This window comes from Nicotiana tabacum, chromosome 21, assembly GCF_000715075.1.
Source record: "Nicotiana tabacum cultivar K326 chromosome 21, ASM71507v2, whole genome shotgun sequence".
In the NCBI taxonomy this organism is placed as follows: Eukaryota; Viridiplantae; Streptophyta; class Magnoliopsida; order Solanales; family Solanaceae; genus Nicotiana; species Nicotiana tabacum.
The window spans coordinates 19,524,060-19,596,148 of NC_134100.1; the positions used below are offsets into that span (position 1 = coordinate 19,524,060).

General features: G+C 39.6%; 1 protein-coding gene, 1 long non-coding RNA gene and 1 pseudogene across 3 annotated transcripts; 2 read left to right on the forward strand and 1 right to left on the reverse strand.

Annotated features, from left to right (window-relative positions):
* The first annotated feature begins 12,701 nt into the window (after positions 1-12,701).
* On the forward strand, positions 12,702-22,115 carry LOC107799881 (uncharacterized). 2 transcript variants are annotated; one of them, XM_075242260.1, is made up of 11 exons: positions 12,702-13,945; positions 18,782-18,895; positions 18,996-19,028; positions 19,123-19,300; positions 19,405-19,571; positions 20,094-20,230; positions 20,423-20,518; positions 21,175-21,244; positions 21,341-21,415; positions 21,483-21,539; positions 21,663-22,115. In XM_075242260.1, exons 1-10 carry the CDS (start codon positions 12,716-12,718, stop codon positions 21,528-21,530), a joined length of 2,148 nt encoding a protein of 715 aa, XP_075098361.1. In that variant the 5' UTR covers positions 12,702-12,715; the 3' UTR covers positions 21,531-21,539; positions 21,663-22,115. The 2 variants fall into 2 exon arrangements, with proteins under 2 accessions (XP_075098361.1, XP_075098360.1); XM_075242259.1 differs by having other exon boundaries at positions 21,494-21,539.
* Positions 22,116-35,624: 13,509 nt separating this feature from the next.
* On the reverse strand, positions 35,625-45,653 carry LOC107799879 (dihydroflavonol 4-reductase-like; annotated as a pseudogene).
* Positions 45,654-61,734: 16,081 nt separating this feature from the next.
* On the forward strand, positions 61,735-63,136 carry LOC107799227 (uncharacterized). The gene is made up of 2 exons (XR_001651089.2): positions 61,735-62,163; positions 62,975-63,136. It is a non-coding gene; the product is annotated as an uncharacterized LOC107799227 (long non-coding RNA).
* Positions 63,137-72,089: the final 8,953 nt, after the last annotated feature.

Genomic DNA, 72,089 nt, shown 5'->3' on the forward strand with positions numbered 1-72,089 from the left:
TGGGCACGGCGACCCAGTAGCCCACTTAAGGGGTTTCTGTAGCAAGATGCGAGGAGCTGGGGGAAAGGATGAATTATTGATGGCTTACTTCAGTCAAAGTCTAAGCGGATCAGCTTTGGAGTGGTATACACGCCAGGACCATGGGAGATGGTACACCTGGGATGACCTGACACAGGCATTCACATACCATTTCCAATACAATCTGGAAATCATCCCAGATAGATTATCTTTGACAAAATTTGAGAAGAAACATAATGAAAGTTTCAGAGAGTATGGTTTTCGGTGGAGAGAACAGGCAGCAAGAGTGGATCCTCCTATGAAGGAGAGTGAAATGGTAGACTACTTCCTCCAAGCCTTGGAACCAACTTACTATGCCCATTTGGTTTCAGCGGTAGGGAAATCATTCAACGAGGTAGTGAAGATGGGAGGTATGGTGGAAGAAGGCCTCAAGACAAATAAAATTATGAGCTATTCAGCAATTAAGGCAGCTACTCAAGCTATTCAAGGCAGGGTAGGAGAAATCGGAAGAAAGAAGAGAGAGGAAGCAGCGGTAGTTGGTTCAGGAATTTGGTCGGAACCCAGAGGTTCACCGCCTTACTATAATCAACAACGACCTCGCCAATCGACTTACCACCACAATTCATCCCAACACTACTATCACCTTACAGAGCCCCATTCTTCCATTAACCAAGCCCAAACATATACTCAGCCTCCGGTTCGCTCGCAATGGCGCGCACCGGCTCCCCAGAACACACATACACCACTGCAAAACACCTATTCACCACCAAGAGCCTACAATAACCCTCCAGGGGTAGGTTTCCGGGGAAATCAGGCTTTCAGAAATGAAAAAATACAAAGAACATTCACTGAGTTAGGGGAAACCTATACTGCCGTGTTCCACAAATTAAGGCAGTTAGGCTTGTTGAGTCCTGTTGAGCCCAGATTGCCAAATCCCTTTCCCAAAAATATGGACCACTCGGTAAGCTGTGAGTATTGTTCGGGGGCTCTCGGTCATGATACCGAGAAATGTTGGAAGTTGAAACATGCAGTACAAAATCTTATTGACACCAACAAGATTGAGGTTCAGACACCAGAGGCACCCAACATCAATCAGAACCCGTTGCCGGCACAACTTGAAACCCACATGATTGAGCTAATGCACGAAGGAGGGAAGCTAAAGAAACCCTCACAAACAGTGATGATGATCCGTGTCGGTTCAAAATAAATGTTAACCAGTGGGAAAACGGTGGTATAGTTGGAAAAGGTGGATAACAAGCCAGTTATGGTGTTGGGAAAAGGGTCCAATGAGGCAGATGTACAGTTTGTGGGGTTGAAAGCAAAAATCAACAATTGAATGGCTACTCCTCTTCCTATACGAAGGGAGTCTTGGTAGTGGGCTCTGATTTTCTTTTTTGTTGTCTGGATTATTCCAGGCTACTCCAAATCTTTCTTGTGCTCGCCAAAGTGTGAAACCTTGCTATCCCGTATTTTAATAAAGTGAAAGTTTTTTTTCCCTCATTCCTTATTTTGTTTTAATTTTTCTTTTTATTTTTGTCTTCTGAACAGTTCTCTTTCTACTGATTCTAATGACATGGCATGCACGACGGATCTTCAACCTAGTCTAAAAAAAGAAATCAATCAATCTGATTTCGAACTTATAGTACAAGATTGTGATGATAAGTCGGAATACGATGAGGACTAAGCCTTCAGAAAAATTAACAGAGAGTTGAGCCAAGTTGAAAAAAAAAAGAAAGAGCCCAACTCAAATGACACGGAAGCCGTCAATCTAGGGGATGCGGATGACATCAGGGAAGCTAAGATAAGCATCCACATGGAACCAAACATCAGGGAAGAACTAATCAAAGCACTTACTGAATTCAAAACATTTTGCATGGTCATACGACGACATGCCGGGCTTAAGCACCAATCTAGTGGTTCAAAAATTGCCCACTGACCCGGCATTACCCCCCGTCCAGCAAAATTCAGGAAGATCAAAACCAACGTGAGTGAGAAGATTAAGGAAGAAGTGACCAAACAGCTGAATACTAAGGTTATTCGGGCCACTCGATATCCTGATTGGTGGGCTAATGTGGTGCCAAAAAAAAAAAGGAAAATCCGAGGTATGTGTTGATCATCGCAATCTAAACAGAGCAAGCCTGACGCTTTATGATCCACAGATATCGAAGGGAAATGCGTCGACATGGCTATCAATTCTGACGCAGTTAAGAGATATTATGATTTCTGGTAATTGTAATTGTTGTTTGTTTGTACTTAGCATTTATCAGAGAATGAAATGACGGAGGCAATTCTTTCTTCTATCCAAACACTTTGACCTTTGCTTCCCCTTTTGAGCCTTATTTACTCTTTCATACCCCTCTTTTGGAATCTGTAATGAAAACGAAAAAAGTAATGATAATAAGAACAAAAGAAAAGTCAAGAAAAAAAACAAAGGAATGGGAACTACGTTTGACCTGATTCCTCAAAGAATGATACGTAGGCGCCTCACGGCTCGGTCATAGTGTAACATAGTGTGCATAAGGTAACATATTGTGACAAAATAAAAATCCCCAAGCAAGAAAAACTGGGGCAGAAGTTGGCGCTTGTAATTTTGGCAAGAAAGTTTGATTCCAAGAGTTGTACTATTTTACCCCTAAAAATTATTTTTGAACTTTTGATACCCCTTTCTCCTTTCAGCCATACACAAAAATCCCTATTGATGTCCAAAAAAGACCTCCCGATCAGTATCTGAGAAGTGCTAAGTCAATGCAAATGGAAGTCGGGAATAACACTCTGATCCCCAGCAAAGAATAAGATCATAAGCTGGAACTGAATTGATAGCCGAAAGAATCCCCAACAGAGAGAGTCATATCGGCAACACTCCAATTCCCAGATGAAAAATAAAATAAAATGAGAGAGTCTTATCGGTGAAAACCTTCACAGGCACCATAAGGCGACAGGAGTTGAGAGAAATGAGAGAGTCTTATTAGTGAAAACCCCTCGAAGGGCACTATGAGGCGACAAAACAAGATTGGCGGGAAGGATCCGCAAAGAGTTGAGTGCCTGTTTATCCCCAGCAACATGAGGCCGTCTGGAAGGTTGATTGATACAAATAGACTGGGTTGATTAATCCGGAATGCGCGACATGATCGTTGGAATCGGTTATATCATTCAGATAAGTTCTTTTCTTTCCTTTTCCCTAGCATTTGTTCAGAAAGACTTCTTCTTTTTTCTATTTTTTGAAATCATCACTTTTTCATTTCTTGATTTAAAAGACTTACCTTCCCAGCAGTTTGTTTTTGAAAAGGATTTTCAGAGATTACTACCAGTTGCCAAAATGATGCAAAGCAAAATGCGAATATGACACGCCAAAGATAAGGCGATAAAGAGAAAAGAAGTTGGTCGCAAGACCAAATGATGAAAGGGGCCTAGATCCCAATAGGATTAAATTTCCAGGGGAAGTTGGAGAAAAACAGGAAAACAACAGTTGAGAAAATTGTGGACCTAATTCCAAGAGGGCCCCCGACAGATCATCGAGATGTAGGAGCATCCCCAACAGATTTTCGACCAAGTTCCAAGAGGGTCGGACAACATAGAGTGGGGAAGGGAGAAAGGGAAAAAACCATCCCAGTAGGAGTATCATAACCAACCACCGGGTTTTTAAACTAACAAATTTTGTTTGGTTTGAAACAGGTAAATGGAATGGCAGTGAAGACCATAAGGGAAAATGCAAACTGGGGCAGAAAATTTTCTTTTCAGTTAGAAAATTTTCTGGAAATCAGGTACCCATTTGGGGAAGAATAAAGATAGCACCAAGGAAGTGGTCTTTGAACCAGGGTTTCCCCCAACATAATAAGCTTCCAATGGAGGAAGTTGATCTCCAGCAGACAAAACAAAGAGATGACATTTGTGCTCAGAAAAGCAAAGAGCCATTATCCTCCCCAGCAGCTTCCAGAAGAATGAAGCATCGATTTGAAGGGATAAAATTCCCCAGCAGCGTTATCCTCAACAACGTTATCCCAAGAAGATAACACTTTTATCCCCAGCAGTGTTAAGAAAGAAAAAAAAAAATAAAAAAGAAAAAAAATTGAATTTGAAGGAAGTAAAGAAAGGAGACTCCCCCAGTGGTATTATCCCCAGCAATCAGGCATCCACCTGGAGAACAAGGATGAGTAGTTGAAGTATTAGTAATCAGGCATCCACCTGGAGAACAAGGAAGAGCAATGAAATATCAGAAATCAGGCGTCCACCTGGAGAACAAGGAAGAGCAATGAAAGAAACAGCAATCAGGCATCCACCTGGAGAACAAGGATGAGTAGTTGAAGTATTAGTAATCAGGCATCCACCTGGAGAACAAGGAAGAGCAATGAAATATCAGAAATCAGGCGTCCACCTGGAGAACAAGGAAGAGCAATGAAAGAAACAACAATCAGGCGTCCACCTGGAGAACAAGGATGAAGAAAAGAAATAGCAATCATCTGGAGAACAAGGATGAAGAATTGAATTAGCAGTCAGGCGTCCACGTGGAGAACAAGGAAGAACAGTTGAAATATCAGAAGTCAGGCGTCCACCTGGAGAACAAGGAAAAGCATCAAAACTGGGGCAGAAGATTTTCTGCCATGGTCGAAAATTTTCTCAGAAGAACAAGGAAATCAATTCAAGTTTTAAGAGATAGCAAGACAACAAGATTTGGAGAAAAACAGTCGGAGGTAAGACAATTCCAAGATGTTGAAAATGGGATCATCCACCCTCGAATAGGATATTTGGGTTCATCCACCTTCGAATAGGATATTTTGGGATCATCCGCCCTCGAATAGGATATTCTGGGTTCATCCGCCCTCGAATAGGATATTCTGGGTTCATCCACCCTCGAATAGGATATTCTGGGTTCATCCGCCCTCGAATAGGATATTGTGGGTTCATCCGCCCTCGAATAGGATATATTGGGTTCATCCGCCCTCGAATAGGATTTTTGGGTTCATCCGCCCTCGAATAGGATATTTTGGGTTCATCCGCCCTCGAATAGGATATTTTGGGTTCATCCGCCCTCGAATAGGATATTTTGGGTTCATCCGCCCTCGAATAGGATATTTGGGTTCATCCGCCCTCGAATAGGATATTTTGGGTTCATCCGCCCTCGAATAGGATATATGGGTTCATCCGCCCTCGAATAGGATATTTTGGGTTCATCCGCCCTCGAATAGGATATTTTGGGTTCATCCGCCCTCGAATAGGATATTTCGGGTTCATCCGCCCTCGAATAGGATATTTCGGGTTCATCCGCCCTCGAATAGGATATTTCGGGTTCATCCGCCCTCGAATAGGATATTTTGGGTTCATCCGCCCTCGAATAGGATATTTTGGGTTCATCCGCCCTCGAATAGGATATTTAGGGTTCATCCGCCCTCGAATAGGATATTTTGGGTTCATCCGCCCTCGAATAGGATATTTTGGGTTCATCCGCCCTCGAATAGGATATTTTGGGTTCATCCGCCCTCGAATAGGATATTTGGGTTCATCCGCCCTCGAATAGGATATTTTGGGTTCATCCGCCCTCGAATAGGATATTTTGGGTTCATCCGCCCTCGAATAGGATATTTTGGGTTCATCCGCCCTCGAACAGGATATTTTGGGTTCATCCGCCCTCGAACAGGATATTTTGGGTTCATCCGCCCTCGAACAGGATATTTGGGTTCATCCGCCCTCGAATAGGATATTTTGGGTTCATCCGCCCTCGAATAGGATATTTGGGTTCATCCGCCCTCAAATAGGATATTTGGGTTCATCCGCCCTCGAATAGGATATTTTGGGTTCATCCGCCCTCGAATAGGATATTTCGGGTTCATCCGCCCTCGAATAGGATTTTATTTTTTAAAGTTGTTGAAATCAGGAGCCCCCCTGAAGAACAGAATGGCGATGTATTGGTTGAAGAGAGGAATGACATTCATTTTTAAAGTTGTTGTTGAAGTTGGGAGCCCGCCCATAGAACAGAGGCATACATTTCAGTCTTTAATTTTCAAGCATTGAACTTGGGAGCCCGCCCAGATAACAGAGGCATACATTTCAAGTCTTTAATTTTCAAGTATTAAAATTGGGAGCCCGCCCAGATAACAGAGGCATACATTTCAAAATCAAGTCAGAGGACAATAAAACAGAGGGTTACAATAGGAATCCCCAGCAGGAAACAATAAAATTCCCCGGCACCGGGAAACAGAAGGTTGCAACAAGAGGTCACAGTACAAACTCAAGTACATGTGTCAAAAGAAGTAAAGCACCGAAAGAAATGCAAGCAGACAAGGAAGCAAGGCAACAAAAATAAATTGTACTCTAGCCTAGCTTCTTATTTTTTTAAGCACGGTGTAACAAGGAGATCAGTAAGCAGTAGTAATAGCATGCAACAACAGTAACATTGCAGTCCAACGGTAGTCTCAGCTACCAAAATTTCTCGAACTACATTGACCTGATTCCTGTTTAGCCCAGGATATGTAGGAAACCTTTGAAGCAAAGGTTCGGTCAAATCTTTTTCAAAAAAATGCTTCAACGGAGTACTCGGATGGGCAAAAATCGCTCGCTTTATCTTTGCACGAAAACCCTTCGTGTCTCCGGGCAAAGAGGGGCAGCTGTAAGCACGTGATTTTTGCCCTATATGAGAATTACTCCCAAAAAATTCAAAAATAAAATGATTTTTCTTTGGTGTACAATTTTGTGATATTTTGAAGAATTATTTGTATTTGTCTGTGCGTGTTTATTCGCTAAATTAATAAAAAATACAAAAATATGTCGCATTTTGCATGTAGGATTTAATTCTACAATTGTTAGTAATTAAAATTGTTTTACAAAAATTAAAAATTACAAAAATAGGCATCGTTTGCATTTTTAGCATTTAATGTCCAAATATACAATTTTATGCTTAATTAATACTTAATTGTGCGTTAATTGTTATTGAGAGTTAATTTGCGCCTTTATAACTTAATTTAGTTCTTAATAATAGTTTAAGATTTTTATAATTTAGTTTTAGAAAAATAAAAGAAGAAAAGAGAGCGAAAATATAAAGAAAGTCGGAATTGGGCCTCTTCTTCAATTTCAAGCTATAGGCCCAAAAAATGGCCCAATCTTCCCTACGACCCAGTCCATTTCGAACTGGGTCGACCCAGTCCATTAACCCAACACCCCTTCTTCATTTTTGTCCAACACAAAACAAAACCAAAAAAAAAATAAAAAAATAAAAAGTGAATTATCACTATAAATAGTTTTATTTTTTGTTTTTTTATATATATAAAAAAAATCCGAAAATATTTTATTTTATTTATTATTTTTATTTTTTTTAAAAAATATATATATATATATATAGTAATTTCGGAAATGATTTTAAAAAAATAAAAAATAAAAAAATAAAAAAAAGTAAAAGAATGTAGAAAATTTAAAAAAAAAGTAAAAAGTTTTAAAAAATTTAAAAGTAAAAGAAGGTTGGAATTAAAAAATAAATATAAAGATATCTGAAAATTTAAAAAAATTTAAAGTAATTGAAAGTAGCATTTTTAAAAGAAAAAGAAAAGATAGTGGTTTATTTTTTAAAGAAAAGTTAAATAAAGTGAGATTCTCTTTTAAAAAAATAAAAAGTGGTATTTTAAATAAGATAAAGTAATTAAAGTTGGAATTTTAAAAATAAAAGTAAATAAAGGTGGGATTTCTTTTTCTAAAAAAATAAAAGCAATTTGTAAGTGGGATTTCTTTTAATTAAAAAAATAATAAAATAATAAAAAACAAATCTGAAAATTTCGAAAATTTTGCTATAAATAGAAGAGAAAATTTAGGAAGAAGGGTGGAAAAAAAGAGAGGAAAAACTAGATAGAGAGAAGAAAAAAAGAGGGGGCGGAGTGAGAAGTATACATCCGATATACATTCTGTATACACTGAATATACAGGGGCAAAATTCATTTTGGAGAGTTTTGAAGTTGAAAAAAAATAGTTACTGCTTCATTGTCTCGCTTAAGATCTGAAATAGTCAGAACCTTCCTGCCTTTTACTTCTTCACTATACTTGGAGTCGTTTATAGTCTCCTGGGTTTTCTGTTATTCCTACTGTACTGGTTTGCGATGTTGCTGAATCTGCTGTTGCTGTGTTATTACTGCTGCTGACTTCTCCTTCTTTTGTTCTTGTACTGCTATTTCCAGGTACACATTTGTACAATCTCGGCTTGAAGCAAAAAATGAAATATTAATCAGGCTTTGTTCCTGTTGAATTCCTCCTGTTTAGATTTGTGGTTGAATATAATTTTTCTTTCTTCGTATAAAGATGTAGTTGAATGATTAATGAATAATGAGGTTGCATATGTATACTTTCTTCATCTAATAATGTTAGTTTAAATTACGGAGAATAATTAATCTGTTTTGATATTATGGTCAATCTCATGTTCTAGTATTATTGAATAACAGAATATAAAATGAAAGCAGTTTTTCTTTGTACAAACTCGATCGCAATTTTCCAATCGCATTAGCCGTAAACTAATAACTAATAAGTTACGTTTTTCAGCATGTAAATAATTAAGAGATTTTCTTTTAGTTTAGAGACGAACTTAATAGAAAATATAGTCATTGTAGGTTTATCCTGTAAAAATAAAAATGAGACGAGCCTCGCCAAATAAAACGTATAGATTGCGGGGCCCTCACAAAATGTATGGTTTAATTAGAATTCGGAAGGACCGTTTAGCGAATTTCACGGTCTTTCCCAAAATAATAACGCGATAGTCTCTTTAGGCGCGTGTTTAATATTTTACTTTCTTAAGCCTGGGTGTGCATTTCATGCGACCCGAATCCAAATCCCAAAACATCAAATAAAACGTGTTCCGGATTGTGGGTGCATTTCATGTAACGCAGTCCAAAGACGTGTTTTAAGCGATGTTCATATTTCTTTTAAAAACAATAATAATAAAGCGGTTGAAAGATAAAATTTGCACATAAGTTCATATTTGTATAAAATCAGACAATCAAGCCGAATATAACAGTTGAGCGACCGTGCTAGAACCACGGAACTCGGGAATGCCTAACACCTTCTCCCGAGTTAACAGAATTCCTTATCCGGATTTCTGGTACGCAGACTGTAATATGGAGTCATTCTTTTCCTCGATTCGGGATTAAAATTGGTGACTTGGGACACCCTAAATCTCCCAAGTGGCGACTCTGAAATAAATAAACCAATCCCGTCTCGATTGTCCTTTAATTGGAAAAACTCTCTTGCTCCCTCGCGGGTGCAGAAAAATGAGGTGTGACATATTTCATCATTCATGGCAATCCTCCACTTATCTTCTTCTGAACTTTGGACTGCGCCTTTGTAAGTGGTAGGAACATCATCAGCTACAATTGAGGTTGCACAAGCAACTGTCTCTATGAGACGAACATGTTTTGTCATTGTCCTTTATGGCCTGCTGTTTGCTATTGATTCAAGTTGTTGTTGAGGTTCTTGAGTTGGAACCTCCCTTCCAACTGGCTCTTCTTCCAGAGGACAATCTTCATTTGTTTCCTCCTTTGCTTCTTGTGTAGGAAAAATAAATTTTCCCTCAAACTCTACCTGCTTAGAAGCACCATCATCTTGTTTAGTATCTTCATTTGTTACCTTATTTATCATAGCAGATTCATCAAAAGTAACATCCCTGCTGAATATTACTTTCTTTGTCATAGGACACCATAAACGATATCTTTTGACTCCAGGAGTAATCCCCATAAAAATAGCCTTCTTTGCCCTTGGATCCAATTTTGACTCTGTCACATGATAATATGCAGTTGAGCCAAATACGTGCAAAGAGTCATAATCTACAACAAGCTTTCCATACCATTTTTCAAATGGTGTCTTGCCATTAATAGCAGCAGATGGTAAGCGATTAATGAGGTGGCATGCATATGTAATTGCCTCAGCCCAAAATTCTTTGTCCAAGCCAGCATTGGACAACATACACCTTACCTTCTCCAGCAAGGTCCGGTTCATACGTTCTGCCACTCCATTCTGTTGTGGTGTATGTCTGACAGTGAAGTGTCGGACGATGCCATCATTTTCACAGACCTTATTGAAATGATCATTTTTGTATTCACCTCCATTGTCTGTGCGAATACACTTGATCCTCCTGTCTGTTTGATTCTCCACCATCGTTTTCCATTTGAGAAAAATTCCCAACACTTCATCTTTCCTCTTCATTGTATACACCCACACTCTTCGGGAAAAATCATCAACAAAAGTTACAAAATAGTGCTTCCCACCCAATGAAGGTGTTTTGGAAGGACCCCAAACATCAGAGTGTACATAATCCAAAATGCCTTTAGTATTATGGATTGCTGTACCAAATTTAACCCTTATCTATTTCCCTTTGATACAATGCTTGCAAAACTCCAAGTTGTAAACCTCTATTCCCTTTAACAATCCTTGATCTGATAGAGTTTTCAAGGATTTTCCTCCAGCATGTCCCAAGCGCATGTGCCATAGCCTGGTTGCTTCTGCCTCTTTTTCGTCACTAGATGCCACTGTCGCTGTCCTAATAACTGTACTGCCACGATAGCGGTACATATTATTATTCTTCCGATTAGCCTTCATTACCACTAGTGCACCGGAGCATACTCTCATCACTCCATTTTCTACAATGATTTTGAACCCTTTTGATTCTAGGGCTCCCACAGAGATGAGATTCTTCTTCAAATCCGGTACATATCGAACATCTGTTAATGTTCTGATCATTCCATCATGGTTCCTTAATCATATTGAACCAATTCCATATGAGGTAAGAGGGCTGTTGTCCGCTGTGTGGATGACTCCATATTCTCCTTCTTGAAATTCCACGAACCAGTCCCTGTTGGGACACATATGATAGCAACAAGCCGAGTCCATCAACCATATGCCTGATGATGTTGATGACTTTGTTGTAACTAATGAGAAGTCTGAATCATCACAATCAGCTACATTTGAATCCATAATGGCCTTTCCATTGTTATGTTTGGCCTTATTCTTCAACTTCGGACAGTCTTTCTTCCAGTGCTCCTTTTCTCGACAAAAGGCACATTCATCTTTGCTGGGTCTAGACCTTGACTTGGATCTTCTCTTCCTTGTCCTCGTTTGATTTTGAGGACGACCCCTCACAACCAGTGCTTCTCCTTCTCCGCCCTTCTATTTTTCTCCCTTTCTTTGTTCATAGCTGTATAAAGCCGAACAAACTTTTTTGAGAGAAACTTCGTCATTTCCATGGAGTAGAGTAGTTTCAAGATGCTCGTACTCATCAGGAAGTGACCCCAACAACATCAAGGCCAAGTCACCATCATCAAAAGTTGCATCCCTATTTTGCAAATCTGTGACCAACTTATTGAAACTGGTGATATGTTCATTCATTGTAGTACCATGAACATAAGTGAAGCGAAGCAGTCTCTTCTTCATGTACAATTAATTTTGATTGTTTTTCTTTAAAAATTTATCCTCTAGTGCTTTCCATAATTTACTTGCAAAAGTTCCTTTGTATATGAATATTTCTACTCTCTAGCAAGGTAGGATCGAATGGTACCGCAAGCGACACAATTGATAATTTTTCAATCTTCTTCTCCAATAACATCTGGTCTTTTTTCTTCAATGGCAAGATCTAGCCCTTGTTGAAAAAGGACATCTAGAACCTCGCCTTGCCACATCCCAAAATGTCCTGATCCGTCAAAAATTTCTACCGCAAATTTCTCATTTGACACAATTCTTGTTATAAGCGAAGATGCCAATGATGACGTGTTGTTGACACTTGATGTAGATTCTTCTTGTTTATTGTCTCCCATCTTTAACACAAATATTATTTAATAGCTGACGACACAAATCAAGATTATTTCCTTTCTGGTGTGGAAGATCAGACTAAGCTGCAACCACAGAACATACTCAGACAGAACTTTGACTCAGTTACCAAGATAAATCTTTTCTGATGTGGAAGATCAGACTATGCTGTAACCACAAAGCATACTTAGACAGTACTCTTGGCTCTGATGCCAATTGTTGCGGAAGCCAAATGTATATAGTGTGAATGAGTCACAACTACTATACCAAAAAATATGACAACATAAATAAGACAATAAAACAATAATAAAAGGAACACCAGAATTTACGAAGTTCGGCCAATTTTGCCTACTTCCTCGAACACAACCAATATTTTATTCCACTCCAAAATACAAGTGAAATAATATTAAAGAGAGAATATACAAATGCCTTATGAAGATAATAAGGCAAATAAGAGGCGTGTTTAAATCCTAAACATTAGGCCTCCTTTTATAGGGAGAAATTCTCCCCAAACACAAGTCCCCCACCGACGTGGGATGAAGACATATTCAACACATATCATGATGTTTAAGTTTAAAGACACTCCAAAAACTTAAAAATTATAAATCAAAGGGTTGATCCTTCATAAACGTCACTACCGATGAAAGTTCTTTTTGGGCAGTTTGAAAGGAAAACAAGGTGAAATATTTTTTTCGGCCAAAAGTTTTTGAAATTATTTAAAATATCTTTCTTTAATGGTGTACGTAAAAACGTTTGACAAAGGATATGAATTGGAGATATGAGACCTCTCCATCATTTTCCCCGACGTTTTCCTAGGTATTCTCGTTAATTGCCAATCCTAGGTAGTATTTCTTGTCCAAAAGCTTCTTTAAAACAGAATATTCTTTGAAATTCCAATATCCAAACCAAAGTTTGTAAAAAAAAATCTGCTAAAATGGAGAGTTATTCTGCTTCTAACAAAGCGTTACAAGTTAAAAATTCGTCATTTGTGAAGCAAAGGCGAAGTGGATATGAGCCATCTGATACAGAGACCGATTGGCAGGAAAGTCCAAGACTAAATGCAAAGAATGTTGATATAAATGTATTAGCCTTTGATCAAGCGAACAAATTTTGGAGTATAAACCGGAGAAGGCCTAGCAAATCCCCGTATAAATCGCGCAGAGATGAAGGTGATGTTCATTTTCCTGGACTTACTCTACATGTTATTAGTCCATTTTCACATTCAAATGCACGTAGAAATGTCAGCCCCTTTTCAAAATCCGAACATCGAGGTAGACATAATTCGAAAGAGGAACATCACCTTGACAAGCAAAGCTTTTCGAGTTCAACTAGAAAGCAAAATAACATAGTACTAAATAATAGTACTAACAATGATGTTGCAGTTCGTGGCAAAGCAAACTATATATATAGTCGCAGGGCTCTATCCGCTCCTAGACCTGCTCTTTACGACATGTCCAAGGAGCGGAGAAGAGCAGAAATAACACGATCCCCAACGAGGACTTTGTCCAGGAGAGAACGAGAAAGAGAAATACAGCGCAAACATGAACCTTCAGTAGGTGAAATGAATGTAATGTTAGCCAATGCAAAGATCTCAAGAGGCCCCAATATTCCAGTTGGTGTGAATAATATGTTTCAAAGTACTGAATCTATTTCACCAAGTGATATTTTCTTGTCTAAGGGATATTCAGCTTTTACTCAATCAAGCAAATTCAATTCAGTGCCCCGGATATCGACTGATAAAAATGTTAGTTCTGTGAATAAAATGCGCGCGAATTTCAAGCAGAATAGCAGGGGAACTATTTCATCTAGTACTATTGTGACACGAACAGCAACAACGAATCCGAGTTCTGCTATAAGTAGGCAGAGCAGTAATCTAAGTGATGCTACTAGAAGGACGAATAGAAGTGCGAAAAAATTCATAACAAATAGGAAAAAGAGTACTACTCAAACAGAAGCATGGTTTTCTTGTATAAAGAATGGATCTTGTAGAAACTCAAGAAAAGATGGATCTCCAGAAAGAGCGAGGCCGATTAATGAAGCTTTATTAATTGAGAAGGCATTTGTTGTTGAAAGTTTGAGACAATTTTGGGCTGATAAACATCAACCTGATTCATTGGAGGGATTCATTTGCAACAAGCAACAAGCTTTACTACTTAGTCATCTTGTAAGTGTCTTAACTTTCAGATTGATAAAGATGATCTAATTCCCTTTCCTGATACATGAAATATTATCAATGTGCTTTCAATTTTATCACGTTGTTTGACTGCGCACGTAGACGATAAGGTTGCTTTACACATGTTAATCTTTGGAGCCTTTTTATAGTCCTCTATGATCGAATAAAAAAGGGCAGCCTGGTGCATGAATCATCTCATATTCAACAAAGTTGGTTTATATATAGGCTTACATTAATGTTCTTGGTACTTGTATTCTTACAGCTTTATTCGGTTCTGGTTTAAGACCCCCTAAAGAACAACTAATGACATTCTCAGTTGTTAGATTAACTCCAGTTAATAGTCTGTTAAATTCTGCTTGGTATTCCCTAACCCCGGCAGTTTGACTCAAATTCTTCAAGGCTTCCATGGGATCCTCAAAATTATCACCAAATCTTTCATTTAAAGCCAGTACATATTCAGTCCATGATAGATCCAATGTAGAAGTTGGAGACTTCACATAAGACCTATGCCAAGCAATGACATCACCATCCATATGAATGGATGTCGCCTTCACCCTTTGTTCAAAAGGAACTTCATCCATAGAAAAGTACTGGTTGACCTTATACAACCATTTACAAAAATCTATACCAGAGAATCAAGGAAAATCTAATTTTGAGAATCGAGTAAAGAAATTATCATTTCCCTGATGAGTTGAACCACTATGTGAGATTTGAAGTGTGCTGTAGGGCCGAGTGTGACTTACAGGAACTGTGGACAAAAATGTGGCTAAGTATTGAAAGAAGTGCAAACCACAGTTGATTTGTGCGAACCACACAATTTGGAGTGCTCTAGCAAAAGATCAATGTGGCCGCACAATTATCTTGCAGACTGCACAAATGAGAGATGGAAAATACAAACTCTCTGAAGTTTGAGTATATTAGAGAATAGGTTGATGTGCGACCGCACATGAGATCTGCGGCCACATACTAAATTGTGTGGACTGCAGATGAGATGTTGAAGATGAAGCCCCAGGTAATAGAGTGCGGACCTCACATGAAAATGTGCTGCCACACTCGATCTTCTTCCCCTTTTTGTTGACCATAAGTATAAATAGAATGGTAGGGGCAAAGGTTAAGATTTTCACTCTCTGAACACCAAAAATAGCACTCTATTGAGAATTTTTGGTGATTCCAACTATCCCCACACACAACATCTCTGAGCATTCACTCACTACACTCATTCATCTTGTATGCTTCAATTTTTTGTTAATTTTCTTTATTTTAGTTTAATTTATAGATTTTTTGTTCTTTTTAGGCCACTTGTCCTACAAGCATGCTTTGAGTGTTAATGTCTTGCAAGCTTGTTTTGATTGTGAACCTCACTGTGTTTTCTAGTATATATCTTACTTGCATGTCCTCTGTGCATGTTTGAACATTGAATTGCAACTAGCAATCATCTTTGCTTGGTACAGACAATGGTTCATTCTAGGGAAAGAGGTGACACATCAAAAGGGAGGGGTGAACCTTCTCGGGGATGAGGCAAGAGAGCCTTACCTCCTGCCCCACAAAAGGAAATCAGGAAAAAAAAGATAACAACCAGGAGAGAGAGAGGAGCAGACCTCTTCGAGATGAGCTCATATGCCCCGTCTAGGGACGTATCAGAGGGAAACTTAGCCTCTATTTGAGAATAGCCGGCAGTACATCTAAGGCCACCAGGGAGATTCGAACTCAGGGACGAGTCGTCCTCATCTCATAGCACTTTCGAGGGATCGAAAAGTGCTAGTCAGGCTTCTAAGCCTTCGGATACACTAGTCCCTATGATACAAGATACACCCATTCAGGACATCCCCGATTATGGTAGAGGAGGAGATGCTACAACTGCCAGGCTTGAAAGAACAAAGAAGAGAGGTCTAGGAGGACCGATTTGTCATCCTGCCAGCTTTTACTAGCTTCTGCACATGGTGGTTGGCGAGATAGCTAGCCCTTGAGCGACGGTTCTTATTGACAGATTTGGGGACATATAACCGGGCCATGCTGAGACAGTTGAGAAAACGCAAAAGGTGGATATGGTTTACTTAGAGCATAGCGGATGCTGAGGAATACCTTGTCTGAGAATTCTACGCCAATGTGGCACATATCAAAAAGGGGACAAAGGTGAAAAAAGTGTGTAACCTCAGAGTGCGATTTGATCAACTCACATTCAACACATACTTGGGCTTTGATGATGTCGAGCCAAAAGAATACTTGGAGAAGCGTGCACTTGGAGATGCAGTCTGTCCTTGGTTAGCGAAGATTCTATCAGCACCAGGACCACCACCCCCATGGATTGCCGCTGGGGTTCCTATCCACCGAAGCATACTAAGCTTCAAGGAAAAATGGTAGCAATCCTTTGTCAGCAGCAGACTAGACCGGAGTCAAAATGGAACTCACTTGTCAACTCCTCGGGCAGTCTTGGTTGCTTTTATTATAGTCGGGTACCCGATTAATGTGGTATCGTGATGCCGACCAATATCTTAGTGATCGCCCGACAAGATGACTCGTCCTACCCATATCCCAACGCCATTATAGAGTGTCTTATGGATGCAAGGGTAGAGCCAAGGGATTTTGATAAAAAGGTGAAGCTGAAGAAGCCTTTATCTTGGTACTCATTTATGGATGTAACAATCCGAAAAGGAAAGTTCAGCCTTCTACCACCACAATCCAGTTTGATGAGCTAGACGTGGTAGTTGTTGAGACAGATGATGTTACATCCACGTCGGCCGAGCCTTCCTCCAGTGCCACAATCATGCCTCCACCATCATCTACAGTCCTTACTGTAGTTCCTACCACAACTTCCTCTTCAGCTTTGAAGCCAATGCCCATACCTACTAGCCCACTCTCTGCACTGTGAGTCTCCTAGACATTGACGAGTCTCAACAACTAGATGCAGACAGCCACTACAAAGCTATCTAACTTATCTAGTAATGTTATAGTGCAGTCTTCTGTTTCGACACCTCATACTCCTCCGATCGTTGAAAAGCCATTGTCTCTTAGAAAACCAGAACACTATCATGGCTACCTTGGTACATCACGGGACAATAATCAAAGAGCTAGGAAATGAAGTAAAGGAGATGAGGAAATCCCAAGCTAGCACGAAATCAGTGGACAAGCTCCAAAGAGAAATGAACAGAATTGTTATAGCCAGAGATCTTTCATTTGACATATTACTTGACCTACACCAGTTAGCACCTGATCCTATAGCCCCATCTGCACTAGTAGCACCAGCTCGCCAGTCTGACTAGCCTGACCTTTCTGCCGACACTGCTGAGGCAGTGCGTCAGATGTTCGCCAACCCAGCCACACCTAGATTTGAGGATGATGAGATCCAGTTGGTTGAGCCAGAATGCGATGACATTGATGGGGACACAGAGATGTCCAAGGAGCCATAGGGATTTCTCTTCACTCTTTCCCCTCTTTTACTCTTATTTTATTAAGCATTGGGTACAATACTTATCTTTATACAGGGGGTGGAGTTTATTTGTTTTATTTGATACATTCTGAGACATTTCGCATGTAATAACTTGATTTTATTCTTTTCTTTCTTATTCATGTGTGTGTATATATATATATATATATATATATATATATATATATATATATATATATATATATATATTCTCTTTATTCATGAATTATGTATATTCGTTCCACTGTCAATAGCTTTTGCTTTTTAGCTTCTTCATGTTTGTTTCTTTATTAGTTGGTGTTTGATTTAGTAACTTTTTTTTATGTTTTAGTAGATAATAAATACCTTTGGTTTTCTTAATACCATGGTTCTTTCCAAAGGTAGTTGTTGTGTGAACCGGGTGACTCATTCCAATGATGGATGACGTGACAACATTCTTAAGGGAATGAGTCTGTTTTGTGTTTTGGTAGTAATAGTAGTAGTAGTAATGAATAAAAAGACCTAATTAAGTCATGCTCGAAAAGTCAAACATGTTTCATTTGGCACCAACACACTTACCTACGTACTTATGGTTAGAGATAGGGTTCCCAAAAGAAATAACTCTAGTTAGTAACTTTTTGACTCTTGTGTTGACTCTGGTAATTATCAACCGATTTAATTGGACATAGTGATCATTAAACTTGAATGTGGTCGTTGTGAGCCCTCGACTCTATCCTCTTGTTCCTAACCTTCATTGGTTCCCCTCTGTTGATTGAAGACTCAGCTACAATTTGTTCCTTTCCCCTTGAGGTGATAATTCCAATAGCCTCTTTAAGCCCTAACAATTCCTTATCAGCTTGTGAATTCCTTTCACTCATACTTGTCATGCCATCCATTACCTTCTGTAACTGCTCTTGAATCTGTGATAGTTTTTCCTCCATTTCATCAACTGGTTTATCTTGATTTTTACTGCCGGTCATGTTTGATTATGCCGAGAATCGATTGCTCTGATACCAATTGATGCAATTAGTTATAATTGCAAAGGAAATTGTTAATCTAGGAGCTAAGCTCGAAGAAGATGATAGCTAGCTGAGGGTAGTACCGAGAGAATTAGCTGAGAGAAGATGTAAGAAGAGAGAATAGAGTGATCTTTCTTCACGATTTCCTCCAATTTACAACGTAGTAATGTATTTATATCACAACTATTGAAAGTAATGAGCTACTACCGTTCACTCTACAGTACATTTCCCAACTAACTGTTTTAACTAACTTTTAACTAACTTGTAACTAACTTACTGACACCTATAACTAACTCGATGCTAGCTGCCGTATTCCATTCTTTTGCATTCTTGCACTTGCATCACAATGCAATGAGATGTTGGACATCTATAGCAATGACTAGTTACTAACACTTTTCCTCTTAGGTTTCTTCAAATGAACCACTCCCACACATGTTGTTCAAGGGTCCTCCGGGATATGGAAAAAGAGCATTATCGATGGCTCTTTTGCGTGAAATCTATGGCGATGCAATTTGCAATGTAAGTAAGCTTGCCTTGAGAAGATGCAATGCTACACTACATTTTCGTTTTCGGGTTCATTACTAGACCTATCTCAGCATTTTATGTTAATTTTTTGCAGATATCCCATGATCTGAAATACTTCTACATCCAGGTACATTTGGCTTGAATTCCTTTTTCTGATTTGTTAATTATTAATTTGCCATTGTTTCTACTTTCATTCTCATCTTTCTCCTTTCTGTTGGCAGGAAACGAAGCCGGTTCAAGTCATTGTACCAGTAAGCTCAAGTCCTCACCATATTGAGCTCAATGTTCATTTAGAGCCTAATGCTAGATTTGCATTAATGGCTTTGGTTAAGCAAATAAGCTGTGAATACACACTAACTCCAGAAGTAAGCAGGATTAATATGAAGGCAGATTCCAAAGGTTCATATCTATATAGACACAACAGCTTTATTAACATTGCATAACTTCAGTTTTTCTTTTTTTGGGGATTAATTTGATACTACTAATTACGTTGCTGCTTACAGTTATAGTTCTGCACGATGCGGATAGAGCTGAGGAGAACATGCAACACTTAATAAAATGGATAATGGACTGTAAGCTCATTCTCTTCTGTGAAACCGATGCATCTATACTCGAGTTAGTGAAAAGTCGCTGCACAGTGATTGAAGTTGAAGCTCCCGCGACTAATGAAGTAAGTGCACAAAATTTTAACCATAGTAGTATTATCTTCTTTGCACAGGACAGGGTAAAGATATAGGCCTAGGACCTCAAATTAAATTTCGTTTTCTGATCTCCAGTGATCAACCGTAGCTATTGGCATGTGCTTATCTGGTGATTGTTTCAATTGATCAACATAAAGAATCTGTAACATAAGCTTTATAGTATAGATCATGCTAAACCAAACTTGATGTCCATATTTTCTAACATCATATAGCACGATATAAAGTTTCCGTTTCATAGTAAAAGAGAAGTTATGATAATATTGTGTCCAAATTTAACCTGAATTCTCCTGAAAACGAGCTAACACAGGCTGGAATTATTGTTTCTGCAATCTTAGTTTCCACCATACTCGACGTTCTTATTAATTTTTTATGTTTTTGCTGTTAGTTTACACTAGAAGAACTTGTTGAATTCCCAGGGATACACGTCTTACGCTTACGCTTTAACCATAATCACATCTACTCATTATGTTTTTTTTTTTTGCTTTGTGAAGATTATGGAAGTTCTCATTGAGGTAGCAAGAAAGGAAGACCTTGAACTTTCTAGGGGCTTTGCTGCTAAAATAGCTACAAAATCAAAGCAAAACCTGAGAAGAGCAATTATGGCTCTTGAAGCTTGCAAAGCACACAAGTAAGACTATTATTAACACATAATTTGCTTGCTACGTTGTGGATTAATGATAGGGAAATCTACACAGTGTATTAATATATAATATACATACTTTAAAGTATATTTTTTATATATTCGGCTAGCGGCTGTAAATGTTTTTGGCCGACCGAGAAAATGTGTTAAAAGTACTTAATGATACCCTCACTTGTACAGCTATCCTTTTGCTGAGGATCAACCAATTTCAGTAGGATGGGAAGAATCTGTAGTAGAACTTGCAGCTGAAATTCTAGCTGATCCAACTCCAACAAGGTATTAATTTCTTTCCTATTTTATCTTTTTCTCCCTTCCTTTTGTTTGTTAGGAAATTCTTGTTCAATTAAACCGAACATATTGGTAATCAAGAACTTGGATATTCATCTTAGGCACTAAGGGGCAATTTCAGACCCTTTTTGATTGTCATGTGTTACGTTTTTCCAGGCAGGCGGATCCAGAATTTAAAGTTTATGGGTTCTAGTGATCCTTGCTTGCCACCGAACCCACTACCCATTTATTCTATTCAATGGCGAAGCTAGAAATTTTTCTAAGGGTATTCAAATTTGAAAGAAGTGAAAAAATTTCCGGACAAAGGGCGTTCAATATATGTTATATACCTCTAAAACATAATATTTTACCTACATACACAATACAATTTTTCGGCGAAGGGTGGTCAGTTGACCACCCTTGTGATCATGTGGCTTCGCCACTGATTCTATTGGGTTCGCAGTTTATTATATGTATACATTTGGTGAATTTCGTAACAAATATACAGGATTTAATGCAAAACTATTGAATTTTGCCGAACTTCTACCATATGCTTTACATCCGCCTCTGTTTCCATATAATTTGTTGAATTGTTTGTTATTTAGTGAATTTCATAACCCATTTATGGAAATATTGAAATTCACAGTGTGTATTGGTTTGATCAGGTTATTTTCTATTCGGGGCAAGTTCCAAAAACTCCTAGTCGAGTTTGTGCACCCAAAACTTATACTCCTGGTAAAATACATATAGTTTTATATATGAGAATGGTTGAAGATGTAGCATTTAACGAATCTCCATGACATGATTCTGATTTTTTATCAATGCACACAGAAACTTGTTGAACAATTCCTTAAGAGGGTTGATGGAGGTTTAAAAAGGGAAATATATTATTGGCATGCTTATTATGTAAGTTCAACCCCTTATATCTTTCAATTTTTTTTTTGAGAAAAACTAATATATGGAGTAACCCTAGGCCATTTGCAGGAAAAAAGGCTCCCAGTTGGAACAAATGCTCTCTTAAAATTAGAAGGTATTATGTAATACTGAACCCATTAACTTCAAATTCTAAATTTTATTTGCCTCTGTGTTGTATATGATGGTAGACATAGAGCCACCTATGTTGATCATTGTTGATTTATATCTGTGGTTGCAGAATTTGTAGCCAAATTTATGAGCATATACAGGAAACAATTATGAGGCAACGTTCAGCAGTTGGCCCCTAGCTAGTGCACAATCCTAGTCCGACTAACGGAGACTAAAATGGAATAAGTATGTCCGTAATCAAGCGCTAATATTTGAGAGTAAAAGGACCTGATTGAAGTCTCCTGGAGTTTCTCCAAGGCAAATTGTACCTTGTATATGTAATATTGTACAAAATGTGAATATGGACACAAAACTGGAAAAACTGGATGGTTGGAGGTTATCTTTTCGCCGTAGATTCCTAATTACTACTTGTCTCTTTCGCTTTGATGTTCTTATTAGATTTTTGGCGTTACTGTTTGTTGCTACTGCTGCTTTTTCTTATCTTTTTTTAAGTCGAAGGTATATCGGAAATAATCTTTCTACCTTCTCAAGGTAAGGGCAAGTTCTCTGTGTGTACACTACCATCCCCAAACCTTACTTGTAAGATTTCATTTTTATTATTATTGGGGTGATTTTATCAAGCTTTCCCCCCCTGATTTGGAAGAAAAAAGGTTTGTGTATGATGTTATTGGAAAATGTCATATTTTGCAAGTTTTGTAAAGAGGCTCATACGTGGTGTATTGGTCAAAATCTGACCGTCACGGTCGAGCTGATCAACATCTCGCCTAAGAGATTGGGCAGTAAAACATAACATAGCACACTCTACTTCTCATACCCGACACCTGTCGAGTTAGAAGGAGTAATGTCTAAAAGAACGATAAAGGCACACTAGATGCGAGAGAGCGTCGGACCAAGTAAATGGCAAGGGTGTCTTTACTATATATAGTAGGAAAAAACCTTCGATTAAGGGGGTCTGCTCCCCCTTCTCTCTCTCAAACTCTCTTCTTGTAATCTTTATGGAAAAGAAGTAATCTGCAGAAGAACATGTAAAGCTATCTCCCCCATCGATTGATGGGAGTCACAATGTTGAATTTCAATAAGATCAACTTTATTTCTTCCATCCTATGAATTATCTACACTATTAACTCTTTGATCTGGAATTTATTATGTATGACTAAGATTTACCCCTTCATTTTCTTTGATTGATTTATTCAAAAAGATTTTGATATCTTTTGAGTCAAATAATTTGGCGCCGTCTGTGGGGATTTCTTAGTGAAATTTCCTAGTCTCTCCCAAATCAAAGACAAAAAATATGATCACCCACCGAAAAGAGCGCGAAGGAAAAATCCAACCCTCGCGGGATAAAGGTGCAGCGCGGTAGGGGGAGGAGAGCCAAGTAAAATTACCAAACTTAGAAATCTTTGCCCCATCAACCATCGATATGCCAAACAAGGCAAACAACATTACCAACCTGTTCTCCTCCATCGGACCACCGAGGGGAGGGGAGCAAGGAAAGTATCATTCTAACTCACCTTCTACTCTTTGCTCAAGTAGGAACACAAAGGCCACACAGGCGAGCGAGTAAAGAAACATCTCAACAAAAGAATGAAAAACTACTGCAAAACAACCGAAACACCGCCCGCCGATGACACCTCCAAGTCGAAAGGCAGGAGTCAGACAAAGAAACTACAATATGTGCGAAGAATGAAACTAAGCGAAACAACAACGTTTCGTATTCTCCGACGTTGCACCCTCTGATGCAAGCAATGTCAAACGAACTGGGACTCCCCCAGGAAATGTCTGATTCTCTAAAAACTAGGACTGACGACGGGTCACTATTCCGATAAGTTCGAAATAACACCTTTCAAGGCCAAGAGCCTTCGCCAAAATAAGAGTTCGACCTTGATCGAACAACGACGTGTTAATATTTTGACAAGTTCGAAATAACACCCTTTAAGGCCAAGGGCCTTCGCCAAAAGAAGAGTTCGACCTTGATCGAATGATGACGGGTTAATATTTCGACAAGTTCGAAATAACACCCTTTAAGGCCAAGGACCTTCGCCAAAAGAATAGTTTGACCTCGATCGAACGACGATGAGTTAATATTTCAACAAGTTCGAAATAACACCCTTTAAGGCCAAAGGCCTTCTCCAAAAGAAGAGTTCTTCCTCGATCAAACGACGATGGGTCACTATTCGATAAGTTCGAAATAACACCCTTTAAGGCCAAGGGCCTTCGCCAAAAGAATAGTTCGACCTCAATCGAACGACGACGGGTTGATATTTCAATTAGTTCCATATAACACCCTTTAAGGCCAAGGGCCTTCGCCAAAAGAAGAGTTCGACCTTGATCGAACGACGACAGGATAATATTTTGACAAGTTCCAAATAACACCCTTTAAGGCCAAGGACCTTTGCCAAAAGAAGAGTTCGGCCTTGATCGAATGACGACAGGTTAATATTTCAACAAGTTCGAAATAACACCCTTTAAGGCCAAGGGCCTTCGCCAAAAGAAGAGTTCGACCTCGATCAAACGACGACAGGTTAATATTTCAACAAGTTCGAAATAACACCCTTTAAGGCCAAGGGCCTTCGCCAAAAGAAGAGTTTGACCTCGATCGAACGACGACGGGTTACTATTTCGATAAGTTCGAAATAACACCCTTTAAGGCCAAGGGCCTTTGCCAAAAGAAGAGTTCGACCTCGATCGAATGATGACGATTTGATATTTCGACAAGTTTGAAATAACACCCTTTAAGGCCAAGGGCCTTTACCAAAAGAAGCGTTCGACCTCGATCGAACGACGAAGGGTTGATATTTGGACATGTTCAAAATAACACCCTTCAAGGCCAAGGGCCTTTGCCAAAAGAAGAATTCGACCTTGATAGAACGATGACAGGTTAATATTTCGACAAGTTCGAAATAACACCCCTTTAAGGCCAAGGGCCTTTGCCAAAAGAAGAATTTGACCTAGATTGAACGACGACAGGTTAATATTTCGACAAGTTCGAAATAACACCCTTTAAGGCCAAGGGCCTTCGCCAAAAGAAGGGTCCGACCTTGATCGAACGACGACAGGTTAATATATTGACAAGTTCGAAATAACACCCTTTAAGGCCAAGGGCCTTCATTAAAAGAAGAGTTCGACCTTGATTGAACGATGACGGGTTACTATTTCGATAAGTTCGAAATAACACCCTTTTAAGGCCAAGGGCCTTTGCCAAAAGAAGAGTTCGAACTCGATCGAACGACGACGGGTTGATATTTCGACAAGTTTGAAATAACACCCTTTAAGGCCAAGGGCCTTCGGCAAAAGAATAGTTCGACCTTGATCGAATGACGCCGGGTTGATATTTCGACATATTCAAAATAACATCCTTTAAGGCCAAGGGCTTTCGCCAAAGAAGAGTTTGACCTCGATCGAACGACAACGGGTTAATATTTTGATAAGTTCGAAATAACACCCACTAAGGCCAAGGGCCTTCTCCAAAAGAAGAGTTCGACCTCGATCGAACGACGATGGGTTAATATTTTGACAAGTTCGAAATAACACCCTTTCAGGCCAAGGGCCTTCGCCAAAAGAATAGTTCGACCTCGATCAAACGATGACGAGTTGATATTTCGATTAGTTCAAAATAACACCCTTTAAGGCCAAGGGCCTTCGCCAAAAGAAGAGTTCGACCTTGATCGAAGGATGGCAGGTTACTATTTCGACAATGTCGAAATAACACCCCATTAAGGCCAAGGGCCTTCACCAAAAGAAGAGTTCGACCTAAATCGAACGACGGCAGGTTAATATTTCGACAAGTTCGAAAAAAACGCCCTTTAAGGCCAAGGGCCTTCGCCAAAAGAAGTGTTCGACCTTGATCGAACGACGACAGGATAATATTTTGACAAGTTCGAAATAACACCCTTTAAGGCCAAGGGCCTTTGTCAAAAGAAGAGTTCGGCCTTGATCGAATGACGACGGGTTAATATTTCAACAAGTTCGAAATAACACCCTTTAAGGCCAAGGGCCTTCGCCAAAAGAAGAGTTCGACCTCGATCGAACGACGACGGGTTAATTTTTCAACAAGTTCGAAATAACACCCTTTTAGGCTAAGGGCTTTCGCCAAAAGAAGAGTTTGACCTCGATCGAACGACGACGGGTTACTATTTCGATAAGTTTGAAATAACACCCTTTAAGGCCAAGGGACTTTGCCAAAAGATGAGTTCGACCTCGATCGAATGATGACGGGTTGATATTTTGACAAGTTTGAAATAACACCCTTTAAGGCCAAGAGCCTTTACCAAAAGAAGCGTTCGACCTCGATCGAACGACGAAGGGTTGATATTTCGACATGTTCGAAATAACACCCTTCAAGGCCAAGGGCCTTCACCAAAAGAAGAGTTCGACCTTGATCGAACGACGACAGGTAAATATTTCGACAAGTTCGAAATAACACCCCTTTAAGGCCAAGGGCCTTTGCCAAAAGAAGAGTTTGACCTAGATCAAACGACGACAGGTTAATATTTCGACAAGTTCGAAATAACACCCTTTAAGGCCAAGGGCCTTCACCAAAAGAAGGGATCGACCTTGATCGAACGACGACAGGTTAATATATTGACAAGTTCGAAATAACACCCTTTAAGGACAAGGGCCTTTGCCAAAAGAAGAGTTCGACCTCGATCGAACGACAACGGGTTACTATTTCGATAAGTTCGAAATAACACCCTTTTAAGGCCAAAGGCCTTTGCCAAAAGAAGAGTTCGAACTCGATCGAACGACGACGGGTTGATATTTCGACAAGTTTGAAATAACACCCTTTAAGGCCAAGGGCCTTTGCCACAAGAAGAGTTCGACCTCGATCGAATGATGACGGGTTGATATTTCGACATGTTCGAAATAACATCCTTTAAGGCCAAGGGCCTTCGCCAAAAGAAAAGTTCGACCTCGATCGAACGACAACGGGTTACTATTTCGATAAGTTCGAAATAACACCATTTAAGGAGGTCCTTCGCCAAAAGAAGAGTTCGACCTCGATTGAACGATGATGGGTTAATATTTCGACAAGTTCGAAATAACACCCTTTAAGGCCAAGGGCCTTCGCCAAAAGAAGAGTTCGACCTTGATCGAACGACGGCAGATTAATATTTCGTCAAGTTTGAAATGACACCCTTTAAGGCCAAGGGCCTTCTCCAAAAGAAGAGTTCGACCTAGATCGAACGACGATAGCTTAATCTTTCGACAAGTTCGAAATAACACCCATTAAGGCCAAGGGCATTCGCCAAAAGAAGAGTTCGACCTTGATTGAATGACGATAGGTTAATATTTCGACAAGTTCGAAATAACACCCTTAAGGCCAAAGGCTTTCGCCAAAAGAAGAGTTCGACCTTGATCGAACGACGATGAGTTACTATTTCAACAAGTTCGAGATAACACCTTTTTAGGCCAAAGGCCTTCGCCAAAAGAAGAGTTCGACCTCGATTAATTGACAACGAGTTACTATTTCGACAAGTTCGATATAACACACTTTAAGGCCAAGGGCCTTCGGCAAAAGAAGAGTTCGACCTCGATCGAACGACGACGGGTTGATATTTCGATATGTTCGAAATGACACCCTTTAAGGCCAAGGGCCTTCGCCAAAAGAAGAATTCGACATTGATCGAACGACGACAGGTAAATATTTCGACAAGTGTGAAATAACACCCCTTTAAGGCCAAGGGCCTTCGCCAAAAGAAAAGTTCAACCTAGATCGAACGACGACAGGTTAATATTTTGACAAGTTCGAAATGACACCTTTAAGGCCAAGGGCCTTCGCCAAAAGAAGAGTTAGACCTTGATCGAACGATGACAGGTTAATATTTCAACAAGTTCGAGATAACACCCTTTAAGGCCAAGGTTTTTTGCCAAAAGAAGAATTCGACCTTGATCGAACGACGACAGTTAATATTTCAAAAAGTTCGAAATAAATACCCATTAAGGCCAAGGGCCTTCGCCAAAAGAAGAGTTTGACTTTGATCGGACGACGAAAGGATAATATTTTGACAAGTTCGAAATAACACCCTTTAAGGCCAAGGGTCTTCGCCAAAAGAAGAATTCGACCTTAATCCAACGACGACAGGTTAATATTTCAAAAAGTTCGAAATAATACCCATTAAGGCCAAGGGCCTTCCCCAAAAGAAGAGTTCGACTTTGATCGAACGACGAAAGGATAATATTTTGGCAAGTTTGAAATAACACCCTTTAAGGCCAAGGGCCTTCGCCAAAAGAAGAGTTCGACCTTGATCGAATGACGACAGGTTAATATTTCGAAAAGTTCGAAATAACACCCTTTAGGGCCAAGGTCCTTCGCCATAAGAAGAGTTTGACCTCGATCGAACGACGACGGGTTAATATTTCAACAAGTTCGAAATAACACCCTTTTATGGCCAAGGGCCTTCGTCAAAAGAAGAGTTCGACCTCTATCGAAGGACGCCAGGTTAATATTTCGACAAGTTCGAAATAACACCCTTTAAGGCCAAGGACCTTCGCCAAAAGAAGAGTTCGACCTCGATCGAACGACAACGGGTTAATATTTCAACAAGTTCAAAATGACACCCTTTGAGACCAAGGGCTTTCGCCAAAAGAAGAGTTCAACCTCGATCGAATGACGACGGGTTAATATTTCGACAAGTTCGAAATAACACCCTTTAAGGCCGAGGGCCTTCGCCAAAAGAAGAGTTCAACCTCGATCGAACGACGACGGGTTGATATTTCGACAACTTCGAAATAACACCCTTTAAGGCCAAGGGCCTACGCCAAAAGAAGGGTTCGACCTTGATCGAACGACAACGAGTTGATATTTTGACAAGTTTGAAATATCACCCCTTTAAGGCCAAGGGCCTTCACCAAAAGAAGAGTTCGACCTAGATCGAACGACGACAGGTTAAAATTTTGACAAGTTCGAAATAACACCCTTTAAGGCCAAGGGCATTCGCCAAAAGAAGAGTTCGACCTTGATTGAACAACCACAGGTTAATATTTGGACATGTTCGAAATGACACCCTTTAAGGCCAAGGTTCTTCGCCAAAAGAAGAATTCGACCTTGATCTAACGACGACAGATTAATATTTCGAAAAATTCAAAATAACACCCGTTAAGGCCAAGGGCCTTCGCCAAAAGAAGAGTTCGACCTTGATCAAACGACGACATAATATTTTGACAAGTTCGAAATAACACCCTTTAAGGCCAAGGGCCTTCGCCAAAAGAAGAGTTCGACCTTGATTGAAAGACGACGGTTTACTATTTCGATAAGTTCGAAGTAACACCCTTGCAAGCCAAGGGCCTTCTCCAAAAGAAGAGTTCGACTTTGATCGAACGACGAAAGGATAATATTTCGACAAGTTCGAAATAACACCCTTTAAGGCCAAGGGCCTTCGCCAAAAGAAGAGTTCGACTTTGATCGAATGACGACAGGTTAATATTTCGAAAAGTTCGAAATAACACCCTTTAAGGCCAAGGTCCTTCGCCAAAAGAAGAGTTTGACCTCGATCGAACGACGACGGGTTAATATTTCAACAAGTTCGAAATAACACCCTTTTATGGCCAAGGGCCTTCGTCAAAAGAAGAGTTTGACCTCTATCGAAGGACGACAGGTTAATATTTCGACAAGTTCGAAATAACACCCTTTAAGGCCAAGGACCTTCGCCAAAAGAAGAGTTCGACCTCTATCGAACGACGACGGGTTAATATTTCAACAAGTTCAAAATGACACCCTTTGAGACCAAAGGCCTTCACCAAAAGAAGAGTTCAACCTCGATCGAATGACGACGGGTTATTATTTCGACAAGTTCGAAATAACACCCTTTAAGGCCAAGGGCCTTCTCCAAAAGAAGAGTTCGACCTAGATCAAACGACGATAACTTAATATTTTGACAAGTTCGAAATAACACCCTTTAAGGCTAAGGGCCTTCGCCGAAAGAAGAGTTCGACCTTGATCGAACGACGATATGATAATATTTTGACAAGTTCGAAATAACACCCTTTAAGGCTAAGGGCTTTCGCCAAAAGAAGAGTTTGACCTTGATCGAACGATGACGAGTTACTATTTCGATATGTTCGAAGTAACTCCCTTGAATGCCAAGGGCCTTTGCCAAAAGAAGAGTTCGACCTTGACCGAACGACGGCGGGTTGATATTTCGGCATGTTAGAAATAACACTCTTTAAGGCCAAGGGCCTTCGCCAAAATAAGAGTTCGACCTTGATCGGACGACGATAGGTTAATATTTTAGCAAGTTCAAAATAACTCCCCTTTAAGGCCAAGGGCCTTCGCCAAAAGAAGAGTTCGACTTTGATCGAACACCGACATGTTGATATTTCGATAAGTTTGAAATAATACCCGTTAAGGCCAAGGGTCTTCGCCAAAAGAAGAGTTCGACCTCGATCGAACGACAATGAGTTACTATTTCAACAAGTTCAAGATAACACCTTTTCTGGCTAAGGACCTTCGCCAAAAGAAGAGCTCGACCTGGATCAAACGACGACAGGTTACTATTTCGATAAATTCGAAGTAACACCCTTGAAGGCCAAGGGCCTTCGCTAAAAGAAGAGTTCTACCTTGATCGAACGATGACGGGTTGATATTTCGACATGTTAGAAATAACACCCTTTAAGGCCAAAGGCCTTCGCCAAAAGAAGAGTTCGACCTTGATCGGACGACGACAGGTTAATATTTCAACAAGTTCAAAATAACACCCCTTTAAGGATAAGGGCCTTCGCCAAAAGAAGAGTTCGACCTATATCGAATGATGACAGATTAATATTTTGACAAGTTTGAAATAACACCCTTTAAGGCAAAGAGACTTCTCCAAAAGAAGAGATCGACCTTGATCGAACAACGACAGGTTGATATTTCGATAAGTTCGAAAAAATATCCGTTACGCCCAAGGGTCTTCGCCAAAAGAAGAGTTTGACCTTGATCGAACGACGACAGGTTAATATTTTGCCAAGTTCGAAATAACATCCTTTAAGACCAAGGGCCTTCACCAAAAGAAGAGTTCCACCTCGATCAAACGACGATGGGTTAATATTTCAAGAAGTTCGAAATAACACCCTTTAAGGCCAAGGGCCTTCTCCAAAAGAAGAGTTCAACCTCGATCGAACGACGACGGGTTACTATTTCGATAAGTTCGAAATAACACCTTTTAAGGGTTAGGGCCTTCGCCAAAAGAAGAGTTCGACCTCGATCGAACGACGACGGGTTAATATTTCGACAAGTTCGAAATAACACGCCTTTAAGGCCAAGGGACTTCGCCAAAAGAAGAGTTCGACCTTGATCGAAAGACCACAGGTTAATATTACGACAAGTTCGAAATAACACCTTTTAAGGCCAAGGGCCTTTGCCAAAAGAAGAATTCGACCTAGATCGAAAGATGATAGGTTAATATTTCGACAAGTTCGAAATAACACCCTTTAAGGCCAAGGGCCTTCGCCAAAAGAATAGTTCGACCTTGATCGAACGGCGACAGGTTATTATTTCGACAAGTTCGAAATAACACGCTTTAAGGACAACGGTCTTCGCCAAAAGAAGAATTCGACCTCGATCGAACGACGACAGGTTAATATTTCGACAAGTTCAAAATAACACCTGTTAAGGCCAAGGGCCTTCGCCAAAAAAAGAGTTCAAACTCGAAGGTGTTATCTCGAACTTGTTCGACAACAGGTTAATATTTTGACGAGGTCTAAATTACTCCCTTAAGGTGTTCACCAAAAAGAAGAGATCGACCTTGATCGAACAACGACGGGTTAATATCTCGACGAACATCCTTTAAGGCCATAAGCCATCGCCAAAGAGAAAGTACGAAATATTCCAATGGCGAAGGACTATCAGAAAGAGCAAAATATCGGGACTCGCCGTGCGGGAATCTATGTCGCATCGAAATCACGCGAAACGAAAACAAGGGTAGAATACAATACAAATAACAACAAAAATATTTTCTTTGTACAAAGTCTCCATGCTAATGGTCGCGGATTACATAATACCCAAGTCAATAATATATAAAAAACAACAAAGAAAAAAAACGGCTGAAGAAAGGAACAACGACAATTGACTACGAACGAAAAATGGGGAAGAAAACAACAAATGGAAAATAGATCAATATCACTATCCCTCTACTCTGCATCATCATCGCCACCCTCTCCACTGTCATCTTCGGGATGCTCTCCTTCAGCGTTCGCACCCCCATCGGCTTCTAGCATCGCCGCGTCATATCCGCAATTGATGCGAGCTTCCCGCGATTTCACCCGCGCCTCTTCATATGAAGCCTCTGTCATATTACCCGCCTCCCATAAACTCTTGTATATATCCCACTGGGCTTCGGTGTAAACCCAAAGCTCGTGCATGTAGCTGGGAATGGTGGTGGAGGAAAATTCAATCTAAGCCAATAGTCGCCCATTTTCTGCCTCCAGTGCTGCGACCCGATCTCCCCGAACTGATGTCTCTTGGTCAATCTTGCTAATGCGCTCCTCAAGCCTTGCCTACATAAGAGTGGCCATCGCTCTCTCTGACTCCTACTCGGACTGGAGGACGTGGATGGTGTTCTCCAGGGCCGCCGCCCTCGCCGAAGCTACGGACCAAGCACTGTCGATGCTCTCCAACCCAGCAACCTTATTCTCCAGCCCAGTCAATTTCCCCATCCACTCCGCGCTCAGCACCTCGACCTTGATCAACTTTTGATCCATCTCCAACTGCATTGACCTCGATTTCTCCTGTAGATGCTCGGACTCTACGGCGACCCCCTTGCCCAACTTGAGCTCCTCGTTATTTATTCGAAGTTTCTCCTCAAGCATACTCTTGCTGCGGATAGCCTACATCAATTCATGGTCCCTTTTCTCCAACTCCTCACCAAGAGCTCGTTTATCGGGGTTTGCCTTCAGCCACTCATGCATCTTGTGACACTTGTTGCGGTAGCGACGATATTTCTCCAACATCTTCAAGAAAATCTTGGCCCGAATGTTGGCCCTGTGAATGCTCTCCACTTCCACCATATACGTCTAAAAAATGAAAAGATGGGTTAGAATCCTATCATTAGGAAAGACGAGGGAAAAGCAAAAGTAAGAGTAACATACTCTTAAGCCCATAGCAACTAACTTATCCATCAAGTCAGCATCGGGAACAGTCCGAAGGGCCGCATTCTCGGTTGCGGAGCATAGCATGTTGAACTGCGGCACCAAATCCTCCGTGTCCCCAAAGAGATTGACATCCGAAGGGATCTCAAGTATACGGGCTGAGCCTCCTACATGAACCACCGAGTGAGTAAGTCCCTCCTCAAACATCCTGAGATCATCAGGGTCAAGGTCCGATTCGGATTCATAATCATTGACCACCACGCCTTTTCCTCTTTCAGCACCTGAAAAGGAAGCACGACCAACTGCGGCGGATGAGGGTACGTCCGAAACTACAACGGCAGCCCCAAAAATTTGACCTTCTGCCATGATAGGTTGCTGACCACCGACAATGGTGGGAATCTCTGATTGAGCCGAGGCGAAGGCCGATTCCGCCCCTATGGGGGGAGCCGCGACAACCCCCTCTCCAGATCCTGTCGAAGGAGAGTCGTCTAGGTGAATCACTGTGGGGGTGTTGTCTCGAACTCCACTCATCGTCTTTTTGACGGCCCCTCTTCTTCCTCAATAGCGGAGATTCACCCGTCGGGTGAACGACACAGTTCGAAACTTCGGCCTGAGAAGCGGCCCTCACAGGAGTAACCACGACCGCAGACTAAACTGAAGCAACCCTCAACGAAGGTCAGGCAGTGGGTACCGTGATAGGGCGAGTAGATGAGGCTGGCTGCCAGAAAGCTAATGGAGGAACCCTCACTCTCCGCACCCTCCCTGACACCGACGAACAACACGTGAGGAATTAAATACAACGAGGGAAAAGAGAAAAACGGCGAACAGAAATGACATCTTACCAGAAAGAGGCCTGCGCCCATACTTGTCATAGAAAGCCGCCAACGTGCGAACCCCCGCCGTATGAGGGAGAATAACGCTCACCCACTCACGGATATTTTTGACAGGTGGAGGGGGCAATTTCTCAGCTGCAAAAACATAAACAGGGTTTAGTACTATAATGGAAAATGGTTGAATATATCCCCGACTAAAAGCATGAGACTTACGTGCAAAGTTCCATTTCTCAGGGAACCCCGTCGGATCCGCCACAATGTGTTCAGTCCGCACATAGAAATAATTCTCATAAAAACGACGGTTAGTCCTGTCGTCCATCTTCACCACCAGACTCTTCAACTCCCGAGGACGCATGTGAAGCATCATGTCGCGGATAAGCTGAGGGGCGAAGATACTGAGCAGGTGGTCCAAGGTGATCTCACGACCGGCAAGTTCCGCAAACTTGAGCAACATAAGGAACAACTTGTACGACAAAAGTTGGGCAGGGCATACCTCGTAAAAATGACAGAAGTCTACAACCAGGGGAGGGAGATGAAGTGTGTATCCAATAGGGAAGGGGTAGGCGTAAAATACACAGTACCCAGGACGGTTAAAATGAACTATGTTGTCTCCTACCGCCGGTCGCATGTTGACGTAGCCGAGGATCCCCCACCTGGTTTTCAACTCTGCAATGTCTTTTTCCCTCATAGTAGAAGGGACAAGCTCCGGCTCCGCCCTGGCGCGACTGCTGAAGTCGGTCAATTCTCTCATAGTGCGAGGAAAAATCTCGACTATCGACGGGACCTCCTCGTCTTCCACCGCATCCACCCCTCCAATGGCCTGAGCAGCACTTTCCGGTGCCAGAATTGTGACAGGGAGATCGGTGCGACAGGAATCACCAGCCATTTTTCCCAGATGAGGCAGCAAAAAGATAACGGAAAGAAAGGATGAAAATTTTCAGTTAACTAAGGGCAAATGAAAACTTGAAGTATCAGGAAAGAAGTCTATCAGCAAAATTCTTCCGAGTAAAAGGCAAAGAAGTGTGTCAATCGAATGATAAGTTCCATCGATTTATAAGAGACATAAATCCCCCGAGCACGAAACCCAAGAGTCGCTAATCAAACCTGATAAGGCACGAAACGTTACAGTTCCTCAGGAACGTGTGTCATAATGGCGGTTACCACAAAATAATGTTTTGATGTCGAATGACATTTCAGTTCCGAAACAGCCACAACGGTTCACGGGTATCGAAAGAACGCCGCCACCTCGCCTAAAACCCAAGTAATGTAACTAAGGAACGAGAAGTCAAATTTCGCTCGAATTAGTAGCAATCATGATCCGTCCGCAGGGCCCGACAGAGGGCGACCCCGACAGACGGAGGGATTAACTGTATTGGTCAAAATCTGATCGTCACGACCGAGTTGACCAACGTCCCGCCTAAGAGACCGGGCAGTAAACGATAACATAGCTCATTCTACATCCCATTCTCGACACCCGTCGAGTCAAAAGGAACAATGTCTAAAAACGATCAAGGCACACTAGATGCGAGAGAGCATCGGACCAAGTAAATGGCAAGGGTGTCTTGACTATATATAATAGGAGAAAGCCTTCGATTAAGGGGGTCTACTCCCCCTTCTCTCTCTCTCAAGCTCTCTTCTTGTAATCTTTATAGAAAAGAAGTAATCTGCTAAAGAACATGCAAAGCTATCTCCCCTATCGATTGATGGGAGTCACAATGTTGAATTTCAACAAGATCGACTTTATTTATTCCATCCTATTATTATCTACACTATTAGCTCTTTGATCTGGAATTTATCATGTATGACTAAGATTTACCCTTTCATTTTCTTTGATTGATTTATTCAAAAAGATTCCAATATCTTTCGAATCAAACACGTGGTATAATCAAAGAGTTGAATGAAGGCTGACTACCGTGTGATTTCAGTATGTGTTAGTTCCCCATGTCAATTATAATTGCAGTTAGCTAGTATAGTGCTTTATATCTAAATTAATTTTTGTCTAGAATATGACTAATAAAAGAATCGAAACAAGCGTCCTTTTTTGTTCCTTTTATTTTGAATAGGAAAGTATAGCAATATGTTGCTTGAATTGATGGCCACAATGTTTAGCTAACCAACCCATTTGCTCTATAACACTTACTAATATTATTATCAGGTTGACTTTCATATGGTCAAGGTATATATGTTAAAGATAGTGGTGCACTTATATATATTATCAAAATCTTGGATCCGTCGCTGCTTTGCCGGCCAGGGATAGAGAAAGGAAGTAATCCCTTTAGTCTGCAAGTTTCAATGGCTCCTCGATACATGTCCTCTAAATTGTACTTGAATTCAAAACCCATATCTGTCAGCTTCTTTGATGAAAAACTAGCCACAGGCACCTTATCAATGTTCTTAAACCTGTCAATTCCCCAAGATTGTGATCAAGCCATGTTCACATTTTCTTTGTGCAAAACACGAATGAGCTCATTATTTTGGTTATACATCATTTGAGAACAAGGAATTTGTAATTCTGTTTTTCTTTACTCACACTTAATATATGTTTATCCCAACCAATCTAGGATTGGGGAATGAAGATTATAGTTAATCGTTTTTTTAGTTTTTATCTTTTTTTAAATATTTAATAGTTAATTAATTTGAATTTAATTAATTTTTTGCCCATGGGCCAGCCTTATAAGCCTCAATTTTAAATGGGCTCAAAAAATTCTAACCCAACCCTACCCAAGTAACGGGCTGGATTGGGCTAACCTCATGGACGAAGCCTATTTTGACGGCTCTAATCCCAACCAATGAATACGTACACATAATGTATCTTCATATACATAGATAGTTAATGCGCATTTTCAGCTAATTTAATTGTCACTTAACTATGATACGTTCAATATGATTTAATATAAATATCTATGAGGATAAATATTTACTCGACGTATTATAATAACATAAGATGGAGGAGAGGCTTACTGAGAAGGGACATAGTACTCTGGCCATTTCTCTCGGACCATCTTTGCGACGTCGTATATGATTGCATGATCTGAAGAGCAAAGGAATCTTCCTTGTGCTTTGGGATTCTCATACAAGAATATGTGAGCCTCACAAAGATCATCCAAATGCACATATTTACCTTGCTTTATTATTGAGTAATGTGCTTCATTCCCTGCATGTCTCAATCAGATTTAATTTAAATAGAAAAAAGATTGCTTTACTTTAACAGCCCCATCTGATGTCATTTCTATGTAAAAATTACCGCCAAGGCTTATAGTCTAGTTATATCAATAGTATTCTTCCACACAATAGGTGTGAGTTCGATCTGTAAGTAATTACATATTTATTATAGAGAGTGTATGTATTTTTTACATCATCGGGCGAGAACTTAAACCAAAGTGAAAAAAGTCATACCTGTAATTAGTGAAAGGGCAGTAATTAGGCTTGGTGGAAATGTTGGAGTGATGAATGGACCTACAACTAACGTTGGTATAATACTAATAAACTCTATTTTCTTTGCTTTAGTTGCTTCCCATGCTGCTTTTTCTGCCAATATCTTAGAAGCAAAATACATCTGCAGAAAAATTAAATACCCATTAAAATTATATGATTAAGAAAGAAAGTCCTAATTAAAGAAAAGGAATTAATAAGCAAATAATTAGTAGGCTAACCCATCCAGTCATCTTCTTAGCATATATGAAATCCAAGTCACTCCACTTTGCTCTTATCGTAGACAAGTTTTTGGTGTTGTTGGATGTCAACAGTTCCAGCAGATGAAGTGAAAACCAGCCTCTTCACTGTTTTTGCTTTATCACATGATTCTATTATGCTTAATATTCCACGGACTGTTGGTTTGGTTACTTCATTCTGTCAAACATATATTACGCATATATAAAAGTATTTTAATACTTGTGATCTTAATTAATATGAAATAATATTTGTGTGGCATGTTACACAAGATAAATAAAAAAAATAAAAAATTACTTGGCACGTCAAGTCCATACTCCGTGGCCTACTACCACAATACAATTTATAGGTTTGTTTGGGTCCCGAACTACGATAGTTTTAAAACTTTATTTCATGGCTCAATTCAAATATATATTTTCTATTATTTAAGTGATATTGGAATATTGTATGTATACATATTATTTTTCAGAATTATTTGTACACATATGTGTTTGACTCAAAATATATCTAAACTTTTTTGAACAAATCAATCAAAGATGATGAAGGGGTAAATCTTAGCTGGACATAATAAATTCAAGATCAAAGAGCTAGTTGTATGGACGGTATATAGGACGAAAAAGATGCAAACGATCTTATCGAAATTTAACATTGTGACTTCCATCAATCGATGGGGGGACAACTTTACATGTTCTTCTATTGATTGCTTCTTTCATATCAAGATTACAAGAATAGAGCTTAGGAGAGAGAAAGGGGGAAGGACCCTCGAAGGTTTTCCCTTACTAGATATAGTCAAGGCACCCTTGCCCTTTACTTGTTCTGACGCTCTCTCGCCTCCAATATGTCATGGTCGTCCTCTTAGGCACTGCTCTTTCCGACTCGACGGATGTCGAGAAAGGGATGTAGAATGGGCTATGTTATCTTTCACTGCCCGGTCATTTAGGCGGAGCGTTGGTCAGTTCGGTCGTGACAGTCAGATTTTGACCAATATAGTTAGGCCCTCCGTCTGTCGGGGCCGTCCTCTATCGAGCTCGGCGGACGGATCATGATTGCTACGAATTCGAGCGAAATCTGACTTCTGACTTCTCATTCCTTAGTTACATTACTTCGGTTTTAGGCGGGGTGGCGGTGTTCTTTCGATACCCATGGACCATTGCGGCGGTTTTGGAACCGAAACGCCGTTTGGTATCAAAGCGCCGTTTCGTGGTAACCGCCATTATGACACATGTTCCTGGGGAACTGAAACGTTTCGTGCCCTATCAGATTCAATTAGCGACTCTTGGGTTTCGTGCTCATGAGATTTATGTCTCTTATAAATAGAGGGAGCTTATCATTTGATTGACACACTTCTTTACCTTTTACTCGAGAGAATTCTGCAGATATACTTTCTTTCTGACACTCCAAGTTTTCGTTTTCCTTTAATCAACTAAAAATCTCCATCCTTTCCTTCAGTTGTCTTTTTTGCCGCATCATCTGGAAAAAATGGCTGGTGATTCGTCTCGCACCGATATCCCTGCCACAGTTCCGGCACTGGAAAGCGCTGCTCAGGCCACCGGAGGGGTAGATGTGGTGGAAGACGAGGAGGTCCCGTCGATAGTCGAGATTTTACCTCGCCCTATGAGGGAATTTACCGACTTCAATACTCGCGTCGGGGCGGAGTCAGAGCTTGTCCCTTCTATTCTGAGAGAAGCGTACATTGCAGAGTTGAAAACCAGGTGGAGGATCCCCGGCTACGTCGACATGCGACCGGCGGTAGGAAACGACATTGTTCATTTTGACCATCCTAGGTAATGTGTATTTTACGCCTACCCCTTCCTTATTGGTTATATGCTTCCTCTCCCTCTCTTGGTGGTAGAATTCTGCCGTTTTTATGAGGTATGCCCCGCTCAACTTTCGTCGTACCTATACAAGCTATTCCTTATGTTGCTCAAATTTGCGGAACTTGCCGGTCGTGAGGTCACTTTGGACCATCTGCTCAATATCTTCGCCCCTCAACTCATCCGCGGCACGATGCTTCACATGCGTCCTCGGGGGTCGAAGAGTCTGGTGGTGAAAATGGACGACAAGACCAATCATCATTTTTATGAGAATTATTTCTATGTGCGGACTGAGCACATTATAGCGGATCCTATAGGGTTCCCTAAGAAATGGAACTTTGCACGTAAGTCTCATGCTTCTAGTAGGAGATATATCCGACCATTTTTGTTACAGTACTAAATCCTGTTATGTTTTTGCAGCTGAGAAATTGCTGCCTCCCCCTATCGAAAATATCCGCGAGTGGGTGCGCGCCATTCTCCCTCATACGGCGGGGGTCCGCACATGGGCGACCTTTTATGACAAGTATGGGCACAGGCCTCTTTCTGGTAAGATGTCGTTTTTGTTCGCCGTTTTTCTTTTCTCCCTCTTTGTTTTTAATTCCTCACACGTTGTTCATTAGTATCAGGGAGGGTAAGGAGAGTGAGGGCTCCTCCGTTGGTTTTCCCGCATTCTGCCTCATCTACTCACCCTATCGCGGTAGCCACCGCCCGACCTTCGTTGAGGGCTACTTCAGTTGAGTCTGCGGTCATGGTTACTCCTGCGAGGGCCGCTTCTCAGGACGAAGTTCCGACCAGTGTCGCTCGCCCGACGGGTGAATCTCCGCCTACTGGGGAAGAGGAGGGGCCATCGAAAAGGCGGCGAGTGGAGTTTGAGACCGCGCCCCAACAGTTATTCATCTAGACGACTCCCTTACGACGGGATCTGGAGAGGGGGTTGTCGTGGCTCCCCCCGTAGGGATGGAACCAACCATTGCCTCGGCTCAATCAGAGATTCCCGCTGTTGTCGGTGGTCAGCAACCTGTCGTGGCGGAAGGTCAGACTTTTGGGGCCACCGTTGTAATTTCGGACGTACCCTCATCCTCTGCAATTGGTCGTGCTTCCTCTTCAGCTGCTGAAAGAGGAAAAGGCGTGGTGGTCGACGATTACGAATTCGAGTCGGACCTCGACCCTGATGATGTCAGGATATTTGAGGGGGGCCTTACTTACTCGGTGGTTCGTGCCAGAGGCTCGGCCTGTATTCTTGAGATCCCTTTGGATTCCAATATTTTGGGGGACACGGAGGATCTGGTGCCGCAGTTCAGCATGTTATGCTCTGCAGCCGAGAATGCGGCCCTTCGGTCCGTTCCTAATGTTGATTTGATAGATGAGGTGGCCGCTATGGCTTAAGGGTATGTTATGCTTACTTCCGCTTTTCCCTGGCCTTTCTTGACGGTACGATTCTAACCCTGTTTAACCAAAAAGATGATTCTTTGGTCAAAGCTAAAGATAAATAGAAATTCGGGCTACTGATAATCAGGGGACGAAAAAGAAATAATAGACTTTTTGAGAATGACAAATAAGCAGTAGATAAGTTTGTATTTTAATGTAATGTTGATGGTATCCTATGTCCTTACAAATGACCTGACCTCCTCCTTTTATAGTTGATCCTAAATAAAGGAGTAATACCTTAGCCTTAATGAGACAATTATGAGCAATAAATGACATTAAATAAGACGTTACACAATCATTCCTATTTAATACCAATTTTCTAACGAATTGGGTATTTAATATTGAATTTGGATTCCTTTTTGTCATCATATCCATGTCTTCAATGCCTTCTGATCTCTGGGCTTTAAATGGTCTAAATAGGTACGAAGCTTGTACTATTCGAATTGCCTCTCGTGCCTATTCAGCTTTCCTTTTCCCGTATCTGTTGTCACTAGTGCCTCTTAACTGATCATCATGTTTTGACCATTTGACCAGTCCTTGTGTCATGCCACGTCACCTTCAATGTAAATTCAGTTTTTTCCCAATACAAACCCGTCTTTATATTTTTTAGACGTATATGGTGGAAGTGGAAAGCATTCGCAAGGCCAATATTCGGGCCAAGATTTTCTTGAAGATATTGGAGAAATATCGTCGTTACTACGACAAGTGTCGCGAGATGCATGGACGGCTGAAGGAAAACCCCGGTAATCGGGCTCTTGGTGAGGAGTTGGAGAAGAGGCGCCAGGAATTGATGCAGGCTATCCGCAGCAGGAGTGTGCTTGAGGAGCAACTTTGAATAAAGGACGTGGAGCTCGAGTTGGGCAAGGGGGTCGCCACAGAGTGCAAGCATCTGCAGGAGAAATTGAGTTCAATGCAGTAGGAGATAGATTAGAACTTGATTAAGGTCGAGATGCTGAACGCGGAATGGATGGGGAAATTGACTGGGCTGGAGAACAAGGTTGCTGGGTTGGAGAGCATCGAGAGTGCTTGGTCCGCGGCTTCGGCGAGGGCGGTGGCCCAAGAGAATACCATCTGCGTCCTCCAGTCCGAGCAGGAGTCAGAAAGAGCGACGGCTACCCTTATGGAGGCCAGGCTTCAGGAGCGCATTAGTGAGATTAATCAAGAGGCATCGGTTCTGGGAGATCGGGTCGCAGCACTGGAGGCAGAAAATGGGCGACTGTTGGCTCAGATTGAATCTTCCTCCACCGACATTGCTCCTCACCACCTATATGAGCTTTCGGTTCATGCTGAAGCTCAGCGGGATATATATAAGAGTTTGTGGGAGGCGGACAATATTACTGAGGCCGCATATGAAGAGGCACGAGCAAAAGCGCGGGAGGCCCGTGTCAACTATCGTTATGACTCTGTGACTCCGGAGGCCGAAGAGGGCGCGGATGATGAGGGAGAGCTTCCTGGAGATGATGGTGGTGGTGATGACACCGAGTGAAAGAATATTGTCTTAGTCTATTTTCTTTTTTCTTTTTTATTCATCGTTGATTGTCGTTGTTCCTTTCTTTCTTCTTTTTTTTTATTGTTGGCTTGGGCCATATGTAATTTGCGACCGTTAGCGTGGTGACCTTGTATAAAGAAGAATTTTTTCATTGTTATCTACCTCGTGCTTTATCTTTGTTTTCTCTTTTTTATGACTTTGGCGCGGGATGGATTCCCGTATGGCGAGTCCCTGTCTTTTCTTCCCTTTTGTTTACTGACGGCCCTTGGCCTTAGATATATCTCGAACTTTTCCCTTTGGCTTTGGCGAAGATCCTTGGCCTTAAAGGGTGTTATTTCGAACTTATCGAAATGGTAACCCATCGTCGTTCGATCGAGGTCGAACTCTTCTTCTTGGCGAAGGCCCTTGGCCTTAAAGGGTGTTATTTTGAACTTATCGAAATAGTAACCCGTCGTCGTTCGATCGAGGTCAAACTCTTCTTTTTGGCAAAGGCCCTTGGTCTTAAAGGGCTTTATTTCGAACTTATCGAAATAGTAACCCGTTGTCGTTCGATCGAGGTCGAACTCTTCTTTTTGGTGAAGGCTCTTGGCCTTAAAAGGCGTTATTTCGAACTTATCGAAATAGTAACTCGTCGTCGTTCGATCGAGGTCGAACTCTTCTTTTTGGCGAAGGCCCTTGGCCTTAAAGGGCATTATTTTGAACTTATCAAAATAGTAACTCATCATCGTTCGATCGAGGTCGAACTCTTCTTTTTGGCGAAGGCCCTTGGCCTTAAAGGGTGCTATTTCAAACTTATCGAAATAGTAACCCGTCGTCGTTCGATCGAGGTCGAACTCTTCTTTTTGGCGAAGGCCCTTGGACTTAAAGGGCGTTATTTCGAACTTATCGAAATAGTAGCTCGTCGTCGTTCGATCGAGGTCGAACTCTTCTTTTTGGCGAAGGCCCTTGGCCTTAAAGGGCATTTTTTCGAACTTATCAAAATAGTAATCCGTCATTGTTCGATCGAGGTCGAATTCTTCTTTTTGGCGAAGGCCCCTGGCCTTAAAGGGTATTATTTCGAAATTATCGAAAAAATAACTCGTCGTCGTTCGATCGAGGTCAAACTCTTCTTTTTGGCGAAGGCCCTTGGCCTTAAAAGGCGTTATTTCGAACTTATCGAAATAGTAACCCGTCGTCGTTCGATCGAGGTCGAACTCTTCTTTTTGGCGAAGGCCCTTGGCCTTAAAGGGCATTATTTTGAACTTATCGAAATAGTAACTCGTCGTCATTCGATTGAGGTCGAACTCTTTTTTTTGGCGAAGGCCCTTGGCCTTAAAGGGTGCTATTTCGAACTTATCGAAATAGTAACCTGTCATCTTTCGATCGAGGTAAAACTCTTCTTTTTGGTGAAGGTCCTTAGCCTTAAAGGGCGTTATTTCGAACTTATCAAAATAGTAACCATCGTCGTTCGATCGAGGTCGAACTCTTCTTTTTGGCGAAGGCCCTTGGCCTTAAAGGGTGTTATTTCAAACTTATCGAAATAGTAACCCATCATCATTCCGGTTTTTGGAGAATCAAACATCCTTCGGGGGAGTCCCAGTTCGTTTGACATTGTTTGCATCAGAGGGTGCAACGTCGGAGAGTACGAAACATCGATGTTTCGCTTAGGCTCATTCTGTGCACACATCGTAGTTTCCTTGTCTGACTCCTGCCTTTCGGCTTGGAGATGTCACCGGCGGGCGGTATTTCGGTTGTTTTGTGGTCTTTTGTCGTTATTTAATTGAGATGTTTCTTTGCTCGCTCGCCCGCGCGGTATTTGTGTTCCTACTTGAGCAAAGAGCAGAAGGTGAGCTAAAATGATATTTTCCTTACCCCCCTCCGGTGGTCCGGTGAAGGAGAGAAGGTTTGTAACGTTGTTTGTTCTGTTTGGCATTTCGATGGTTGATGGGGCGAGAATTTCTAAATTCAGTGACTCTACTTGGCTCTCCTTCCTCTTCTGTGTTGTGCCTTTGTCCCGCGTGGGTTGGTTTTGCCTTAGCGCTCTTTTCGGTGGGTAATCGTTTTTCTTGTCTTTGATCTAGGAGAGACTAGGAAATTTTACTAAGAAATCCCCATAGATAACGCCAAATTGTTTGACTCAAAAGATATCTAAGCCTTTTTCAACAAATCAATCGAAGATGATGAAGGCATAAATCTTAGTCAGACATAATAAATTCCATATCAAAGAGCTAGTTGTATGGACTGTATATAGGACGAAAAAGATGCAAACGAACTTATCGAAATTCAACATTGTGACTTCCATCGATCGATGGGGGGACAACTTTACATGTTCTTTTGTAGATTGCTTCTTTCATATCAAGATTACAAGAAGAGAGCTTAGGAGAGAGAAAGGGGGAAGGACCCTCTACAATCGAAGGTTTTCCCTTACTATATATAGTCAAGGCACCCTTGCCCTTTACTTGGTCCGATGCTCTCTCGCCTCCAATATGTCATAGTCGTCCTCTTAGACACTACTCTTTCCGACTCGACGGATGTCGGGAAAGGGATGTAGAGTGGGCTATGTTATCTTTCACTGCCCAGTCATTTAGGCGGGACATTGGTCAGTTCGGTCGTGACTGTCAGATTTTGACCAATACAATATGTATATTATCCCCCCCCCCCCCCCGAAGTGTTTGTCAATGCTCGAGTAAAACACCCTTTACTATAGGATGTTTTCTGCCACTGTATTAAGTTATATGGTTCTTTGTGTTTTTTGTTCCGAATATTTAGACAAAGGCGGAGCTAGAGAGTGCACGAGGGGTTCATCCAAACCCTTAGTCAAAAAATTACATCGTATTTATGGGTGAAATTATTTTTATGTATATATTTAATAAATAGTCAATTCGGGCCCATTGGCTTTGTCGTATGTTATTTTTTTTAGATTTTGAAGTTTTTAGAAAAAAATCCTGACTCTACCTCTGTATTTAGATACTACGCACCTCGGGGTCCTTAGAATCAAAATCCATAGGGGTGGCCACATGAAATACTCCTTGGCAGCCATGAATGGCTTCATCAAAGCTTCCTTCTTCTGTCAACTCCGCTATCCACAGCGTCAGGTTGCTATCAGCTTTTGGCAACTCCAGAAGATGTTTCACTTTGTTCTTGTTCTCTACCATGCCAAAACAACTCATGTCATTTATATGATGATATGGTTTGAATCGGTAAGAAATTTAAGAAAAACTAAAACTTATGGTTTAGAACATGTATGTTATTGTATTTGTGTATCTTTAAAAATTTTGGCCTTAATTATACTATAACTTGTATGTGGTTATAAAGATTAAATGAGAAGTGTAAAGTTAATTGTTTTCAAATTTAGAAGTGTGTCATTTTTTCCGAACATATTAAAAAGAAAAGTATGTAACATCAACCGGATTGGAGGAAGTATATAATAAGAATAGTAATTCGATACAAACTATGATCAGTTAATATAATGAAGCCTTTTAATAGTTTAACTTCTATCTACAGAAAATTCAGAAAGAATTACACCATTATTTTATAATCGAGATCTCGAGATGATTGTAAGTAATTGTTCATAACAAATGGAGCCAATAACATTACCAGGATCACGAACAGCAGCGTGAACATTATAGTCACGTTGAAGGAGTTTCATAACAAGCCAAGACCCAATAAATCCAGCTGCTCCTGTCACACAAACTGTTGGCCCTGGAGGAGAATTTGGGGCATGAATAGTGGCCATTTGTGAAAGAAAAATAAAAGATATAGAAGTAAGAAGAAGACGTTTTTTTATTTCAGCAAATTCACAGATATGTGCTCTATTTATGCCTATGGCTTAGAATACAGCTTGCAGTGCGAGTAGGGTAAAACATTGGCACTACTAGTATTGGAATAAATAATTAGAGCACTTAGGGCTTGTTTGATACAAGGAATAAGGAATAATTAATCACGGGAATAAATTTGAGATGAGTTTATTCTACGTTTGGTTAGGATAAAATCGCGGTATAACAAAATCCTGAAATTAGTAATCCCGGATTATAGTGTTATTTTATCCCTGTGGAAGGGTGAGATAACAATCCCAGACTAACTAATCACAGGATAATTAATTCTGAGATAACTTATTTTCCAACTAAATGATCCCTTAGTGTTTAAATTAAATAATTTGATTTTGATAGTTAAAAATTAAATTTAAAATACTTGTCAGTTCACTATAGTTAAAGTGATATAAATTGTGTCTGTGAATGGCATATCTCTTGCATTAGGTTGATGTAAATAGAGACGTAACTACTCTTGTCTAAGGAGAGTCAATTATTTCTCATTAGCAAAAAAATTATATTTTGCAAATAAATAAAAAATATATATTAGATATTCAATTCTCTTGACTTTTTCTATTGTTCACTTCTTTAAATATTAAGGCGGGACAACCAAAGGATGTGGTACAGTGGATGAGACTGTTCTTCCCTTAATCAGAGGTCTCGGGTTCGAACCCTGGGTATGGAAAAAATTCTTGGTAGGGAGCATTTCCCTTCGAATGAAATTCTACGCGGCGTAAATTCGGATATAGTCGGACTCCAATGCAGGTACCGAATACCGAGTGAGAAACAAAAAAACATATTGAGGCGGATACGTTTTCCCCCAAATATTAGTTGGTAGCTGGTAGGCACGTGATTTTAATTTGTAAATCAAACCAAAAACGACTAGTAGGTATTGGCTCGCCGGAAATTGAAACACTACAGTATTTTATGTAATTTGCATTTACCTCTTGTGATAAGGTCCGGAAAAACCTCCAATGTTATTATTCCGTTTTCTTTATAAATCTTTAACTCGTAGCCAAATGTCAAAAGTTCTTTCGTAAAATCATGGGAATTTTCTATTTCTGTTCACTTTGAGAGTACATTTGAAATCCTATAATTAGTTATGTAACAATACTATATTGAATTACCTTCATTAAGGAAAATGAGGGCTAGCTGCTGACAGAAGAAAATTAAATAAATTGGTTAACCTTTCCCATTTAGCTTCTTTGAGGTTTGTGGTTTCGCTAACCTTCAGTTCACTAAATTAGGTGTTGATTAATATATAATTTTGATGAATATATATTAAACCTTTCCCATTGGACTGCCGGTTGGGGCATAGGCACATACAAAGGCGGAGCTAGAATTTAAAATTTATGAGTTCTGAACTTGACGTCGAATTCGTAGCTAGTTATAGTTATTGAATTCATAACTAAATATTTATATATATTTAATGAATTTTCTAATACAAATACAGAGTCTAAATAAAAGCTCTGAGTTTGTTCGGATCTGTAATTAATACTCTTCCTCTGCCCCTGAGTACATACTTGGCGATAGTTGTGAGTAATAGAAAGTAAAAGTAATATTTCTTGCATTTCAATTTATGTGACAGTAGCTTGGATTAAGAAGAAAAAAACAAAGGGACTTTTGAGCAAAGAAATAACTTTCGGACTTCAAAGACATAATTTGTTCCCTGATAAGGCTACTATTTTCCATATCCAAAAGCTATATAGTTCTATGAGGAATATATTTGTCCTGGCAATATCGTTATCCTATAGGTACAAATTCGATCAGAAGCAATCAGTCCACAAGTCCAACCAAATACCAGGTGAATTTATTAGAATTCCTCGGTTGTAAGTGTAAGCATTTAAATTTATCGAATTTAAATCGATAAAATAATAGAGATTGTATTTTAATATATTAGTCCAACTAAATATTATGAGCAAAGATAATTGAATTAATAATATATAACTCTAATACATATGGGTTAAATAAATGAGTCTAAATATATTGGGCTAGCCCATTCGATTGAGCTAAAGTGATGAGCCCACTTCATTAAGCCTAAGATGTCATCTTCCTAGAGGCCCAATTTGGTGTCACGTGTCAAATGACGTGCCACGCCAAGTCAAGTGGAAGAGCCAATAGTATCTTGTCACGTGCCAAAATGACAAGGCACGTCAAGTCAATTTAAAAGACCAATGAAACCGCGCCACATGTGCAAGTGACATGTTTCTTGCCAATCAAATGCGGCTTCGTCACTCTTTAATCTGATTGGTCGGAAAGAGTTTGTTCTCATCACAACTCTTCTTTTCCACAACTATAAGGAGACTTCATAACTCAGTAAGACACCATAAGTCATAATGAGAAGCAAGAAAGAGCTCGGATCAAACGCCGCAAATTTCTCTACAAGTTTCAAGCTTCAAGCAATCAAGTCCAAGTTCAAGAAATCAAGTTCAAGCTCAAGAACGAAAAACAAATCAAATTCAAGGAGTACGAGTGCAAATCAAAGTTCGTGCTAGTTAAATTCAAGATCATTGTTCGTGGCAACAAATATAGATTCAAGATCAAGCTCAAAGACCCTGGAATTTATTTACTATTGGAAAGAAGAATCAAAGGATTCATTGAGATTATATACTCATATTATTTGAAATTAAATACTACAATTGTTGCAATATTTTTCGGTCTTGATTTTATTTTCTTGAAGAAATTTATTGTCTACAAATTTTGGCATGCCTAGTGGGACAATCTATACCTCTCATCTCAACTTTTCAATCACCAAATTTCAAGAACATCGAAATGTCTTCAAAGAAAATCAACTCCAGATCAACTTCCACCAAGGCTGCTAATTCCATGTTCTACGCTGATGTAGAAAGCATCCTCGATGTTACCTGTGGATGCTTTGGAAGCTTTGGACTAGTTACGAGGAGCAAAGCAATCTCATTAGGACAACAACTACCCCAAGTGACGTCCGCATCAACCCCTATTTTGGATCTTCATCCATAAAAGGAGCAAGATCTTCTACAAACGCACCTGCAAGAGGAATCAATGTTGCTGCAAAAATTAAGAAAATTCTAGCTCTGTTTAACCTCTTCGGATCCAAGAACTAGACTGTGAAGGAAGATGATGATATTTCAAGTGGTGAATCCTCCCCACTTACACCGCATAGCGTGAGCGAATCGAAGATCAATCTGTGTAAATATCCATACTACTCTTCATCGTCCACAACAATCATGCAAGCCATGGTAATAAATGCTTCATTTGTGGAGGAGCAATTGGCATACTTGACGGAAGCAATTGCTAGCTCGACCAAGTGCATGCAAAATCAAGATGCTAGAATTGACAAGCAAACAAACAAGGTGGGAATCTTTATGGAAGAAGAATCCACCCATGTACCTGGAAAGCTCCCAGAAGTTCTAGAGAGTAATCCTCCCCCAAGACAAGTAGCATCCGTTAAGGCTATCCCTGTCTCATTTGAAGGGATGATTCCAATCGATCAACTAATGGAGTTCATGGAAGGGACGATCAAAAATAAGTATTAAGTTACTTCTAAGTCCGCCCTAACCTACACAAAGTCGTACACTTCAAGGATCGATATGTTGAAGATGCCTGCTCATATCAACCTCCAAAATTTCAACAATTTGATGGCAAAGGCAATCCAAAGCAATATGTGGCGCACTTCGTTGAGCATGCAACAACACTGGAACTTATGGAGATTACCTAGTCAAGCAGTTTATCCGCTCACTAAAAGAAAATGCTTTTGATTGATACACAGACCTCAAGGCTGGATCTATTGATAGCTGGGATCAACTAGAGCAAGAGTTCCTCAATCTCTTTTATAACACGAGGTGTACTATCATTATAATAAAACTTACAAATACTCGTCAATGAAAGGTGAATCAGTTATCGACTTTATCAATCATTGGAGAAATGCAAGCCTTAACTACAAAGACAAGCTTTGTGAATCTTCTGGCTTAGAGACGTGCATCCATGGCATGCATTGGGGACTATGCTACATCTTGTAAGGTATCAAGCCTAGTACATTTGAAGAACTTGCAACTCATGCCCATTGTCGTGCCCCCTTTTTCCCTCTTTGCATCAGAAAATCGGGTTTATGACATTTTTGGGTGTAGGACAACTCATTCCTTTTGGGAACTGAGTTTTGCATTTGAAGAGTCGCCACCTAATGAGTTAAGGTGCATTAGGACACATATAAAGTTCATTTCTAAGTTTGTTTGATAACCAGAGATAGGGTAAGGGCTTGAAATTATCCTAAGGGGAAGGTGTTAGGCACCCCTCAGGATCCACTAGTGTGGTTCTCGGCCAGATAGCTTTGTGAATTTGTACAATTAGCAAATAGACAAGTATAGGCTCAAGTAGTAGGAGATTTAGGTTTAAACACATAAGGGTTTAAAAGAACAATCATTAACAGCGAATTTTGAAATTGAGTTACATTTTTTACAAATACTTGAAAATATAAAAAGAGAGAGGAGTCCTAGGTTTATTTATAATATGGATCACATCAATGCGATACCCGGTATGACACCCCTTAGAAGAAGGGATACACGTGGTATTAGCGCACCGGTCATCATATCCATATCTACCTTTCCCGCCCCGTTAAGGTATTAAAGCGCGGATTGGTCTCGACCTCTATTGCATGCTATTACCCGTCCCATTCCTATCAGTCTCGGAGGAATTTAGGACTATTTTCCTATAAGAGGGAGGATTTAGGCTGACTTTTAGGTTTTTTAAAGGTAAAAAGACTAAGGCGACATTCAAAACACGTAGGACTGCATATTAGGGGAAATAGGTAAGCAACTAAGAGGCTCACATACACCTCCTCAAGTAAAGCACATACATAGCATGACTTAAACACATTTTGGGTCAGAATTTAAAGATACTAATACAGGAGAAGTTTAGTTGTTGAAGTAGGCCAGTTTATTACATAACTCAGATAAGAAGTCTGAATCAGGCCTGCCTGCTGGTTGTAGCAGTTACTAATTAACAAAGGCGGATTTAGTTTTGTTGTTATCACCTAAGGCTTGCTTAAGCGTGTTGGTGATATCTTATAAGCATGATATCTATTACTGATTCAGAATGTAGCAAAGTAGTAACGGTTTTAAACGAGCGATTTAGGGATCCTATAGGCAAGCTTTCTTAACCGTATTAATAAAAGGAACAGGTTGTTTAAGACTGATTCAGAACAGTACGAGTCAAACTGATTTTAAACTAGACTGGTTTCAGATCCTATAGGCATGATCTCTATCATTTGTTGATTTTTTTTAATCCCTATAGACATGATATCTAGTTGAACATGAAACGAAGCAGGCAGGATTTGCTTGAAATTCCTATAGGCATGGTTTCTATAATAATTTCAACCTTATGAACATGATGTCTGACTATAGTCGTTTAGATCCTATAGGCATGGTGTCTAAGTATGGTAATAAAACATGCAGAATTTAAAACAGGTTCTATAGGCATGTTATCTAGATGTAGAATTAAAACATGCAGGATTTAAAGAAACGGATCCTATAGGCATGTTCTCTACCCTTCTAATAGCTAAACATGCAGAATTTAAAGAAACAAATCCTATAGGCATGTTCTCTACCCTTATAATAGCTAAACATGCATAATTACCCATCTCTTTTTTCACTAACCAGCCCCCAATATTTGTTACAAATTATTACAGACCAAATACTGAATTACATCAGAATAGTGTAAAACAAGAAGTTACAACCATAAGAAGCCTGAATCTTGACTTCCTCTCTGAGTTATGGAATAAACCACCTAAAGCACCACTTGTTTCAAAGCTTTTCTCAGACCTGGGTGTGTTAAAGTTCCCTAAGGGTCTCAAAGGACCCCGGGCAGTACTTACACCCTGGTTTGCATAACCAGATAGAGGTGAGTGCAGTGTGGAAGGGTCAGCCCTTATGCGTCCAAGTTTAGATGGAGCTCATGGGTCCCAAGGCAAGGCTCACACAAGAGGGGCAGAACCTAAGTTCTAAGAGTGTAGTAGAAGTACAGAAACAGAGATTTATTTTAAGACTGGATTGAGAGTGGTAAGGGGTAAGGGTGATTTGAAAACAGTAGTAGTAAAACTTAAATTACACAGAATCAGTAATTGCACAAAGGTTGTCAGGGGTTTCAGGAATACATTGCATAAAGCATATGACCCCAGGAAGGGTCAGGTTTGGACATGCACAGCAATAGATGATGCTGGCATGCCTACAAACTAGCCAGAGAACACAAACACAAAGAGGGGATGTGGGGTTTGGGATTCATACACCTAAGGGAGCATTAATTAAAAGGGGTAGGGAACATATTTCACATGCTAGTAATGTAACTTGATTGCAGAAACATAAGCAAAGTAGACAAGAATAAGAGAAGTTGGGACAATTAAAGAAACATGTTGTTGTTGATACTTGAAGATTAACTAGGACATACCAGTAAGAAGCAAAGTGTAGAAAGAAAAAGTGAGCAAATTTTCATAGCCTAGCCTTGGCTTTCGGCCGGCTAGGCAAAGCAGTAGCACAAGGAGTAGTAGAGAAAATAGAGAGAGTTTTGAGTGAAGTGTGTGTTCTGAACTCAGATGGTTCGTTCGTCGTTTGAAAGAAAAGAAAGTGGGTATTTATAGTTCTAAAATTAGGTGAAGAATAAGGTAATAAGTAAAGTCTTAACACAAATATAGAAACAATCACAAGTCAGAATCAATTACAGAAGTGATTCCCTTTAATTAAAGAATCACTGATTAACGGGTAGTAACAGATTCAAATAAGGAAAGAAATCAGTTTGATTATTGCTATATAAGGGATAGTAAAAAAGCATGCAGTGAACAATCAAGTCTGAGTACAAAAATATGCTTATTTTTGGAAAAAGATTCAGCAAGGTAAAACATCACAGTAAAGGGAAAGGAATCAATTAATTTTAAACAGGCGAGTGAAATCAGGGCTCATATAAGAAAAGCTTTTGAAATCAGTCACAAAATCAAGGTCAATCAAGGAAGAAACATGCTTCTGTACTTCAGTATATAAATAGAGTGAACAAAAACATCAGACATGCGAGGCCAAGTATATTGGCAAAAGAAACAACATACAATAGTAACGAAAAGAAGCATATGATTCGGTAGTGAACAAAGTGAAGAAGAGAGTCAAAACAAGTACATGTCTTACAGTAACAAGTGAGGAAACTTTTGAGAAATTAGGGTTTCAACAATGGTCGAGTTTAAAAGATGGTAAAACTCAGAATCAGATGAATCACATAAAGAAAAAGAAAGTCTGCAATAAGGAACCTTAAATCGAGTCAAGTATTCAAACAATCTCATACCTAAAGACCTAGAGTTTTTAACAATAATCGAGTTTAAAAGATGGTAAAACAAATAAGTCAAATAAGAACGAGGAACTTAATCGAACTAGTACACAAAACAAATAGTTTCAAAGCTCGAATGAGACCAAAAAGAATTAGGGTTTTCAACATGCTAACTCAGATAGAGGAACGACATGAGCAAAACATGCCAGAATCACAAACAACATTAAAAATCGGAGAGGAGATCTTTTGAAAAACTTAAAGGAAAACCTTAACGAAAAGTTGTTTTGAAAGTAAAGTTGAAGAACTTTCGAGAAAAACACTTAAAACATTCATAGCAAGTACAGATTTAAAGTAGGTCTGAAAGAAAATCAAAAGATCTTAAAAATTAGGGTTTCGAAAAACCCAGAAGGGGTGAGAAAGGCTTTGAAAGTTTCTGATCTAACCGGGAAAGTTAAGGATCTGCCTTGAAAGGCCATGGATGGCCGGAGAAAAGCCATGAATAACAGTCGAGCAAGGATTGGACCAAATTCCTTCGAGGACTGGCCATGAAACCACAGAAACAAACACCCAGGAGCCATAGGAGGCCATTACACATCTCCAATGGCGATGGCAGGCCATGGATTAGGCGTGGTTTAGGGTGGGGATAGATGGCGGCGGCTAGGGTTCATGAGATTTCAAAGAGAGTTTAGAGAGAAGATGGATTTAGAGGTGGCGGTTGGTGAGAAATGAAGTAGGGTAAGGGGTCGTTCGGGGTTAAAAAAGGTAAGGGTAATGGGGGGCGTTGATCTAAATGATCAACGGTTGGGATTAAAGGGGTTAGGTGGGAATCCGGGTTGGGTCGTTTTGAATGGGTTAGGGGTTGGGTTTAAACGAAATTGGGCCGGAGGAAATTGGATTTGATTTGGGGTTCAATTTAGACTACAATTGGGATGCAATTGGGCTATTATTTAAATAGACAATTTTCCTCTTTTAAAATTATAAAAAATAGTAAATTAATTTTTGGAAACAAATTAAAAGCACTAAAATGACTTATAATATTTAATTAACCATTTAAAAATATTGGACTTAATTTTTATGAATATAAACGCAATTAAATCTTAAAAGAGGCTAATATTGTGATTATATGCAATTTAGCTTTGAAAATACTAAATAAGTTTGTAAAAATATGCAAATATTACCTTAGCTATATTTTAACATAAATATAAAATTCCAACAAAGGAATTACCAAAATAATAATTTTGGAAATAATTATTGGGTTTTTATGGACAAAATAGGGGAATAAATTGATTTAAAACCCTTTAAAAAATTAAGGAAGAATAATAAAATATTTGGACATACTTATATATGCATACATATGCTATTTTGAAGGTATTTTGCATATTGAAACTATATAGAAAAAAATTAGGTATCAATACCCATGACATGGAATTGAGAATGGCCTCCGCTGGAAATTAAAGGAAGCCCATCTATGAACCTCACAAAGGGAACGACAAGCAAGAAATCAGGAAATGGAGAAACTTTGTACCAAGATTGAAAATAAAGAAGCAATAAATGTCAAAACATCACTTGTGAAGTTCACGGCGAAAGTGAGCAAGAAGCAGAGTATGAAATCCACTTCTTTTCAAGATAATCCAAGTGAAAAGCTGACTCTAAAATAAAATACAAGAGAAGGAGTACTTATTTCTGGATTCTGATGTGCCTATAATTTTTGAAGAGCTTCTCGAATTAAAGCTCATTGAGCTTTCGGAGATGAAGTGGCCAAATGAAGCTGGAAAACTGATGACCCAAATTACTGAAAATATTGACTTGTGAGTCATCCTCTTGAGAAGTGCTTTGTCTTAAGGACAAAGGTATAGACTTGGCCCGTGAAAAAAAGATCGTGCTTGAAGATGAGAAGGTAAGTGCGAATCAAGTTTCTATCACCTTTGACTTATTCAGTCTAGATGAGCTATGCAGTTTAAAAGAAATTAAAGATGAAGAATTACTGGATAACAAAGTCTAAGTAGATCACCATGATAATGATGAAGGTTGGACGTTGGTGACTCGTCATAGGCGCCACAAAAGGAGCCCACGAAAAGAATTAATAGAACAACCAATAAGGAAAATGATAGTGAAAAGACCAAGGAGAAGGAATCTAGTTAAACATTTGAAGAAAGCAAAAGCAGAGGTGCACTACTCTCAAAAGCGACGACTTCTAGTGACCTTGGAGGAGTTCTTACCAAGTTACTTTCGCGCAAAGATTTTTCATAAGGGTATTAATGCCTCTTATTTCCATGCTGATAAAGGGGAAGAAAAGAGTGATGACCTACCATTATCACCCTCTTTGGAAAAGCTCATAGAGTCCATTCCTCAAGAAGTTAATGCTTGTGAGGAAAAAGTTACGTTCACGAATGACGATCTTCTACTAGGTGACACTCCTCATAACCACCCATTATACCTGGTTGGCTATATGTGTGATGAAAGAGTAAATCAAATTTTGAAGGATCCTCAATGAATATCTTTCCAATTTGCTTGAAAGAACTTGGCATCCCCATGAACGAACTCTCGGAAAATTGTGTGATAATTCAAGGATTCAACCCAAGGGCAAAGAGCCATAGGTGCGATCAGGTAAAGAATCACTATTGAAGATATGCAATCAAGTGTATGGTTGTATGTGATTGATGTAAAGACTGTGTGCAACATCTTGCTTGGAAGGCCTTGGATACATAAGAATGAAGTGGTTCCACCTACCTACCATCAATGTTTGAAGTACTACGAGGGTGAAACCGAGAAAAAAATAGTTGTTGATGACAAGCCATTCACCGAGGCTAAGTCACACTTTGCCGATGCAAAATTCTACTTGAAGAACCGCATTATGAAGAAGCTAAAATCTGATAATATCATGAAGAGCAAGAATGACGAGACCACAACTAAAAGAGCTGAGGTGACTGCTGATAAAACCAAAGCTGCTGAGGAGGAGGTACACCTTAACTCGAATAAATCTTATAGATGGGATATTGCATCTTATGGCTAGAAAGTAATTTCTACGCTCCAATATGTCCCTAGAAAGAAGAAAGGTAAAGGTGAATAATCTAATCTCCAAACAAACATGCTAAAGGGGTTAACTCTTTTGATCAAACAGATTGAGGCGATAAAGTTGTCCTAGAAGCTACTTAGAAAGTTTAGAATCCACCACACGATATAACACTTCCTACAAAGCGTATGGATGAAAGTTTTGATCCTAATGCTTATAGTAAGGTTCTGAGCTATAATTTCATCAGCAAGTTTGGGGGTAAGTAATTCTAACCCGTATCTGTGGTTTATATATGAATAGATTTAACATAAAATATGGGATTGAACAAGAAATATTGGGATTTTTGTCCAAATTTTAGAAAAGTGTATTTGAAAGTTTTGAACACCGATTTGGACTTGGATTTAGAAACTAATCAAATATTTACATTTGTGGGGTTATAGGAAAACGAGATCCAACCTTGGACTCCGGTTTTGACTGTTTGGGCAAGGGTTGGCTTTTTATTGACTTTTGAGATTTCATTAAAGATTGAATCTTTATCATTTGAAATCGATTTTATAGCTTTATTTGACGTCATTAGGTATTGTTTGGGCTAGATTGGTCTGGTTTAATGGATTTAGAGCCAGGAAAGACAGATTTTGAAGAATAGAGCTAATCCATGATAAGGTAAGTGTCTTGTCTAACCTCGACTTGAGGGAATTTGTTCTGAAATAGACTCAAATGCTAAATGATATGTATTTGCGATGATATATATGCGAGGTGATGAGATTATATACATGCACTATGATTATATCAGGCTTGGAGTTGATTTTAAGCTTCTTTATATCTTATATGCCCTTGTTGCGATATGTTTTATCTGCCTCTAGGACTACTTGAGCAACTTAATTCATGCTAGATATCATGTCAATGCTTTTGCTTCCATATTTGGATGGATGGGATATTTTGCATGATGGAATTAAAGCTGTAGTCATGCCCGCATACTTCTCTACATATTTATTTCTATGTCTATATATGGGGCCGTGTGAGTGCAGTTTGACACTGGAGTTTCGGGACACTTGGAGTGCCGGTTGTTGTATGATTTGAGTCTTTATCATGCCATGACATTCTAGACTCATGCAGAAATATTCATGCATGTATATACATATGTACATTCACGCATTTTACATATGCATGAGATTTGTTAATGAATTGTTGAATGTTTGGAGGGTGTTGGATAGATATAAATGGATGGTCGTCATCATGCATAGACATTTTAAACTCATAGAGGAGCATTCGTATAAATTCTATTTGGGAGTGTGTGAAATTTAGTCTTTATCATGCATAGGCACTCGATATTTATGTAAAAATATTTGATTTAATGCTACTTGGTGCATGTCTCTCTTGTATGCGAATTTGGTGCAATTGTATATTTATGACCTTGTTATTTGAAAAAAATATTCGTATTACCTTCTTCTTTGATTGCACTTTACTATTGTGTTATTTCTTGGTAATTTTTTCTGTTAATGTATATGCTTACGGGATGCACATGTTATATAATTGAGTATCTTGACTCAAATCTCGCTATTACTTTGTTGAGATTAGTCTTGATACTTACTGAGTATGTGGGGTCGATTGTACTCATACTACATTTTTATATCTTATGTGTAAGTTTAGAAGTTGAGCTATTACGGAAGCCGAGGGATAACATTGAATAGTATTTAGGACTTGCATTTTGTTCATGGTAGTTTATGACTTGCATTTATGTTTATGCATATTCAAACGGATGTTATATTTGCTTCATACCACTATTATAACCCTAAATCTTAGTTGCTCACGATTTGTAATACCAGTTGTTAGGGTAGCTTGCATTAAATTTCATATTTTTATTTTATTATATATTATTTATTTGATGACCTTCAGTTGAGTTGTGTTTTATGTTGGTTGGCTTGCTTAGTAGGTTGAGCTAAGTGCCATCATGATCTCGTTGAGATTTGGATCGTGACAATCATGTATGTTAGCGAACACACAATCAATAGAATCACAACATAAGATCTAATTTTGTTTTTTTGACTGACAAACACATAATTGAATGCCAAACCGCTCATATAGTTGTCGGAGAAAATATGGGGATATTTGCTCTGCATATCAGACTCGGACTCCCATGTCACTGCCTCAACAGGCTGACCCCTCCACTTAACACAAACAGAAGGAAAACTCTTCGATCTCAACTGACGAACCTGCTGGTCTGGATTAGGTACCGACTCTTCCTCATAGGACAAGTCCTTGTTCAACTGGACAATGCTGAAGTCTAACACGTGGGATGGATCACCATGATACCTCTGAAGCACGGACACATGAAACACTGGATGCACGGCTGATAAACTTGGCAGCAACGCAAGTCTGTAAGCCATCTCTCCCACTCGATCAAGAATCTCAAATGGGCCAATGAATCTAGGGCTTAGCTTTCCCTTCTTTCCAAATCTCATCAGGCCCTTCATAGGCAACACCCGAAGCAACACCCGCTCGCCGACCATGAATGCCACATCACAAACCTTTCGGTCAGCGTAACTCTTTTGCCTGAATTAAGCTGTACGAAGCCTATCCTGAATGATCTTAACCTTGTTCAGAGTATCCTGTACTAGATCCGTACCCAACAACTGAGCCTCTCCCGGTTCAAACCATCTAACCGGCGACTGACACCGCCTACTATATAATGCCTCATAGGGAGCCATCTGGATACTCAACTGATAACTGTTATTGTAGGAAAACTCTGCTAAAGGCAAGAACTGATCCCTCCAGCCTCCAAAGTTAATAACACAAGCTCGGAGGATATCCTCCAAAATTTGAATAGTACGCTTGGACTGTCCGTCCGTCTGAGGATGAAATGTTGTGCTCACCTCGACCCGTATGCCCAACTCACGTTGAACTACCCTAATAAAATGCGAGATAAACTACGTACCTCAGTCAGAAATGATAGACACGGGCACACCATGAAGACGAACAATCTCCCAGATATATATCTCTGCCAACCGCTCAGAAGAATAGGAAACTGCCACAGGAATGAATGCGCTGACTTGGTGAGCCTATCTACAATAATCCATACTGCGTCAAACTTCCTCTGAGTCCATGGGAGTCCAACAACGAAGTCCATAGTGATACACTCCCACTTTCACTCAGGAATCTCAATCCTCTGAAACAAACCACTATGTCTCTGATGCTCGTGCTTTACCTGCTAACTATTCAAACACCGAGCCACATATGCAACAATATCCTTCTTTATCCTCCTCAACCAGTAATTCTACTGCAAATCCTGATACATCTTAGCGGCGCCCGTATGAATAGAGTATCGGGAACTATGGGCCTCCTCTAGAATCAACTCTCGAAATCCGTCCACATTAGGCACACAAACTCGACTCTGCATCCTCAAAACTCCATCATCTCCTAATGTAACCTGTTTGGCACCATCATGCCGCACTGTGTCCCTAAGGACACACAAATGAGGATCATCATACTACTGATCTCTAATACACTCAAATAATGAGGAACGAGTGACTGTACAAGCTAACACATGGCTGGGCTCAGAAATATCAAACCTCACGAACTGATTGGCTAAAGCTTGAACATCCAAAGCAAGCAGTCTCTCACTGACCGGAATATATACAAGACTACCCATGCTGACTGACTTTTTACTCAAAGCATCGGCCACTACATTTGCCTTCCCCGGATGGTATAAGATGGTGATATCATAGTCTTTCAGGAGCTCCAACCACCTTCTCTACCTCAAATTTAGCTCCTTCTGCTTGAACAAGTACTGCAGACTCTTGTGATCCGTGAACACCTCACATGCCACGCCATATAAATAGTGCCTCCAAATCTTCAGTGCGTGAACAATGGCTGTTAGCTCCAAATCATGAACCGGATAATTCTTCTCGTGAATCTTCTATTGTCGCGAAGCATATGCAATGACCTTGCCATCCTTTATCAACACTGCACCAAGTCAAATATGAGATGCGTCATAATAAACTATATATGGCCCTAAACCTGTAGGTAATACCAACACTGGCATCGTAGTCAAAGTTGTCTTGAGCTTCTGAAAGCTCACCTCACACTTGTCCGGCCACCTAAACTGGGCACCCTTCTGGGTCAACCTGGTCATCGGGGCTGCAATAAATGAAAACCCCTCCACAAACCGATGGTAATATCCCGCCAAACCCAAGAAACTCCGGATCTCTATAGCTGATGCAGGTCTAGGCCAGTCCTTGACTGCCTCTATCTTCTACGGATCCACTTGAATACCCTCTGCTGATACAACGTGACCCAAGAAAGTAATTGATCCCAACCAAAACTCACACTTCGAAAACTTAGCATACAACTGACTATCTCTCAAAGTTTGAAGAACAACTCTCAGATGCTGCTCATGCTCCTCTCGACTACGGGAATAGATCAAAATATCATCAATGAAGACTATCACGAAGGAATCCAAGTAAGGCTTGAACACTCAGTTCATTAAATCCATGAAAGCTGTTGGGGAATTCGTCAACCCGAATGATATCACCAAGAACTCATAATGCCCGTACCGAGTGCGGAAAGATATCTTAGGGACATCGGATGCCTTAATCCTCAACTGATGGAAGTCAGATCTCAAATCAATCTTCAAAAGTACCTTGGCACCCTGCAGCTGATCAAACAAATCATCAATCCTCGGCAATGGATACTTGTTCTTGATTGTGACCTTGTTCAACTACCGATAATCTATGCACATCCTCATCGATCTGTCCTTCTTCTTAACAAATAACATCGGTACACCCCAAGGCGAGACACTAGGTCTAATAAAGCTTTTATCAAACAGGTCTTGCAACTGCTCCATCAATTCGTTCAACTCAGGCGAGGCCATACAATATGGCGGAATAGAAATGGGTTGATTGCCCGGAGCCAAATCAATGCAAAAGTGAATATCCCTGTCGGGTGGCATACCCGACAAGTTTAAAAGAAATACATCAGGAAACTCACGAACAACAGGCACAGAATCCATAGAAAGAACCTCAGCACTAGAGTCATGAACATATGCCAAGTAGGCCAAACATCCCTTATCAACCATACGACGAGCCTTCATATATAAGATAACCCTGCTGGTAAAATGACCAGAAGTCCCTCTCCACTCCAAACGAGGCAACCCAACAAGGCTAAGGTCAAAGTCTTGGCATGACAGTCCAAGATAGTGTGGTAAGGTGATAACCAGTCCATCCCCAATATGACATCAAAATCAACCATATCCAAAAGTAACAGATCTACTCGGGTCTCAAGACCCCCAATCACAACTATACATGAACGATGGACACGATCTACCACAATAGAATCACCCACCGGTGTAAACACATAAATAGGAGCACTTAAAGAATCACTAGGCATGACCATATATGGTGCAAAATAAGATGTCACATAGGAGTATGTGTGTGTGTGTGTGTGTATATATATATATGTATGTATGTATGTATGTGTGTGTATGTATAAGTTTTAAGAATTGAGTAATGGTTTGATAAATGGGGTACGAATTGGGCTAGTATAATTTAATTAAAATTGTGCCAAAATTGGCCCAAAATTTGAGCCCAAATAGCCCAAATCCGGTCCAAAAGGGGGCTGCCAAGAAGAGCTTAAAACGATGTAGTTTTGTCTTGAAACTACGTCGTTTTGGTTAAGTGACAAGATTCAATCTCATCCACCCATCTTGATTTAATCCAACGGTCCTAGTTTGATCTTCATCCTAGGTATTTAAAGCCTAAAATCCTCAAAAATTTGCCCCGTTTCCCCCTTATTTCCTCTCTCTTCTTTCCTTCTCCTTCTTCTCTCTTCTCTCTCTCTTCACTCTCTCTACGCCACTCCAACTCCGCCCACCGCCGCCTGCCGGAAATCGCCGTCACCGGCGGACCACCTCCAAGCACCTCCAAATTCACGCCACGTAATCTCCAAAACTTCCTCTTTCCATATCTCCAAACCAAATCGTAAAAAAATCCCTCAAACTCCTTGAATCTTAGATCTAGGAAACTTTCCCGTCACTTTTTTGCCCAAATTCTTGAAGCTCCAAGCACTACCACCCCAAAATACCTACATCAATGGATAGATCTCCTCAAGACCTAGCTATTGATGTCAATTCTACCCCAAAAATCCGGCGACCAAAATCCGGCCTAATTCCGGCGACCTCCCGGAACACCCTCTTTGGCATACCACCATTTTTTCGGCCTTTTGATGTGTAAAATGGTAAAATACTATTCTTTTTCATGGCTGATTTTTTTATTTTTATTTTTAATTTTCAGATTTTATTTTTTGTCTATTATTAATTATTTTAGCATTAGTTTTTGAAGTTTGAAATGTTAAATTTTCTATTTTTGCACTTGTTGAAGTAGTAAAATAGTTTTGTATTGATAAAAGTAAGGTAATGAAAAATACTTAAGAGTATATGGTACTTGTTTGGTTGTTTGTGTACTTCTTCAAGACTCTTTGAGTACAACACTCAAAAGTCAAATTGTTTGGTAAGAAAATGTAGACCTTTGGACATTATTTGAATAAAGTCTATCTTTGAATAGTGGAGAGTAGATTTTTGTTTGAAATACTTGACAAGATTTGAACTAGAAAGTCTTGCTTTTTGAATTTAAGAGCAGATTTTGTAGAAAAATCTGTCAAAAAGATTGATTTTTAATTTTTTGAAATAGCTGGTTGTTTTGATATACAGAGGGGACTCCATCACATTTTGGAGAGGATCATTTTCTGCTTTTGAACATACAACAACAAAAAAAAATAGCAGCTGAAGCATCCTTTAGTAAGCTGAAATTGTAAGTCTTAAGAGTGAATCTTAAAGTGCAAACCTTTTTTTTAGAAAAGTATAAGTCCTCTTTAGAGTTTGCTTCTGGGTTTCTTCTCTGAGTTTTCGAGCTGTTTTAACACGGATTTGTTGTTGGTTTTGCTGCTGTTGTGCTGCTATTTTTATGTTGCTTTAGTTGCTGAGCTTCCATTCTTTGTTGCTGTATTTATTATTCTGCGACTCAGGTAACTCTTTAATCTTATGTTGCAGATGTTTTCACATTAACAAGAAGATTTGAACTCATCTTGATTGTTGGGAGCATGTCCATTTAAATAAATGAGTGCTTAGCTAAATTTCTTTATTGTTTAAATATATCTTGTTGTAGTTCATATGTAAAATAAATCCTTGGTTGATCAAACACTTTTTTATTCATGTGTTATTTGTCTTTACTATCTATTATAGTATTGATGCATATAAAATTGAGATGTTCCAAGTAGGTTGCAATGTGCATAAAGACTGCTTTTGCACCTTTGCAGTTCTGGCCAGTTTATGAAAAATAACAAAAGAGACATGCTTGAAACATTTATTTATTTTTAGAGATTTTATATGTGACCATCTCTGCTAGGATTTTAGATTTTATTTTTATTTTTATTTTTTTTTGGGTAGAAAGTGGCTAGATCCAAAATAGATTTTGAAATTGCTAGTTAATAATAAGGGTTATGGCTTAGAGCAAAAGAGGCCAGACTCGCAATTTAGCCCAGGTGGGCTGTCGTAGTAAACCAGCATTTGAAATCTATTGGGCTTTCAGCTTATGCCCATTTCGGAGCCCAACAATTGGCCAAGGCAGATTCTGTCCAATAGGGAAATGCTTTTAAGAAGTCTATAAATATTTTGTCCATTTAATTCATAGATGTTGGCCCAATGCCATAACTAAGTAAGCAAATTGGCCCACTTTCTCAATAAATAATATGATCTATCTTCAAAATAATACTTACTAGATTAGTTGAATAGACTTATTAAGAATTAGTTAATTTTCATGATGTGTAATAATAATCCAATAACTTAAGTACCTTTAATTAATTTAAATGCTAGGCAACCAGTAGGTTCGTTTTAACTTTTTATTATTATTACTTCACGGACTCGCTTGCGTAGCGTGATACTAACTTTTAATATTTTAATTCAGTAATCTCATACTATTTCTACTAGCTTTAATTACTTTCTAATTTAATAAACTATTTGCTAAACTCGCGGATTCGCTTGCGTAGCGCGATAGTAACTCTTAATAAATCATTTTTTCAATGCACAAATATAGTAATTTTTCTGAAAGTAATAACGTGTTAATAATTATTTGTCATGATTGTGGATTCGCTTGCGTAGTGCTGTTATGACTAAGCCAATAAATTTTGTCTAAATTACACATTCGTTAGCGTAGTGTGATTATGACATTTTATTATTATTATTTTTTTATCAAATAAGTAAAAGCGGACATAAGAAAAGCATAAAAATCAAATAAATCACCGTTTATCCAAGTTTAATTCAAGTCAAATGTAGTCAATAAAGTGACCGTGCTAGAACCACGGGACTCGGGGAATGCCTTACACCTTCTCCCCGGTCAGCAGAATTCCTTATCCAGACTTTGTTTTCGCGGACCAATAGTAAAAGAGTCAAACCTTCCTTTCAATTGGGATTCAAATAAAAGGTGACTTAGAACACCGACAAAAATCAATTACAAGTGGCGACTCTGTATATAAAATAATCCCTATTTCAAAATTGTCACTTTAATTGGAAAAACTCTTTAACCCACAATCCATAACCCACATTATCTTTTGGAGGGGTAAAAAGGGGTGTGACAGCTCTGGCGACTCTGCTGGGGAACATATTCAAGAATTTGAGCTTGTACATTAACTTTATTTGGCTTTATTAATTTTTTGTATATAACTGTGATCTATTTGGGCATAATGTGCTACTTGCTTGCTCTTTACCGCTTTGATATTGTTGAACTGTTTTATAAATTGTCTTCTTGCGCACCCCCTTTGAGTCTTCTGAATACAACCTCGGGAATCGCGGATACGCGCCCCATTCTTTGTTGAGATAAAGACGGTGGGCCTGGGCTCCCGGTGAAGGATTATTAGTCACCTATATTTAAGAACGGAGAGGGTCCAATAGTTAAGCCGGAGAAGTATTGCTCCCGGTACGCTACCCCTTCCCAACTCGAGTTGTTCGCTCGTTTTATGGTCAGTCTAGATACGCCTCATCCCCTAGGACTTTTAAAATATAGAAGAACAAGTCACATGACTGGTTATCCCTAGTAGGATCGTTTTGTTGCATCATATGCACTTGACTTAGCGAAGCTCGGCATAGGGGCCGAGTCCGTATAAGACAGGTATCCTTTTTGAGACCATCATGTTCACTTATGTGCTCCTTGTTGCATCATTTGGAAGGCTTGCTTGCATTTGTTGACCGGTTTAGAAAATTAGTTGAGCGAAAAAAGAAAAAGAAAAGTCATTCCCCAGTTTTGTACAGATAATTCGTTTTTACCAAATAAAAATAATATAAAAATGGTCTAGTCTTGGTTTGAACTACGCAGGTTCGATTCTCATCGAATGTGAGATACGTAGGCAAACTTCATCGGTTCCGGCCCCCAATTTTCAAAAAAAAAAATTCAAATATATTTCCCTTTACTTCCTTCTTTAAAAAATAATTTCTTAGAGACCCCAATTTTAAAAAAAAATCAAAAATATTTTCTTCTTTTTTTCTTTTATAAATATTTCTTCCACAAAAAAAATCAAAATCAGTTTTTTTTTTCTTCAAAAATCACAAAAAAAACAAAAATTCCAAAAAAAAAAATGTTGAATTCCAAAATATATTTTTTTCTTTCAGAAGTTTTTCTTTCAAAAATTGAAAAAAAATATTCGAAATTCAAAATATTTTATTTCTTCCTTAGAAGTGTTTATTTCAAAAAATTCTAAAAAATAAATCCAAAAAAAGAAACTTTAAAAATGAAAAAAAATCTTTTTTTTTTAATTCTTTCTTTCAAAAACTCCAAAAACAAAATGAAAAATAAAAAATCGAATTTCAAAAAAAAATCGCTCTTCTTTAGAAGTCTTACTTCCAATAATTCAATAAAAAATTAAAGTCTAAAAAAAATTCTTTCTTATTTTGAATCCTTTCTTTCTACCAAAAAAAATCCAAAATCATTTTCCTTGTTAGGAGCTTTCATGGAGTTATTTGTATATGAGTAAAAAACGAGAGTTAGTTTGTGTACTTTATTTCTAATTTTTTCTGAACTACGTAATGATCTGATTCATGCGGCGTCATGATACGTAGACAATCCCCATCGGATCCGATCATAACCATAGAATTAACTGAGGAAAAAATAAACTAAAAAAAAGAAAGAAAAGAAAAAAAGAGAGAAAAAAAAGAGTTACAAAAAATAAAAGAGTGACCAAAAAAAAAGAAAGGAGAATGCCAAAAAAAAAGCGACAGAGACGAAAAAAATCAAGAGTGATTAAATAGAGGTAGAAATAAAAGAAAAGAGGTACATACTTAAAGGGTTAGTTAAGGCCGGGATGAAACATGCAACAGTTCAAACACATGGTAGAAATGTTTAACTATTAGGTGCATTGCATCCCCAACGTGCGATTTCCTATGTGTTAAATGTCTCAAAACTAACGAGGTTGTGGTGTGTGCAAATTAGTCAGGTTCTGTTCAGGTGGTTGGTTTTGTTGGTATGCAGTGATGAACGTGCAACCTTGCACGCGGCCACAACATTATACACAAAACTGAGCTCCACCTCCCAGAAATGCACATCCTTACCCAGCTCCATATAATCCCCAACTAAATGATATCCGATACAATCCTCGCCTAAGAGAGCCTTTCAGAAAGAATCAGTTCACCCCTATTGGTGAATCGTATTCAAGCTTGTTCCAAAAGCTAATCAGGCTAGATCTATTGCAGTCAGTGGCCCCGAAATGGCCGAACCCCGAGTCCCCCTCGCACCGAGCTGAGGCTAGATGTGAATACCACTCTAGAGCAGTGGGACATAGTACAGAGGACCGTTGGACCCTCAAAAGGGTAGTTGAAGATTTGACTGAAACTGAAAGAATCGTTTTTCGGGATGAAGAAGCTTCTGATGTGATGAACAATCTGTTGCCTGCCCACAACATTGGGCCAATGGTCAGAATGATTTGTGAAGATGAGGAATTTGATTCGGCACCGAAGGCCATTGCATCCTTTGCCGAGATAGAAGAAAAGCCAAAAATGGTCGCCAAGCATGAAAGTTCCCCATCAAACGGGAGTCTTAGTGGCCAGTCTTGTTATCCTTTCTGCATCCGGATTATCTCAGGGTGTGATCCGGATGTTTTACCTTATTGTCTTACTTTCTGATGCAAACCCTTCTATCTTCAAAAAATTGAAAAAAAAATCAAAAATCAAAAAATCAAATGAAATTAATATTTTATTTTCCAGGAATGTCTCTTTTCTTAATCTTGTCATTTTTCTTTCTTATTCTCTTTTTAGTTTTGTTAAATGTAGATTTCAATAACATGACATGCTTGGGGACTTCATGCCCAGATCCTGAAAGCTGTCAGGACTCGAAATAATGAATCAAGGATTAGATCACAATGAAGATAAAGTTTAAGAAAATAAAACAAAGAGTTGGAACAACTGAAGGAAAATTGGTTCCCAGATTGGAAAGGTCCATACATTCCAACAAGAGTATTTCCAAAAGAGTCTGTTGTACTTAGGACACATCGAAGGAAATGTCCCTGAAATAACTGTCAATGCAAATGCAGTCAAAAGGTATTATGTTGGATCCTCCATATAGTACTAATATTCTCCAATTGGGATGACGAAGACTTTTATTCTCGCTAACCAAACACTATCAACCCTTTGCAAACCCTTCGAGCCGGCTCCCATTCTTTGATCACCCTCTTTGGAACCTGAAAGTGTTATTGAAAAATAAAATGAAAAAAAAAGAAGAAAATGAAAAAAATTTACAAAAAAAGAGGAAGAAAAGACAAAGAAAGAGCAAACAAAACAAAACAGAAAAATGAAAGAAAAAAAAGTTCCCTGAACTACATTCGACTTGATTCCGAAAGGATGCGAAGGCAACCTCTCTCTGGGGTTCAGTCACACCAAAATAAAAATCCAAATTCCCCCAAAAGTGAAACTGGGGCAGATGTTGTAATGGTCTTGCGATGATCCCGCCTGAATGGTTCCAAAGTTGTAATTCGATCCAAATCATTTTTACCCAAATCCTTTCAAGTCCTTCCGATCAATCGGTGAGAATGTTCAAGGATCAGAGAATACGACTACTTGGATCCGATGCAATGAGAGAAATAAAATGAGAGAGTCTTATTGGTGAAAACTCACACGGGCACCATAAGGCGATGGTAAGAAGAGAAATGAAAAATAAAAGAGTCTTGTTAGTGAAAACTCATAAAGAGCACTATAAGGCGAGGAGAAAAATAAGAGAGGTCAGCTCGTGAAAACCCGCAAAGGGCGCCCCTGATCGAAAAGAGGATCCTCACAGCCATCGGCATCGAAGGAGTCCTGGCAAGGTTTCACGATTTTGAGGAAAACATTGTGATGAATTTCTAAGAGTCGGACGGTTCAGACAGATCAGGCATCCAGTCCAAAATGCATGTCATGATTCATTAAAGTCGGCATATACCTCCAGATAAGTCTCCTTATTCCTTTCCCCGAAAGGGACACCTTTTGTTTAAGCACAGTTCTTTTTCGCTTCCAATTATTATTCTGTTTTTACCCATAATTTTTCTTTGAGTCCCCTTCGGTCTAATCCTGCATTAAAATCGAAGAAAAAAAGGGCTGCAAAACTGGCTACAGCTTCCCCGTAATGTCGAGCACAATTTGGGGCATATATGGCATTGACGAAGGCACGAATCCATCTCTGATCTCATTCGATAAGACAAACAAAGTGTCTCAGAAAAAAAGAGCTAAAAAGGTCGCCTAAGCAAGACCTGCTTTATGAGAAAAGTTGATGAGCACTACGGACACAAACTGATACTGGGGTAAGACAACTGAGTTTGATTTTAGAGAAAAATGCATTGCCTTAGAGACAAGGATAGCGGTACCATGGACATCTGGGTATGAAATAGTTGGGGGCAACATTGCAAAGCCAAGGTCTCTAGAAAATGATACAGAGCGGCATAACATCTTGGTACCACGCTGATAGAATCGGTTCGTCGACAGCAGTGGTCGTGAATCAAGCTACTCAGGGCATCAAGGCCACAAACCAACCACCACTTTAAAATCTCATAAGTTTTTATTTGTTTAAAGCAGGAACAAAATAGTGCAGAATGTCGGTCCTAAGTGAACGAATGTCACCAAACGTAAGATCCTTAAAATCTCCATTTTTCTTTTATTTTCAGCATGCATCACTATTGTTCACACCTCCTATTTCTGAAGCTTAACTCAGGTAGAACCGTTTCGCCTAGGGGGATCCAACTCATAGTTTCCGGGTAGAAGTACTCTTCGCTCAGGGTGTTTTACATAGCTTAACCCAGGTAGAACCATTTTGCCTAGGGTGATACAGCTCATAGTTCCGGGTAGAAGTACTCTTCGCTCAGGTTGTTTTTACGTAGCTTAACCCAGGTAGAACCGTTTTGCCTAGGGGGATCCAGCTCATAGTTTCCGGGTAGAAGTACTCTTCGCTCAGGGTGTTTTACGTAGCTTAACCCAGGTAGAACTGTTTCGTCTAGGGGGATCCAGCTCATAGTTTCCGGGTAGAAGTACTATTCGCTCAGGGTGTTTTACGTAGCTTAACTCCAGGTAGAACCGTTTCGCCTAGGGGGATCCAGCTCATAAATTTCGGGTAGAAGTACTCTTCGCTCAGGGTGGTTTTACGTAGCTTAACCTAGGTCGTACCATTTCGCGTAAGGGGATCCAGCTCATAGTTTCGGGTAGAAGTACTCTTCACTCAGGGCGTTTTATGTAGCTTAACCCAGGTAAAACCGTTTCGCCTAGGGGGATTCAGCTCATAGTTTCCAGGTAGAAGTACTCTTCGCTCAGGGTATTTTACATAGCTTAACCCAGGTAGAACCGTTACGCCTAGGGGGATCTAGCTCATAATTTCCGGGTAGAAGCACTCTTCGCTTAGGGTGTTTTACGTAGCTTAACCCAAGTAGAACCGTTTCGCCTAGGGGGATCTAGTTCGTAGTTCCAGGTAGAAGTAATCTTCGCTCAGGTTGTTTAAATACAATTTAACTCAGATCGAACCTTTTTTCACCCAGAAGGATTCAACACTTTATCAATAATACATGGTGCTAACACCCGATTCTATTTCCTTCTAGTGAGAGAAGGTACCAGCCCCTGATTACATTTTCTTTCAGTAGTACGTGGTATCGATCCCTGGTTATACAATCATTCATTACCAAATTTTATCCCTTTTTAGATAGTTTTTACTACTGTTTTTGTCTGCCTTTTCAATAAATTAGATAATTTACAGATTTCTCTAATAACTCACAAAATTTTTCTAGTGCTAGACTGCGGCAGAAAATTTTGTTCGTTTTTGTTTGTCTTTGATGGCTTTGCAGGCTCTGTCGTATAGCACAAGTGACGATTAAAGCTTGCAGTTTCAGTTTCTCATCAAAGAAAGAAATGCTTCGATTACAAGATAGTCGGAGTTTAGCTTTGATAATGTGTCAGCAGCCCAGCTTCTCGATATTCATCTTCTCAAATTCTGATCTAGAAAGCAAGCCATCGAGATTGAGTCATAATCTTTTCTTCAAAAGAATTAAGATCCAATCTAAGATCAACACAAGCGAGTAGGTCAAAAATCAAGATTTGACTCCAGAAGACACGTGGATAGGAATTTTTGTACTCTTAATTTGCATACATATGTAGTGCTCTTCTCTTTTTCTTTTGATGTAAGAAGCAGTAACGGTAAGAGTAACAGCAACAACTGTCTTAAGTCCAGTGTCCGGTAGTCCCAGCTACCAAAGTTTTTCAGAACTACACTGACATGATTCCTTTATAGCCCAGGATATGTAGGCAACCTCAGAAGCAAGGTTCAGTCACCACCTTTTTCAAAATGCTTCCACTAGAGTGAATGTGAGCAAAAATTATCCATAGAATTTATTTGTCTTTGCACGAAAAGTCTTCATGTTCTCGAGCAAAGGGGCAGCTGTAAATGCCTAATTTTTTCCTTGTATATATATATATATATATATATATATATATATATATATATATATATATATATATTGTATGTTATATATATGTATGTGTGTGTATGTATTTGTTCTTATTTGTGTATGTATAGGTTTTAAGAATTGAGTAATGGTTTGATAAAATGGGGTACAGATTGGGCTAGTATAATTTAATTAAAATTGTGCCAAAATTGGCCCACAATTTGAGCCCAAAGAGCCCAAATCCGGTCCAAAAGGGGGCTGCCAAGAAGAGCTTAAAACGATGTAGTTATGTCTTGAAACTACGTCGTTTTGGTTAAGTGACAAGATTCAATCTCATCCACCCATCTTGATTTAATCCAACGGTCCTAGTTTGATCTTCATCCTAGGTATATAACGCCTAAAATCCCCAAAAATTTGCCCTATTTCCCCCTTATTTCCTCTCTCTTCTTTCCCTCTCCTTCTTCTCTCTTCTCTCTCTCTTCACTCTCTCTACGCCACCCCAGCTCTGCCCACCGCCGCCTGCTGGAAATCGCCGCCACCGGCGGACCACCTCCAAACACCTCCAAATTCACGCCACGTAATCTCCACAACTTCCTCTTTCCATATCTCCAAACCAAATCCTAAAAAAATCCCTCAAACTCCTTGAATGTCACTTTTTTGCCCAAATTCTTGAAGCTCCAACCACTACCACCTCAAAATACCTACATCAATGGATAGAGCTCCTCAAGACCTAGCTATTGATGTCAATTCTACCCCAAAAATCCGGCGACCAAAATCCGGCCTAATTCTGGCGACCTCCTGGAACACCCTCTTTGGCATACCACCATTTTTCGGCCTTTTGATGTGTAAAATGGTAAAATACTATTCTTTTTCATGGTTGATTTTTTTTTTCAGATTTTTTTTTGTCTATTATTAATTATTTTAGCATTAGTTTTTGAAGTTTGAAATGTTAAATTTTCTATTTTTGCACCTGTTGAAGTAGTAAAATAGTTTTGTATTGATAAAAGTAAGGTAATGAAAAATACTTAAGAGTATATGGTACTAGTTTGGTTGTTTGTTTACTGCTTCAAGACCCTTTGAGTACAATACCCAAAAGTCAAATTGTTTGGTAAGAAAATGTAGACCTTTGGACATTATTTGAATAAAGTCTATCTTTGAATAGTAGAGAGCAGATTTTGTTTGAAATACTTGACAAGATTTGAACTAGAAAGTCTTGCTTTTTGAATTTAAGA

What these genes read in the sequence shown, in the direction of transcription:
- LOC107799881 (XM_075242259.1), top strand. Translation starts at nt 12,716, where the DNA reads ATGGAGAGTTATTCTGCTTCTAACAAAGCGTTACAAGTTAAAAATTCG. An exon ending in AAGCTCCCGCGACTAATGAA is followed by an intron (nt 19,572 to 20,093) that starts GTAAGTGCACAA and finishes TGCTTTGTGAAG; the next exon opens with ATTATGGAAGTTCTCATTGA. An exon ending in ACCCAAAACTTATACTCCTG is followed by an intron (nt 21,245 to 21,340) that starts GTAAAATACATA and finishes CAATGCACACAG; the next exon opens with AAACTTGTTGAACAATTCCT.